This window comes from Pithys albifrons, chromosome Z (assembly GCF_047495875.1).
Source record: "Pithys albifrons albifrons isolate INPA30051 chromosome Z, PitAlb_v1, whole genome shotgun sequence".
NCBI classification, from domain to species: domain Eukaryota; kingdom Metazoa; phylum Chordata; class Aves; order Passeriformes; family Thamnophilidae; genus Pithys; species Pithys albifrons.
Window position 1 is genome coordinate 33,850,002 of NC_092497.1, and position 60,948 is coordinate 33,910,949.

A 60,948-nucleotide genomic window follows, 5' to 3' on the forward strand; every position below is an offset into this window, starting at 1 on the left:
AGCTACCCAAAATATTAAGAAAAAATACTAGGAGAAGAAAAAAGTAAAGAAATATAAAGAAAAAGATGAATATAACTATCATCCCTAGATCCAACATAGGTCTAGCTACAGGATTCTAGAATATGGAGGGCTCAAGCAGCATGGATGACACGTATTGCTGTTTTTATTTCCTCTGGACTGCTGTGGCCACCCCTCCCCAGCGGCACTCCCAGCGTATCAGCCACTCTGGAGCTCTGTGGCAGAGCAAAGGGCGGTGCTCCCACCTGGCAGCTGATCAGAGGCTGGGTTCAGGATTCCAGGGCCGTGGTGTGGGCATGGTCCCAGGCTGCCTTTGGCTGACAGCTGCTCTGGGGCTGCCCCAGGACACTGCAGGGGCTGGACTGTGGGGCAGCATATCGCTTCACCTCCCAGAAATTTAACCTATCCCACTCCCACACACTTGAGTTGGTCTGACCCAATAATTAATATTGTAATCCAGTTTTCAGAGTCCATGTTTGTATCTCACTGAGTTGTTTGATTGATGGGTGTGTTAGTTTAAGGGAAACCAAAATGTTTACCAAAACCAGAGGAGAGGATTTCTCCTCAATAAACACATCACTCCTTATTAAATTTTTTAAAAAAGGAACTTTAATTAGAAAATGGATATAAGAAGGATAACTATTCTTAACTACTATCTCTCTATCCATCCATCCATCCATCCATCCATCCATCCATCCATCCATCCATCCATCCATCTATCTACAGACCAGACCAAACTATTCCCCCAGCACCAAAAACAAAAGAACACCCCCTACAAAAAAACCCCTGTATGTTCCTCCTGGTGCAGTTATATTTATGGACAGTGTCAGTGTCTCACCTCAGCTGGTTCTGAGGTGAATTCTCAGTCTTTTCCCAGGAGGCAGAGACAAGGGGGTGAACAACTCACGTGGTGCAGGATGGAGCCTTTTTCATGGGGGAAAAGCAGACTCTCTCTCTCTCATTGCCCTTTGTTCAAAAAGAAGGAAAAGCTGGGAGTGGAGGAATGGTGATAATTCCCAGGAATCTCCTTGCAGTCCAGGTCGGTCCCCAGGAAGAAAAGGTCTGCAGTGTGTCCTGGAGCAGCTGTGACCCTCCTCTCTCTCTCTCTGAAGCTCAGGGTGGCCAGAGGTGGAGGGGGGAAGGCAAGGAGCAGAGCCAGCAGGAGCTCTCCCCAGCTTAGCAAAACAGTGGCTCTTTTCCTACAGCTGCCCAAAACTGAATGTCAAGCCAGCACACAGGAAAAAACTCTCTCCCACCCCCAGGTGCTGGGGTTCTGTTTTTCACCTGCACACCTCCATTCAGCTGGAATCTGAAGTCATCAGCCACTCTTTTGTCCTCAGTCCTGGCACTTCAATGCCCAAACCTTTGTGTTGGTAGGGTGAGAAAAATTCTCTGAGGGACTCCTCCCAACATCACCTTCCTTTGTTTGAACCTTTAACAAAGGGTCAAATCAACCATCTTGTCTATGTGTGTGTGGGGAGGGCTAGACTTAGGCCCTCAGGGACATGGGCAAGCCTGCCCGCAGGATGTGTGTGGTAAGGCCTGCAGTCCACATGGGTGAGTCCACAGAGGGCATGTGGCCCGGGAGCCATGAGGCCAGGCTGTCAGCCAAGGAAGGTCAGCCTGGTAAGCCACCCACACCACACCTCCTGGAGCTCTGTGTAGATATGGCACCCCTCACTTTGGCTGGCAGACCAGTGAGTGATCAAGGAACTAGATGTCCCACTTGGGGGAAGTGACCACAGTAGCAAATCATCTAAAAGAGGCACACAAAGCCTCCATTTCAGAGATTTGCCTTCTACATCTGGACCAGAATGCTTTTAAAGGTAAACTGGCAGGAGAAGTGAGCCCAACACAAAAGATAATATAAGTCAGGGTTATAATTAAATAAAAATATTACAGTAAATGTAATGATACAAAGAGAAATTGGTTTTACCCCATAAAACCCAGAAGTATAACCCAGCACACTGGGGCATAAACAGAATGGCATTCATTAGCTCCTGTGCTGAGCCCCACGTGGTTCTCTTGAGTTCAAAGTAAAAGGAAGGGAAAAAACCTTTTGGTGCAGATGATGGTTAGAGTCTGGTCAAGTGTGGTGGTCCTCCTCTGGATCTGACAAGTGGTCCCAGAAGTCTTCAAACCCCAAGATTATATATCCTCTGGTTCAGCTGGTAATGGCCAGTACCTCCCCCAGGGCAGGGAGTTCCACAGTGGGTGATGTAACTCTGTGAGTGATGAGATATTTTTGGAATCGTTGATGGCCTATTAGCAGACATGGCCCCTCAGGCTGGGTGTGGAGGTGCTAACAACTCCCTGGAGGGGATTTACCACAGCTTCTATCTCACAGGCTTCTTTAATACCCAGCTTGCAGCCTGAAGGGTCAGGTGTGCCCTGGGCAGTTGCTGCAAATGGTCCACTTTTAACAGTTCATGAGAAATGATCTAGAGGGTGTAGAATGTACAGCTTTGGTCACACCCACACGGAGATAAACTGGTCCTGGCTGCTGAATTAAGCCAACCAGCCAATATGTGATTTCTTGGTGATAACTATTTCTCTCTCCTCTCTTTCTCTCTTTATTCTTCTCTGAATTTATCTTTTCTTCCTTTACACTTTTCTTCCCCTTGGGGGTGACTTAAAACTGATTGAGTAGCATTTGACTTAAGTTGTAGTATTTCAATTTAATTGTGGGTTGGTGTTTTCTGAGTGCAACAAAGGCTCCCTACTCCACAGTGATGCCTGCTGGCTTGTAAAACCCTTGAAAGGGTATGGAAGCAGAGCTCAGAACACTGTTTGGAGGGAGACAGGGAAGTCTTTTTCATTCCTAGAAGCCTGCTATTAAGTGTAGTGGTTTTGTGGAATGTGTTCCTTGGTTGTATGCTATTCCTGTAAACTCTTTTTGCCAAAACACCCATTTTCTCATTAAATTAAGAGAAATTCTCTTAGAGAAAATTGTGTAGCTTCTTCTCTGGATGCAAAATCAAGGTATCAAAGAACTAAGACTCTGCAAAAGTTTTCTATGGGAACTATTGAGGGTCTAAACTAAAGTGAAATGCAAGGTAAACTGTAAGGCTTCTGGACCAGGGCAGAATAATAGTGTCCAACAAAAGACTAGGCAATCTCTTAGCAGCTGGAAGTCAATCATAATCAAATATATTAGTCAGACCTTACATATACCATACCATATATCTGATGTTTTAACTAGCAGCAGCATTCCTGTTTCTCATCCTCCACCAAAATGGAGTAATCCACCTCTGCTGTTAATACGGTCACAGCCCTGCAGAGATGAGCTGCTTCATTTTAAAAACTACATCTTGGTTACAGAAACAGGCAGCTTCCATTTCCATTTTCAAATAACAGTTCAGCAGGTACCTAAAATGCAAGTTCCCTCCTTGACTAAGACTTTGTTCCATGAAGTATAGTCTAGTGAACTTTTGTTCTTTTTAAAAAGAGGTGTACTAACCAGTTTGAAGAAATGTGTTATACAGATACATAAGAAAATTACTGTGGGATTTCTGTTCCAAACTGGTTCTGAGGGGTTTTTTGCATTTTTTCCGAATGATTGTATAGCAAATGTTGTTAAAGTCCTGGAGGCTTCATTGCTAAATGATTTTGGAATATAGTATCCTGTCTATTTTGATATTTGAGTTTCTCCTCTTTCTGACCAGGCTTTATAAGACAAGACAGATTAGCCAATTGAAACTGAGAAAATAAGAGTATGTTTGGTGTTGAGTATAAAAGCACTTTTACCAAAAGTCTTTCTTTACACTTCTAAGAGGTATGCAATTCACAGAATCACAGAATTTGCTGAATTGGAAGGGTCCCACGAGGATCATTGAGTCCAACTCCTGGACCTGCTCAGAACCATTGCCAAGAGTCACACCATGAGCCTGAGAGCATTGTCCAAATGCTTTTTGAACTCTGTCAGTCTTGGTGCTGTGACCACTTCTCGGTGGAGCCTGTTTTAGTGCCCAACCACCCTCTGCATGAAGAACCTTTTTTTCTAATGTCCAACCTCCCTTACACAACTTCAGGCCATTCCCTCAGGTTCTGTCGCTGGTCAACACAGAGAAGAGATCAGTGCCTCCCCCTCCTCTTCCCCTCATGAGAAAGTTGTAATTGCAATGAAATCTCCCCTCAGTCTCCTCTTCTCCAGGCTGAACACACCAAGTGATCTCAGCCTCTCCTCATATGGCTTCCCCTCAGAGTTCTTCGCCATCTTTATTGCTCTCCTTTGAACATTTTTAAATGGCTTAATATCTTTCTTATATTGTGTTGCCCAAAAATGCACACAATATTCAAGGTTAGGCCACACCACTGCAGAGCAGAGTGGGACAATCCCCTCCCTTGACTGGCTGGCAATGCTTTGTCTCCTTCAAGGAAATTCATGGAGGCAAGGAAGAAAGAAAAGGAAGCTACATTCTAATCAACTCACCTCAGCCATCATAACGATTATAGATCAGCTAATCAGGTAATACAGTAGCTGCTTTGATTTTGTCAGATAGAGACACATAAAGTTATGTATCTGAGTGCGCTTCTTGTAAATAGAACATTTCACTGGCAGAAACCCTTTATGGTAAGAATCATTTATGGACATGTGCATTTAAAGATAATGAACATCGTCTATTGATGAGACATGTCACTCTTTATGTTTTTATCATAGGACAAAAGATTTGAAGATCAGTGCATGAGTTTCATGGAGTCACCATACACAATTCAGGTTGAAGTACATACTGTAAATATCAGACATATAGGAAAACAAGTCTCAGAGGATTAGTTGTCATTATTGGCATGATATCTCACTGGACAGAAAAGCCCAATACATCTTCCCAAATGAAGTGAGATCATGCCCCTTTCTGGGGAGAGGCTGCTTAGAGTCGTTGGTGGTAGTGGAAGTGTTATGCCTCAATGGGGCAAGGGGCTCCTTCTACCATCAACTGCCCCCATTCTGCCTCCCTCCAGGCATCGACTCCCTCTTTTCCAAGCTGGACTTCCCAGCACAGTGGTGATCCTGGAGACACTCCTCATATTGGATACAAACCTGTTGAGCACTGGCTGACCCTTTGCTCCAAAGTGAGTTGCCCAGGTCACACCAGTAAGCTTCACGTGTCAAGGAATCAGAAAATACCAGGCTCCAGAGGTATAGGGGTGTTTTTGAAAGTCTTATCTTGCATGTGGATAATGTTCTTTGGCCTTGTTTAGTCATCTTTTTTTTTTTCCCAGTTTGTCATTCAGAATTGCCATATAGATATGAGATTAGAGATAACCTGCTGCATGATACGATGACAACCGTTTGAACTTAGACTGAATTATAAGAAGCTTTGCAATAGGCATCATGTTATAGAGTAGTAGGGCTATTTTGCCAAGGTAACTATTTTTAGGTGGTTAAGGAGGGAACAAAGCTGTGAGAGGTGACAATCTTAGAATCTGTGCAGAAGTCAAGCTTTTGAAGTCACCATGGTTACTTACTTCTGAGCCAGAGCAGGGAGGGAATGTATAATTAATATCTTTAAACTGGTCTGCCCCATTGAAATGATATTGTATTCTGGTTTGCACTCACTTCAGTAAAACGGTTCAAAGGAAGTGGCCATCATTTGATATGAAACACCGCAGACATTAATCAGACTGTTCCTGCACTCTGCAAACAGCAATTGTAAAAGAGAGGAACTGATAGCAGAATCAAAAATTATTAAATGACCAAGTCAAAGAGTCAAAGTTGGTTTGTTGTTTGGGGGTTTTTTGGTTTGTTGGTTTTTTTTTTTTTTAGGATTACACAAAAGTAGATTTGATTTCTTCAGAAGGCAAAATTAGACTCCAGTTCTTTGTCTGCACAAGGCCCAGAGGACTATTCAAGTTTTTAAGGCAAGTGTTTCATTTTGCTTGGAACATTAGGCCTTCTGCCTTGATGTGTTTGTCCTTGTAGCTGTCTTTTGTATCAGGAAACAAATCAGAAGTTAATATCTGAAAAATTTAATTAGGAAAATATTATTGAAAAGAGTATTTCTGTTAATTAATTTCTATGTACTGGCTAAAGAAAGGGCATTCTTTCTCTCTTCTTGTCCACTTCCTCAAATTTTCATCTGCTCACTCCTACTTGTGAAGAAAACGAGCCAGTAGGGTGATCCTGCCCATGTCAGTGGAGTTGGAACTAGATGTTCGCCAAAGTCCCTTTTAACTCAAACCATTCTATGTTTCCATGCTATTTTATGTAAAACAGGAACTGCATACAGAGGGAAATTATTTTTCAATGCAATATCCAATTCCTAAAAGGTTATATTACAAGTCTTTACAACACATGATTTGTGCACATCCATGTACTTTGCTTTGTTCCATATACAGTTTCCTTACATGATGGCCTGTGTCCTTTACTGCAGAGCCATTTGTAACTGAGAAAACACTGTGGATCAAATTCAAATATTCCTCAGGGAAAAAAAAAAACTTTTCAACATTTTATGGAGACCTAGCCACTACCTTATCCCTTTCAAAAAGCACTAGGAATATGCCTCCTTAGAGTACCTGCCAAGAACCACTAGATTTATTCTGTGATAACAAATACTAATTTTACTTAATTTAATTCAATGTTAATGCTATTACTAAATCAGAAAAACATTGTGAAAGCTGTAGTTTTCATGTGCATTTTCAATTCATGCTTCTGATTTGGTCTTTAATCATAAATGCTCATATTCTTGATAAAATCATGATTATGTCATCAGAAATTATTGTGACCAGACATTTAATTTTGACACTTTTATAATTTACATTACGTAAAGGAGGAGTTCCTGACACCTGAACATTGTTGGTGTAGCTAATCCAGTCACTACAATCACTGCAATCAAGTGATTCCTGAACTAAATTCTGAAAAAAATACCAACAACAACCAACTTTTAAGCTGCTTTATCTGTTTTACAAGATAAAACAATAAAAAATGTTCCTCTGTTTCAAGCAAGTCTTAGTCTTTAATTGTTCAATTGCAAACATCTTTCAGCAGAGAAGAGCACTGATGCCCACCCACAGTGTGATGTTATAAATATAGAAGCACTCTTCTGCTGTTACCATGGAAATCATTTAAGTTCACAACAAAAATGTAGGTGGAAATTTAGGGAAGATTTAACAGATGCTGTTACATTTCATCTGTTTTGTTTTAAGTACACAAAATACCTTTGGAGACAAAAGCCAGTCAAGCCTCTGTTCACTGAGAGCCTTAACAGGTGATGTAGTGATTGTCATGACAATGTAGTCATTTAGATCTTGGCCACTGGACAGCACACTGGGCTGTGGGGAAGTCTAGTTAGCAGCAGCAGGGATGTTTGAAATCTTTAGTGCTGCCACTTCCAGAAAAGAGCTAGAAAAACAGAAGAACAGCTGGTAAGTCTTACCTAACTCCTCTCTGCTCACCAGTCTTACACAATTGGAAGATGGATCATTTAGCTCAATCTTCCCAATATTTTGGTCAGAGAATTTGCATTAGGGATGAACAGGACCTACACCTGTTTAGCTGGAAAGAGTCTTAGCCCCAGATCTACCTTATTCAAGACTTAAGACCTCCTCAGGAACAATGGCTTTTTCACCAAGAAAAACTCACATCAGAAATACATATTGCTATAACAGTTTTTCAAAGCAGTTTCTGTGTGACCAGTTTAGATAAACAAGCACTTGTGAGCAAATACCCTTGTGATTCATCACATTATAATGAGACTTCTTGTGCCCCACAAGTTCTGCTCAGCAGAAGCAAGTTTTGTTCTAAGTGCTTACAATGGCATAGGGTTTCAAAGTCAAAATCACTGTTATCACAGCACGAATTTGAAAATGCCAACTCCAGACACCATTACATTTAGTATTGAAACTCCCATTAATTTTTTGTAGTCTGAATTTGTTGCAGTGCTTATACAGAGCCAAGGTCTTTTCTGCATCTCACCCCATCCCAGAGAGGAGGTTGGAAGTGTGTAGGAAGTTGGGAGGGCACACAGCCATGACAACTGACTGCTACTGACCCAAGGGATATCCCACATGATGTGGTGTCATGCTCTGCATATCAAGTGGGAGAAGAAAGAGGTAAGGGGAGGTTTGGAGTGGTGGTGTTTGTATTCATAAGTCACCATTACCTGTGATGGAGCTTCCTTCCTGGAGATGGCTGAACGCCTGCCTGCCCATGGGAAGTAGTGAGTAAATTCCTTGTTTCACTTTCCTTGTGTGTGCACTTTTGCTTTACCTATTAAACTGACTTCATTTCACCCCACAACTCTTCTATTTTACTCCAATTAACTTCCCCATCCCACTGGAAGGGGAAGGAGGGGGAACCAGATGGAGTGGAATGAGCCAGTGGCTGTGTGGGGCTTTGTTGCCAACTGGTGTTAAACCTTTAAATTCCTCTTTCCTTCAAAAAACATAAATCCAAAGCACAGCACTGTACTTACTAGTAGAAAGAAAAATAACTCTATTCCATCCAAAAATAGGACACCTGACATAAATGGACAATTCCATATTTCTCAGAAAACTCTTCAGTACTTCCAGAACAAAAATCTTTTGCAGAGATGCATTATGAAGCTACTCTATAGTAAAGCAGACCTTTAATACTAATTAAAACAACATGCTGGTGTGGATTTGAATGCTGTCATGCACATGACTATCTGCTAGAGATCACCAGGCAAAGTACAAAATCAATCATGACAGAAATAAGAAGGAGCTCTGAAAAGCTCTGAAAGGGGAGTGGCAAATAAGTAATTTTCAGATCTCCATTCCTAACCATTTATGATTATAACTTGTCCCACTCATGACCACCCTCATATTTGACTCCAGAACACACAAACAAATTCATGAAATGAAATGATTGGGGAACCTCCAGAAGTGGGAAAGACAAACCATCTGCTCTTTACAAACTCCAATGTTGCTCTTTGTTTCCAAATAACCCAATCTTAAATATCCAGCACCTTACAGGTACTTTTTATTCACAGTCTTCAAATAGGTAACTAATAAAGCTAGTGAAGAAACTAAATAGTTAATGAAGAAAACATTAATTGTTTTTAAAATACGGGTTCAAATCTTTCTTTCAAGAAACGAGCTGCTTGTCATGCATTATACCCCTCAGTGAATATAGCAACTCTTAGTGAGAGGCAAACATTTAATCAGATTGATACTTATGGATACCCATGTATATGCTGATGTATTTTCTTCCAAATTTATTCAGTCTGCATCAACAAAGACCTGTATTGAAAATTTTACAGTAATTTCTATTTTTGGGACTCAGACCTGAGTTTGCTATAACCCTTAAAAACTTTGGAAAGCAAATTTAGTATATGAATACATTGGGTCTGGCTGATATGGGGTTGACTTTCTCAAAGAAGCCTGTAAGCGTTACACGTGGCAAAGCCCTGCTCTTCCGGCAGGGACTAAACAGCTCCCAGAAGTTACAAGTTATTACAGTTTCAAGATCTTTCATTGATTTTTTTTCCCTGTCCCTGACCAACACCGCGATTTGGGAGTTGAAGGCCAGGAGAGACGGTGTGTGGAAGCCCAACCCCCTACTACCTGCTCCCGAAGCCAGCTGTCTACAGGCTAAACAAAGGGATGGCTGATAGCTTTGCGTTTCAGTGTAATGGCTGGGGAGAGGACAGGTGGAGGTGGTGGTGGGAGAGAGGTTTCCTCAGTCTGAGTGGGTGCCAGCCGCTGTTTGCTGGGCTGGTGGAAACACTGGGAGTGGGGTCTGCCCCCTGACTCTGCGCGCCCTGTATCGTTCTTTGGAGAGAACAGTTGCTGCTACCTGGATTCGCTACAGATTCCTTGAGGGGCAACACCATCTGCAGAGGAGTTGCTGCCCCTTCCCCCGGCCCTCAACGCTTCTTTGGACAAAGAACTGTAGGAGACAGTCCTTGCACTGTCCTCAGGAAAAGTTTCATCCCATTCCTGTGGCCGCCGTTCCCGCGTGAGTTTCCCGCGTGAGTTTCAGAGCCAGCGCCTCTCCCTGCCCACCCTTGTCAGAGCCTGTCAATGCCTTTACCGCAGCTGCTGCCTCCTGAGGTGCGGCGTCGCCTCTTGGTGTCTGTAACTGTAACTGCACCGAAGGATCAGAGATAAGACTTGATTAGTTTGTAAGTTTTGGTTATTGTGTTGCTGCTTGTGTTCTGGGTTTTGGTATAATATATCTATATGTATGTGTGTGTGTGTGTGTGTGTGTGTGTGTGTGTGTGTGTGTGTGTGTGTAGTTAAGAACTGTTACAATTTTCTATACATTTTCTTATTAAAGTCTCTTAATTTCAAAGGTTGTGTGGTTTCTTTTTTAAACTGAGACACAAGTGAATTCTGAGACACAAGTGAATTCTTCTTTTTGATTTACTTGCTGTGCACAGCTTTTGCTGTCTCTATTAAGCTGTAATTATCTCAATCCACAAGTCTCCTTGCTTTCCTTCTACTCTGTGGATATTTTGCTGTTAGCCAAGGCTAGCCTACCATAGTAAATATGAGTGGGTACTTACTGAGATGCAATTCACCACAGGAAGCCAAACTAACTGTTTTTCACCAGCTTTTTTTTTTTTTCTTTTAAGCTAGCTAGCTAAACAGAAAAGTAAAAATTGTGTTGGCCCTGACACACACCCGCTTTGATGCCCTTTCAACTAGCATCTCAGGTGTGCTCCTGAGACACTCTAGATGAAAATAAGTGTTCTGTGTGAAATGTTATTTTTTGGCAGGATTTTTTGTTTTCAGAGTTCATTCTCTCTCCACAACTCAAGACCAGTTTTCCCAAGACTTTTGAGGATACTCCCAAGCTGAGTTTAATCTAAAAATTACAACTGATGTGACTAAAAGCAATTTGTGTATTGTTGGCTTGTTTGAGTTTTTCTATTTGTTTGGGGTGGATTTGGGGGGGTTAATTAATTATTCATAATATGAGAGGCCAGCATACTGTATGACCTTGGTAGTTCTGGCTTTTGCAAATTCCGTATTTGCCTACTTGTGGTACTGCAGCCGCAGGTGTGTTGGCCAGGCTAGGAAGCATAACCTTTTTAGGTTTCCTTAAGAACAGATTCCACATTAAAAGCAGGATTCCCAGCACTGGTGTATGCCCTCTGTTTGTCAACAGCTTGGTAGAAGCATGGATTATCTGGGTCACAGCTCAATGCACAGAGGGAGAAGAGCTGCCTCTCTGTGTGCTAAAAGCTGGCCAGCCAGGTCTGGGGATGAAAAAAATGCTCTTTTGAGATACCCAGGCTGGAGTAGTACAGAGCAGTGTGAAGTTAACTTCCTTTTTCACTTTGCTGCAGTGACACGTGGTGTTGCAAGGTAGCTTTTCTGAGAAAGACATGCAATGAGGCCAGTAAAAATGGTACCAAAAAGGCTTGTATCTTGTCACTGGCAAACAAATGTTCTAATTTTTGAACAGAAGGGTTTTTACAGCACTGCTTTCTTCATTCCACACCTATAAAGTGTGTGCGGGAAAAACAAAAAAGGAAAAAGCCAATATTTTTAATGTCTTTATTTTTAGATTCTTAATCTGTATATGATCATATCTCCCATTTAACATCATGTGTAGAATTCACATGGGTGACAGCAAAATCAAATGGGTAAGGCACCAGAGTAGGATGTGAAAGTTTTGGGTTTTGTTGCTAGGCTCTTGCTAATTTGGTGGCTTCTGTGACCTCATGCATTTACCTTAAGTGATTTATGTATGTAGTACCCTCTGGAAGAGCAACTTCCACACAGATTTGGGGCCCTTCTCTATGACGAAGTAGCAAAGCACTCCTGTAAGAAAAATGTAAACAAAAAACCCAGAACCTAATTGTTATGGGTTTAGCCAAGTAGGCCAAGAAGTTAGGCTTTAAAGTTCAAATTAGGCCTGAAATTGTCAGATGACTTGAGCTGGGCTGAGCTAGCTAACAGCTGACTTCTTCTAGCCAATAATATTGTATTCCATACCATACTGCATCATCTCAAAGGGTGTAAAACCCAGTGTGTGGGAGTAGCTTGGTCAGTTCTGTCATGGCCGAGGTACAAGCCGGACGTGACCCAGCTTTTGTCTTGGAGCAGGCCTTGCTCTGCCCCTGCTGCCTCTGCTTGCATTTTGTTTGCATTCAGGGAAGTAGAAACATTTTTGTTGTTACTTTTTCTGTTTCTTGCTATGTGTCTCTTAGAGTACTTACAGATCTAGTGTAATAGATTTTGCTTTGTGTTTACTGGGAAGTGGGAAGTTATTCCTTGTTATATATATGTAACTTGTGTAAGTGTGTGTTATATTGTAGTATCCTCTTAATTTTCTCTTTTCTGTATAAATACATGTAGTTAGTTTCAGCATAAACCTGGCTTTGGAAGTTTTTTTCCTCTCTCCCTCTTCTTTTCCCCTTAGCTGGTTGGGGGGAGGAGGAACCCTTTTCACTCTGTCCTGGACAGTTGGCATTTTGCCAGCTCAACCCAGGACATGAATTCTCATATAAGTCAAACATGAAAGCCAGTGAACTATCTTGATGCTAAATCAGTTAGGGAAGATAAATTTAACCACCAATATAGTTTACTCAAGATCAGTAAACTAAGCTCCCTTTTAACACCACTTACCTATAGGGCTGAGCACAGCATTACCAGTTGCAGACTAGCACCACCCAATAGTATGGCCATTAAAGCAATACCTTTCTGTAGGATAGAGCTATGCTCAATAGTATTCATAATGGTAGACTGCTTCAATATTATAACAAGCAAACAAACAAACATCACCACCACTCCCGGAAAAAAAAAAGAATTTAACCAATCAAAAAACCCCCAAAATAAAATACAAAACGCACCATAACAAAAAATCATTCAACAATCGAAAAACAGAGGTAACATGGCGATAAACTCTGTATTTTGTCTATTTTGTCACTGTGGAGGTCTAGCTTCAGTTTCAGGGGTAGGATTCTTAATCTGAATGATTCTTTTCTAGGTCATTTCTACTTAGGCCCTGGGAAAAAAATCACATTACAGAATAGTTACTGTCTGCTGTCTCATTTAAATTTCATTCCTTTCATCTAAAATGAACAGGACTCAAACAGCAACAAAGTATTTCATTCCTTGGAACCTGCCTGCAAACCTCCTTTGACACGCTAGAGGGCAACAAAAGCTAACTTGTTGGGTTATTTTCAGTAAAGCTTTATGCTTCTTATTTTGGTTAATTTCAATACACATTGAAGTGACAGATGAAGACTGTGAAGATGAAGAGAGACATGTGCAGGCTGTGTGAAGCTCTGTATTTCCATATTCCAAAGCTGTTTCACCACAACCATCCCCTTCCATGCTGTCCCTCGTGACTCTAAATGGCATTTTGGATAAACCTGGCTTGAACACCGTGTTTGAATTACCTTCTTTCCATTTAAAGAGTAGACACATTCACATTACCCTTCCTTTTGAACCACATACTGTGTTCTCATTAATGGCAAGGAGAATATCTCTGCTTAGGGAGAAGGTGAGAACATTTTTCATTCTGGCCTCTAGAGAGAGGCCTAAAACTGCCACACACCTGGAGCGGCAAGGGACAAGAATGCCCAAAAGGATGAATCTTGACTGTGTGCTGGGTAAGTGCTATAGTCTTTTGTGTCTGTGTTTTCCTTTTTAATGTGATTTTTTTTAAGTTACACAGACAGTCATTGCCTGTGATTGGTCTCCATAGACCTTAATTGCAGCCATGAGTATGAGAAAGGAGCAACCAGTTAGATGTGGTGATCCAAATGTAATTCTTTCTTGAAAGGAGGTATCAAAAGTTATCATAATGTCAGAACTACTGATACCCAAATGCAAATCAAGATAATACAAAAACTGGAAAGAGTAGAAAAATTTTTGCTGAACAACATTAAAAACAATAGCACTAAAATTCTGGTCACTGTGTAGTTTTGAGATGGCTTAATCCTTTAAGTATCAATTTCCTAAAATAGGCAGATTTTTGGCAAAACAGCTTGAATCTTTCTAGACATCTAGCGAAACTCCTTGTGGCCTATTCAGAGCATAGGGTCAGAATTTTATAAACATAAAGAGTGCATTATGACTTTTTCTGAATGATGAAGGTGCATTCTTGTTCCGTTCTGGGAGGTTCCATCACTAACTTACTGTAAGAAAGACTGAGCCACTAATAAAGAGTTAATAGCCTTTGAGCATGAGATAGTAGACATTTCTAGAGAAAGATTTTTCAAATCTTTGTCATGTAGGCAATAGTAAATCTGCTGTTGCTAAGAAGAATAAAAGTAGTCTGGTGTTATGGGGTTTATTTTTCCTTGGAAATGGAAGGCCTGGGGTTATTCTTCAATTCTCTACTATTATTAAAAAAAATATTGTAAGTGCTTTTATCTTTTTCCCCCCAAGATCCATGGCTTTATTTCAGTCCACACATGTATCACGAACATTACCACTTTGTAATTGGGTTTGCCTGGCAAGGTCTTGGTAGGAGGAGTGCTACAGGGGTGTTCTCTCTGAGAAGGTGGTAGCAGCTGCCCCAGGGTCTGATGAAGCCAATACCAGCCGTCCCCAAGATGGACCCACGAGGTTTGTTTTATGGTTCTGGCACCATTCTATTCCTTCCACTGGGAATAACTCAGAGTAATACATTGTTCCTGACAGACAGAGCAACTTCTGCAAGGCAGAGCCACGCTATGGAACAAAGATAGAAAATAACCCTAAATGAAACATAATAGTCAGGAGACAGAGAAAGGTCTATGAGACAAAGAAAAAAACCCCAAACTGTTGCACAGATTGCTTTGCAAATACTGATTTATTGTCCTCTCCAAGTTTCATTGCTACATATATTAAGTAGACTATGGCTACTTTTCAAAGGTACTTTTTACACATTGTGTCATACTTGCTCACCCAAGATTAGGCAAACTGCCAGTCTAGTGCAAGAAGCACAGAGATCTTACAATCTTGAGAGTCACAAATGTCCTAAAAAGGAGGGATTTCAAGTGAGTGCTGCCCAACTGGAACAGGCATAATTGTGTTTTCTTTTCTTCTTCTTCTTTTGTTTTTTACAATACAAAAACATGATCTTCTGTGTTGCAGTCTAAGGAAAAAATATATTTGGTACTGTTTTTGAAGCACTTAGAACACTAAGAATACACCAGATCCTTCCAGTTTGAGTTTCTAAAGTTATGTCAAAGGCAAATGTAAATAGAGATTCAGGATCAGTGTTGGACGTGGTCTTTGGCCCCTGTTTTAAATCCTTGAATTCAAGCTTTCTACTGATGACTGAATTACGAGTACAATGAGCTGTCCTCAGCTGTAACAGAAGAAAAAACAGTAACTCCTGTGTGATTTCGTGTTACCAGTTTTAAATGCTCCAACTGGAAAGTCTGCTGTTTGAAACAGGCCAGACAGTTCCAGTCTGTTACAGATAATTTGTCTTTTTACAGTTTCAAAGTTTAGGAACCCTCCCCTACACACTCACTGTATGTGATGAGGGCATGTATGCAGAGCACATGTCCTTTTCCATATATATTGTTTTGAATATTACCAGCTTTCAGATAAAAGGCATGCAGGAGAGTTAAGTGAGATGCTGGTAGTGTTCATGAGTAGTTCCCTAAATATCTGATAATTAAGAATGTCTCTCCATGTCACTTACAAAGCTTTCCTTGTTAACTTTGTAGGTCAGCCTGATGCTTTCAATAAGCAATTAGTTTTGCATTTTCTACCAGCATATGTTTACTTCTGAGCACCTCTAAACAAAGCAAACACATAATGGTAGGGCTAGAGGTAAAGAAGGTGGCTCACATTTGATTACCTGCTATATTTTCTTCTGTTTTGCTTGCTAATGCTATGAGTTTCATCTCAAAACCCAAGTACATGCTCATTATAGGGAAAAAACAAGCTATACTTTTCCCAATTAAAAAGTAGTCCTATAAATCTTCAGATGCTGGTATTATCTTAGTATTTTAGAGGAATAGAGATTCATCAATAGCCAAGACAAGAAGAATCCAGCCCATGCAAAATTAAAACTGAATTGGGTAATGTTTTTTGTATCCTTCAAAACTTTTGCTGATAGGATGCCTCAGAGATGCCTGACCAAGACGATAGTTAAGGAATTATGCTACAAGGTAGCACTATGTCTATACCAGACTCTCATACTGCAATGAATCTGGGTTGTCCGAAGAAGTCCTTATATATGGGAATTTGGTTTCCAGAAATGTGTATGAGTCAACAATGACAAGTTCTGACAGCTCAAGCCTATGATAAGCATTTCCTCCTGTGATTTAAGAATCATTTTGCATGCCTGCCTTATACAGGCCAACAGTCCATTATCTCATTAATTACTTCCAATCTGAGTGCTGACAAATAAGAATTGGTAACACTCCAAAGGACAACCAGGTAATAAAAATTTAATTGTATCAGCAACATCACTGCATCACTTGTGATGCATCATTCGTTCTTCAGATCACCAGTTATTAACATCTATCATTCTCTTCTTCAGTAATCTATTCAGTGAGGACCTACAAGGTCCAGATGACTTCTTGAAACTCCCAATCAGTCATGAGGTGTACTGTTTGAACTGCATCTCCATACTCTGAAGGCAATGTGGTATTCTTATTTCTTATCTTTTGAAGTTTATAAACAAAGCTTTATTATTATTTGTGAAAGAAGAAAGTTTTTAAAATCTCAATTAAAACCTCTAAAAATAATTCCTATTATGTGACTATCTTGAAGATTCTTCTCAGAAATCTCTGATGACTTTTGATCTTCCTTTTTAAAAAAATTTTCTCATCTATATAATCCTTTTACTGAAGATCAGCATTTAAAGGGGTTGTACCTCTGTACAATCCTCTGTTCAGTAAGTTCTTCACATAATGGAAAGGAAAAAAAAGGGTTGAAATTCAGAACTCTTTAAGCCTTAATGAAGTTCCAAATATGTTCTAACTTGGTTCAAACTTAAAAATTAAAATTAAAATTGTTTTTATTCCTGCTAGAAATGTTTTCAGTAAAATATTAACTCCTTTTTCCTTGCAAAGGTGCAATTTTTTAAGTTGACTCACAACCACCATGGTACACAGTGTTGCAGTAATCATTTTCAGCAGTGTATCTTTTAACCACAGTTACAACTAAAGACAGAATGCTTGCCAGAATCAAAAGCTATCTTCAGAGAGCTGGATTAACACCAGCCAGCCCTCATAGCAAAGTTTCGCCTGCTCTAGTATTAACTGCCCGCCTAAACTCCAGACAGAGCACTGTGTCTGACATGAAGATGCTGACTTTCCTCAGTGTGTGCATTCTGTTGCTACACATCACTTATCTGTGTGTGGCTCTGCTTATCCCTGTTATGGACAAGTTGTGTCACCACTTTGAGAAGACAGTCGTTCCTATTATCTTCTCATTATACAGCTCCTGTCAGTTCCATTACATGTTTTCCTGTTAGTTCAGGATTTCCTCTTACTTTCAAAAGCCAAGTTTACTTTAGGTAACATTAGAGATCTCTCAGAGAGATCCTGTCTGAAGCCAAATCCAGATTACTTATTAACTTTCCCTCTACCCACCCCCCTACCTGGTCATCTGCAGTGGGTGGGAGGGGGTGTTCCCTTTTTACACTGCTGTTGTTGATGTAAACTGGTAGGACAAAAGATGTAACACTAAATCTGATGTCACGGCTGCTTTTTTGGGAGGACTTACCTGTCAGTGCAACATGACCTTCAGATTCAGTCACTTCTGAACACACCTGACAACCTCCTTTTTCTTTCAGCCACTAAGCGCCTCTTGGTGTTTTGCAGTTTCACTGACTCTTTCAGGACAAACATGGGGTGCCTATCTGTACTGCATCTTATATGCAGTAAATAAGCATTAACTGCTCATGAACTGCACTGATGATAGCACTTTTTTTTTCTTTTTTTTTCTTTCACAGAAAAAGAAACAACAGGCATGAGGGTAATGACCACTTGGTATTTTGACCCTATTTGGAAACTCATTGACAGAATGGTACACGTTCTTTCTTCATAAAACTATTACAGCTGGTTTAGCTCTTCCTTTTTATGACAAGACTGTACTTATTCCAGACTTTCATGTAGCTTTCCAACTGGCAATACAACAATCATGTAATATTGAATTCAGAACAACTACAGTTACACAAAGCAGCTTTATTCTAGAGAAACAGGAAGTTTTTATATGTATGGAATAACTAACTGTGCTTACAGATTCAATTTCTGAATCTTTTCACAAGAAATTCTGCTCTTACAATATATTCATTTATACAAAACCCCCATGATGCATCATAATACACACTGCCAATATTTATATGGGAAGGACCTTTGATGGCAAATCAGGTGTTCAGAGCAGTTTAAAAGTGGTTTACCACTTTTTATTGTGTATAGTCTCTCACATAAACTCAGCCTTTTAGATCCTTGTCTTTTTAAAGTTCATACTTTTAAATTGTTCTTCAAGTACATCAGAATCTTCATCACTTTCTGCATTATTGAAGTTTGTATCAAAATCTAGCTCTTCCTCTAATCCACTGCTCTCCTGGCTGTTTTTAGCAGTCTCATTGTCTGTTCTGTCTTCTTGTCCTCCTTTATCAATCCTGCAGAAAGCCAGAGGGATGTTATCACTACCTAATTCTGGAATTTAAACAAGAATGGGATAGAGGATAGAACAGTCTCCCAATATTTCACACTAATAGGGGGTGGATAATGACAGGAGGTGGCAAGAAAGAGGAGAGGGACAATAACCTAAAGCTACTTTCACATTGAACAGGAAGTATGTAAAACACGGTAAAGTATGTATTTTATACATTAAAAAGTATTTAGTACAGAGTAGTCTGTAATGAAAATAAATAAATAAATGAACAACTTTACCAACTAAGCAACTGCTGGACAGTTGTCACAAACTAGTAAATTAGTGCATTTTATGTATCATGCTCCATAAAAACAGAACTCCAGTCAAAGAATACGAATGACAAAAGACTACTAAATATACTCCAGTAACTGTGTTCAAGAGCAATCCTTGATAAGTTTTTCTGTTCACTAGTAACTGAATAACCAACTGATGGACAAAAAACTTATGCATATTTTATGAAGCTCTACACAGAAATCTGTTTTGACGTGCTTTGTCCTTAAGGAAGATATACAATTCATTCTTTGGTGTTAAAACATCCTATCCAAGTAAGACATTTTTTGTGTCAGCCTCAGTAACATCAATTAGCACTTCAACCCGAATTTCGTGAGAAGAAAGTAAGAAAAATTACTCCTACTGATTCCTGTTGGGATTATTCAGAATATGGCATAAAGTACAACAGCTTCTTGGCAGTTTCCAAACAAGGTTTATTCAAAGGAGAAGAAACAGTGCAGTACTGAAACTATGTAACCTATGAGCTACTTACGGAATTAGTATTTCTTGTTTTCCACATTTAGCACAAACTTCTAGTTTGCCAGCACATGGTCGACAAATAATATGATAAGGATCTTTTACAGTCTTTAGGAGGCACTTCACACTGTGAAGAGAAAGAAATGATGATTAAAAATATATTAGGGACACTCATTAAACATTCTGTATTCAAACAAAATATAGACATATTCTTCAAAAGAACAACATGTTTCAGGCCAGTGTGGTAGTTTTAGTTTTGGTAGGCCTCAGTTTAGCAGACAGTCTTACATATATAGGAGAGACAGGTGGCACCGGACTGAAGCAAACAAAGAAACATTTCATACCAGATGATGCAAACTGGAATATAAATACAGTAGAGTAAGAGGTGTTCTCTCAGTTCCCATCATGGCTGAGGTAGAGGCAAGGCATGCAGCTGCTGCCTTGCTGAAATGGGCCTTGGCTGCTGCCCACTGCTACTTCGCATTTTGTTTGAAGTCAGAGAAGTAAACATTTTATTGTTATTTCTCTCTCTTTCTTCCTGGGTGTCTTTCGGGGTGCTTTATGGATATAGAGTGATAGGATCTGTTTTCGGTCGGAGGTAGAGGATTGTTATATGTAACTTGCGTTAGTGTGTGTGTTATATTGTAGTTTTATTTTAATTTTCTGGGCGGTCCCGCGGTGTAGAGGAGAGCACTCTGGACTCTGAATCCCAGGGTCCTGAGTTCGAGTCTCAGTGGGGATCATCCCCTGGCAGTTCAATGCCTCCCTGCCATCCGATCCCGTCAGACCTCGGATGCTCAGCAGGGTCAGCCTTGGTTTGTACCGGGTGCTGTGACAGTCCCGAGGACTTCACTGTCACTGTCCAAGCTCACTCGGTGGTGGCAGATGAACCTCAGAGTTAAAGGGTGGGGCCAGTTCTGCACATGCTGTGCCTCACCTAAAAAGTCCACTGCACAGGCTGGAAGGGCACACCCACGTGGGGAGAGACCCTTCCCAAATCTTCGTTTATGAAAGTCTGGCCATACATACATTTTCATTTTCTCTTTTCTGCATAAATATACATAATTACTTTAAACCTTGGAGGTCTTTTTCCCCCTCACTTTTCTCAGCAGGGTGGGGGGAGACTGACAGTATTGGGCAGTTGGCTTTTCGCCAGCTCAACCCAAGACAGCCAGTTTCAAATAAAATAATTGCTGTTTTAACTTGTAGCACCATCAAAATCATTGCCTTCAGCCCCCTCCTTTACCTTTCTCAGGAAAAATTACTAAAACAAGAACAGAAAAAGAAACATTAAAACAATTTTTATTTTTAAAGTGACAAAATAAAGGTTTCCATTTGTTTCACTAGGTAGTTTTTACTTTAAAAGTTGCATAACTTCTTTTGGTTTAGTGATAAAAGCAGAATATGGTATAAAAACGTACATGGATTTCACAAATAAAAAGCTTTCAGTTCAAACACCACAGTGATTTCCTCAAACTTCTCAGAGTATAAACAGAATTAGTACTGGACTTTGTTTTCTATGAAGACAAGCCTGAATGGAGCAGTATTCTCAACAAACTCAATTATGTGGAGGTTTGGGGCTATTCTTTTTCAAAACATAATAAAACTCTGTGGATTAAGTAAATTCCGAAATGCTATGGCTTAAAATTCAGCTGACATTTCTAAAGCCTTGTATCTTTGGAAAACATAACCCAGAAGGATTATAACCCATCTAGTGCAGCTCTCTTAAAAGTCACTTTTCCTTGGTACTCATGCCCTCAAAAAGCCATCAGGAAAGATGCTGAATTCTGATCAGTAGATTTGCAGACTTGGCTAACACAGTGTATTGTGAATTCATAGTGTTGACATTTTGTTCTGTGTTTTTGCTCATGCCATCTGTGAAAGATTTATTCTTTTCCTGCCAAGTTCTAAGGAACAAAAGTTGACAGAGTGAAAGCTTCGTCCTTGAAGACAGAGTTTGCATAACCTAAAGCTGAGTTTCTCCTATTGTTTGACAGCCTTTGGAGTACAGCTAAAGGGAGCAAGGAGGAAGAAAGAGAGCAGAGCCTGAGACCTCTACCTGGGCGGTGCTGGCCACACCTCCCTAGGTAGACATCACCAGCAGGCTCGATAAAGGTGAGAGGACTCATGCTGTGGGGGTGGTTTGTTTCTCAAAAGGGACAGCAGGGATGCCTGCTGCCTGCCAATGCCTAGAAGATGTAGTCCCTGCCTTCAGGGGAGTGTCCTGAGTTGGTAAGACAACCTACCTAAATAATTCTTAGTAATCGAAGAATATTTACAAGTAGGGCTCCTGTTCTCCTTCTCTCTCCCCCTTCTCTTTGGGTTCCCGCTATTTAGTCACTTCTGTTAATAAGTATTTTCTGAACTCTTAAGTGTTCGGCCTCACTTTTCCAGCAACTGTAGCACCCACCCTGTTACACAGTGTCATGGTTTAGGAATGGTGTTCCCCAATTTAGCACTTCCACTAAAAATAAAACCACAAGTCAGTCCCCTCCTGCCCCACTCCCCCTGCTTGGGTGGGAGACAAAAGGCAGAGATCACTGGTTGAGATAATGAGTTAAGAACAATTTACTGGAAGCAGCAATGAGATAAGAAAATGAACAGTAACAGCAACAATATAAATGACTTTTAGTCTAATGAAAGTCAAAACAAAATACATCATTTATTCAGGTAGCCATACACGCGCATTTACAGAACCCCTTCAAGCAGTTCCTGAGTATTTCACAAGCATGTAACAGAGGAACACACAGACAACTGGGCAAACTGTGATAAACCTGGCTGTATCATACACCACAGGCCACCTGTGGTATCTCTGAGTTCCATGTTTCACTGCTGAAACACTGGCTCTGTCTACTACCACAGGAGGTAAGGTCGTCTGCAGCTGAGCAAATAAGAAGCAAGCAGATAGCATCTACTGCAGAAAATTAAAATAATTTATAGGTTTGTGATAGGTTAAAATATTTATCATCTTGGTTATGCACTTAGACAAAAAAAGAACTGTTTTCAAATAATGCCAGCCTTTAATATTTAGGAAATTACAGTTTCTTACAGAAGAGGAGCAGACATGCTAAGAGACTATGAAATGCATGTATTGCAAATATTTTTGAAGAAAAAATGTTAAGAGATGCACAGAATCCCCTAGTACTGACCTGAAACAAGGCCTTAAAAATCATCTTTTAACAGTTTGACTTTTTGTTGAGGAGGACACACTGGTAGTGTTGGAAACTTAGAGATCCACATTTGGACCATTTTTAACAGCAAAGAGAGAAGCAGTTGCTTTTCCTCTGTGTTTTCCTTCCAAAAATTTAAGATAAAAAACAAATGAATTAGAAAATTAACATTGCATATATATATCTTGTCATTGCAGGCTCCAAATTTGAAAAATGTTACATAGTAGCAGCTGCTTAAGTTTACAGAAATAGAATATTTTCCAAAAATTCACAAACCACATGATCAGCAATTAACACGAAGTATCTTAACTCACCATTTTTTAGGTTTTGATAGTAGTTTGTACTTGCTGAATTTTACTCGCCACTCCAAGATATCTTTGCAATGCTGACACACTCCATCATGAAGCTTAGCATTTATTTTCTGAATAAATAAATAAAAGCACATTAAAGATTTCCTACTGTAATGAGTATAATCTTGCTTAGAAAGCATTTTCATACATCATATAATTAATACTGTTTAGAAATAAATTCGCTTGATAATTTCATATTGAATAATTTCATATACATTTATTGCTAATAATTTTCCTCAGTGGAAAGAGTGCTGAAGAACACTACCTTGAGGTTAAAGACTACATTATCATTATAATAATTTTAATATTTTTAACAGAAGTACTTATTTATGTTATTATGTAGTTGATAATAGATTATTACAGATACTTTATTATTGGTTTTCATATCTAGAAATTTTAGAAAACATATTTAAGAATAAGAGTCCTGAAATACACAATTTTTATCCAAGTAAGACAACTCACAAACTCACAAGATTTAAAATTTAACTTATTATTGCTTAAACTATCACTATACTAGATACTTCAAACAGTCTCAGGATTTTTTCTCAGAGGACAATTAAGTAGAATACACACACTATTTGCAGTCAAACCACTCAATATTTCTCTAACCCTAACCTTCTTTTAAGAAAAACGAATACATTTTTGTGCTTGTGTAACTAAGATAAAATCCTCAAAATGGTAATTTAAACAATGGTATATTTTCAAGACAATGCAAAATTTACCTTAAGATCTAAAACATTTTGTGTTTAGGTTGCTCAGTAATATAAAAAGTCAGCTGGCCAGTACTATTTATGCAGATGCTATTCTGAGATGGGAAGTAGTACCAAACCACACTGTTACCTTAACAGGCAACATACTTGTATGTTCAACATAATTTTATTTCTTTTCTCTCTAAGAATGACAGCAGTAACATTATCTATTAAATGAATATGTGTGTTAATTCAGAAATTTTAAAAAGACATTTCACAATTTAGAAAAATGTATATAATAAAAAAAATTCTGTGCCTTTTTTAAGACTTAAAAATGACTACCACATCAATAGTACATTATTAAGGCAGTATAAATCACTTCTGCCGCTTAGAATACCGCGAAGTTCATTGGAACAGATACTGTATTAATGTGGATTACAGTTTATGCTATTCTTTTACAAATAAACCAAAAAGTTATTTTAAGAATATAGTATCTTCTGAAGTAATTTCCTGGTTTTGTGACCCACAAGAGCTTTTCAATACTCCACGAAGTACTAATTCAATACATTAGAAAATGAAGAAGCCTAGATTTAAAAATACAATTTCTTACTCTATTCTGAAAAAGCGTATGTGACAGAGGAAATGCTACTTTCAAGTGAGAGCATATTCTAGGACTTGATTTCTATAATTTCCATTTTTCCTAATCTTCCACTTTGGTATGAGTTTTCCCATGGTGTAGTTTCTGAAAATTATTTTCAAAATGATCAAACACAGACTTGGCATGTTAAGAAACCAATAAACAAGGTTTTTTGGACTGCTTGAATACATTGAATACATTTGGCTAACATGCAAACTTTCTGAGAGGAGAAAATAAGTTCCCGGCAGATACCTGTTAAAAGGCTCGCATTTCAAACTGCTTTGAGTACTGTGTTCAGTGTTTCAAAATCGATGCAATTCAAAGATAAGCCTTATTTTCAGTGCTTGACCAGCATGAAGCAAGGCTCCAGTAAGCTTCTAACAACTTGCAAATTAACGTGAACTTCCCAGTTTCCCCTCTCACTTGCCTGACTTGCCTTGATTGGTAATGTAGGAGGGGAGAAAGACACAAGCACTGTAATTCGTATTCCCAGACGTTCTTTACTGCTATCAGCTATTTTTAGTTTTGCTAAGACGAAACCCAATCAATGCATGTCAAAAGACTGCCAGTAGTTTAAGCTGAAGACAGACAGTTGTCTTTCTGAGGCACTCAGCTTCCTGGCTGAAAACTACCTCATTTGCTGTAACACATGAGGGCTGGGGTTGGGAGCTGCAGTAGTAAGTGATACAGGGACAAGGCTCAGCAATTTGTAAGATGCTTGGAATGGAAGAGGCCATGGTCTGGACTGCATGTGGCACAAACAATGTAGAAGAATGAAATAGAAACTACTTCACCTCTCAGCTGAAGAAAATACAAACTTCGTCAAACAAACGGTGTACTATAAATTCTGCTAAGTATCTGGTATGGAACAAGGAAATACACATCATTATTATTAATGGAGATTCATAAAGCTCTTTCCTTTCCCAATGTGCTTACGATCTGGCTCCAGAATACATAATAACCACACAGTGATGCTTTTTTTTTTTTAATCAAACTGAAACACTGGCCATCCCAAAAGCTGAAGATGTCAAAGACAGAGGGGCAGCACAGCAGGGCATAGGCAATCCAGGAGGTTCCTAGCATGCACTGGTGACAACTTTCTTCTCCAAGTGACAGAAGGGCCAGTGAGGAAGAACGGGCTGTGCTGGAACTTGTTCTTACCAACAGGGTACTGCTGGGCAATGTGAAGCTCAAGAACAGCCTGGGCTGCAGTGACCACAAAGCTGTTGAGTTTAAGATCCTTGAGTCAGTGAGGAGGGTGAGAGGAAGGTCACTACCCTGGACTTCTAGAGAGCAGTCTTTGATGTTTTCAGGGACCTCTTTGGTAGAATGCCATGGAGGGAGGAGGGGCCCAGAAGTACAGGATGATACTCAAGGATTGTCTCCTCCAGGTTCAAGAGCAATGTATCCCTACAAATTAAAAATCAAGGAAGAAAACCAGGAGGCCTACATGGATGAACGAGGAACTCCTGGATAAACTTAAACACAGACAGCTTACAAAGCGTGGAAGCAAGGAAAGACAGCCTGGGAGGAATACATAGAAATTGTCTAAACAGCCAGGGAGATGGTTAGGAAACCCAAAGCACTGGCAGAACTCTATCTGACCAAGGACATCAAGGGTAACAAAAAAATGTCTCTTTAGATACATCAACATTAAAAGAAAGACTAGGTAAAATGTAGGTCCTCTGAGATAGGATACAGAAGACCTTGTTATCCAGAACAAGAAGAAGGTATTTGAACAGTGTGATTGAGTGCACCCTCAGCAACTTTGCCAATGACACCAAGTTGTGTGGCAAGGTCAACATGCTGGAGGAAAGGGATGCCACCCAGAGGGACCTGGATCTGAGAGATGGGCCTGTGTGAACCTCATGAATCTTAACAAGACCAAGTGCAAGGTCCTGCACATGGATCAGAGCAATCCCAGGCACAAACACAGAGTGGGTGGAGAATGGGTGGAGAGCAGCTCTGAAGAAAAGCACTGTGGAGGTGTTGGTGGATGAGAAGTAGGACATGGGCCAGCAGTCTACACTCACAAGCTGGAAAGCCACTTGTGTCCTGAGCTGCATCAAAAGCAGCATGGCCAGCAGGTCAAGGGAGGTGATTCTGTCCCTCTACTCTGCTTTTGTGAAACCCCACCTGACTGCTGCAACCTGCTCTAGGGTCCCCAACATAAGGAAGACATGGACCTGTTAGAGTAAATTCAGAGGAGGGCCACTAAGTTGTTCACAGGGCTGGAAGGCCCTCTCCTGTGAAGACAGGCTGAGAGAGTTAAGTCTGTTTAGACTGGAGAAGAGAAAGCTCCAGAAAGACCTTAGAGCACCCTCCAGTACCTAAAGAGGCTCTAAGAGAACTAAAAAGGACTTTTTAGAAGAGGATGTAGTGACAGGACAAGGGGAAATGGCTTCAATCTGAAAGAAAGTAGGTTTAGATCAGATATTAGGAAAACATTTTTTGTAGTGAGGTTGGCAAGGCACTGGAACAGTTACCCAGAGAAGCTGTGGATGCCCCATTCCTGTAAGTATTTAAGACAGGCTGGATGGAATCCTGAACAACCTGGTCTAGTGGAAGGCATCCCTCATGGCAGCAGGATTGGAACTAGATGATCTTTAAGATTCCTTTCAACCCCAACCATTTTATGATTCTATAATCACATTTATTTGTGTCAAAGGTCACATTTAGTGTCCTAATCCAGGCATAAAGGTGCCTGGATTTTTCAACCTAGTTACCTGTAGGACCACAAAGCTTACACAGCTACTCAATCACAGAGCATCTGTTCAGAAGGTAATGAACTGAAAGACAACAGCTTTGAAGTTCTAATTTCCGCCTTCTAGCAGCCACACATACAGCCTCTTCCTCCCCTTCAGCAATTTCCTGCAATTTTTACTTGATGTTGACAGTTCAAATATGGGGCAGTGCAGTTAATCATCAGCTCAGCACCACTGAATAGAAGAGAGAATATGACTCTACAATCCTTCTACTAGCCTGTTGGTTTAGAAAGTCAATAGAGAATGATTGATGTAAAACAAGCAATTACAGAGTATAATCTTGACTTGTGTTTGTCTTTTACGTTTATTTTGCTCAAGAGAAAAACCCCCATGATATTTCAATGCAACTATTACTTACACAAATTAATAATTTACTGTGTTTTTTTACACTAAATTCAATATTTCGTTTGACCAAAAGAACTGTAACTTACCACTTTCATAAGTAATGCAGGCTAAAGAAGAAAGTTATCCCTAATGAAAGATTTGGATGAACTACTTTTTCAGATTTTGAAATTGCTAAAGAACATCTGAGAGTAAATTCTCCAAAAAAATTGAAAGATAAACTTTTCTGGTTTCTCACTTCCCAGTCAGAATGAGAAAGTCATTAGTAAAATCAAAGAAACTCCTCTGCTGCTTACTTTTCCTATGCCCATTTAATAGCTTGCTTTCCTTTAAGAGTATAAGGAAACAACAACCACACAAACATCTGAACAAGGCTTGCCAACTTCATTATTCCATTCCAACTTTTCTACACAGTTTTTACATAGGTAGTCAGCTCTCACACAGGAATAGGAGGTAGTGCTTGTGGCCTGAAGTGCTTGTGGTCTGAAGTTAATATTTTGGTGTTAAAACTACTCCAACAGGTTAGATTAAGGTTCTGTCACAACAGTTTCTCTGGGATTTTCTTTATACTCATTTCCCCGTTTTAGTCAATAATTGTCTCTTTTCTTTTGCCATACATTGCTTCAAGGACAAGTGTAACTCAGCCAGTGCTTACATGTTCTCCAAAGAAATTACAGTTGTGCAATACAGATATACATAAACAGTCTTTGCCTATAAAGTCACAAAACATTGAAGGTGCATATTATATACACACAGGTGTACATTAACGAATCAACATCCTCTGCTCACAAAACCCAATAATAAATCACTTAACATCCTGCCAAAAGCAGTTCAGAATGTATTAAACACATGCACATACACCTACTAACTTGGCACACAAAATAATCCCTAGCTTAATCTAGCATTAAAGCACTCACAAGCAAGATGTAATGACAGGGCTTCAAAGAAGCTTCACCATCTGTTTCTAAGTTTCTAATTACGTGTGAGCCTATGGGTATTTTGATTTCATCTGTTGAAAGCAGACTCCTACTACTGAGCACACATCAGTGGTCTACTCTGCTGTAAATAAATGTAACGGTAATGCCACCCATAAACTTCCTTGTCAGAAGCACAGGTGACACTGCTTCAATCAACAAGGATGAATGCAGTACTTCTGAACAACTGCACAAAACTTCCCAGGATCTCCAGCACATTACTATAAAGCAGTTAAGAGTCGACCAGTGCAGATTAACAAATGTGAAACTGAGCTGCCAGATTTCAAGATTCTAAGATACATTTCACTGGCTGAATGAATTCCCTCAAGGAGTTTCACTTGCTCACACACTGTATCAGTGTTACCTGAAATTCCTTTTTCTACAGGTATTTTCTCATCAAGTGTATTTCAAATTTTAATCAACACATGGATGGCTCTATCGCATTTAAGGGAGCACTGGAAGGACAGTCAGTCAACGCTCAACAACTTCCCCAGAAAAAATGGGAAACATAACCACACACACCCATTCACCAGACACACTTCCTGCACTCATCCATTCTCTCTCTCTCTCTCACTCCCCACACTGCCTTTCAAACTGGGTTAGAGTCCAGAGCAAATGTTATATTTGCTGCTATTCTCCCTACATGAAAGATTACAATCCAAGTCCGAATGAACTTCCTAACCCAGAATTACAGGAATAGCTGGAGAGTAAACTTGAGTCTACCAAGCAACTCCATGTTGCAGTAAGAATATAGGGTAAAAAACCTGTAATTCTGATATCTGACAATTCCAGATGGACACTGGTTCATCTCTATCTCTCTTCTATGCTTCAAGTCATGATCACTGACTGAGCATTTAAGCTCTTGTCTGAGTTTACGGGAAACCAAAATGTTTACCAAAATGAGGGGAGACGATTCCTCCTCAATAACTACCTCATTCCTTATTAAATTTAAAAAAAGGAACTTTAATTAGAAAATGGATATAAGAAGGATAACTGTTCTTAACTAATATATATATATAGATATATCTATATCTCTGTAAATAAAGATATAACTATAAACAGACCAGAGCAAACTACTCCCCCAGCACCAAAAACAACCCACCCCAAAAAAACCCTGTAGGTTCCTCCTGGTGCAGTTATATTTATGGACAGTGTCACTCTCACACCTTGGCTGGCTGTGATGTGAATTCTGTCTTTTCCCAGAAGGCAGAGACAAGGGGGTGAACAACTCACGTGGTGCAGGATGGAGCTTTTTTCATGGGGGAAAAGCAGACTCTCTCTCTCTCATTGTCCTTTGTTCAAAAAGAAGGAAAAGCTGGGAGCGGAAGAGTGGTGATAATTCCCAGGAATCTCCTTGCAGTCCAAGTCGGTCCCCAGGAAGAAAAGGTCTGCAGTGTGTCCTGGAGCAGCTGTGACCCTCCTCTCTCTCTCTCTCTCTGAAGCTCAGGGTGGCCAGAGGTGGAGGGGGGAAGGCAAGGAGCAGAGCCAGCAGGAGCTCTCACCAGCTTAGCAAAACAGTGGCTCTTTTCCTACAGCTGCCCAAAACTGAAAGTCAAGCCAGCACACAGGAAAAAACCCTCTCCTACCCCCAGGTGCTGGGGTTCTGTTTTTCACCTGCACACCTCCATTCAGCTGGAATCTGAAGTCATCAGCCACTCTTTTGTCCTCAGTCCTGGCACTTCAATGCCCAAACCTTTGTGTTGGTAGGGTGAGAAAAATTCTCTGAGGGACTCCTCCCAACACCATCTTCCTTTGTTTGAACTTTTAACAGCTCTGTATTTACCTGCTCTATTCCTACTGCCTTCACACAGTCTCAACCAGTGTCTCCAACAGAACAAGTTATGTATCCATACATTCAGCTGAAAAACTAGCAAACATCAATGGTAAAGCTGAGGTTGAGAGTTAATAATGGCTGAAATTTAGGAAAATGTGGATTATAATCTCAGTTGTACTTAATGAGAGGAAAGAACAAATCAGTCATTTGGGTGTAAATACGACTCACTTTGTAGTTTAACATCTTACTACAATGGAGTTCTAAATGTTCTCATTGAATGATATTTGCTTTCATTTCTAGAACTACTGCAGCTTCCACAACGACTTACTTAGTCTACTTTACATAAAATGCATATTCCTATAAGATAATGTATATTCATCAGCTTAGAACTGAAAAGAGCTGTTCTGGAATATACCATGCAAAGCAAATAAATTCTAAGAGTCAACAACAAAGAACACAGTGTCTCACCCTGTCCTGGCTATTCCTTCTTCAATTCAGCCTAAAATGCAAGCTGTTCCAGCCTTGTTATAGCAGTTACCCAAGTACCTTGGAGAGGCAGTGTACTTTGTTGTAAGGATGTTTCACCTCAACAAGCCTATTTTAGAGTAATGCTGTAGTAAAGAGTAACCATTAGAAGAAAGACTGATCACACAGCACCTGCAGGATGGACCAGCCAGCATGGGTTTAGGAAGGGCAGGTCCTGTCTGACCAACCTGATCTCCTTTTATGATCAGGTGACCCACCTGGCGGATGAGGTGAAGGCTGTGGACTTCTATCTGGACTTCAGCAAAGCCTTTGACACTGTCTCCCGTAACATACTCCTCAAAAAGCTAGCAGCCCACAGCTGGAACAGGTACACTCTCTCTCTTCTAGGTTAAGAGCTGGCTGGATGGCAGAGCCCAGAGAGGGCTGGTGAGCACAGCTGCATCCAGGTGGCAGACGGTCACCAGTGGTGTCCCCCAGGGGTCAGTGTTCGGCCCAGTTCAGTTTAGTATCTTCACTGATGACTTAGATAAGGGGATTGAGTCCATCATTAGCAAATTTGTAGATGACACCAAGTTAGGAGGGAGTGTTGACCTGCTGGAAGGCAGGAGGGCTCTTCAGAGGGACCTGGACAGACTGGAGAGACGGGCTAATTTCAACAGGATGACATTCAATAAGGCCAAGTGCCGGGTCCTGCACTTTGATCACAACAACCCCATGCAGCGCTACAGGCTGGGCACAGAGTGGCTGGAAAGCAGCCAGGCAGGGAGGGACCTGGGAGTCTGTATTGAGAGGAAGCTGAACATGAGCCAATAGTGTGCCCAGGTATCTAGAATAGTGTGGCCAGCAGGATGAGAGAAGAGATTATTCCCCTGTACTCAGCACTGGTGAGGCCACACCTTGAGTACTGTGTTCAGTCTGGGGGCCCCTCAGTTGAGGAAAGATATCAAGGTGCTGGAGCAGGCCCAGAGAAGAGCAACAAGGCTGGTGAAGGTACTTGAGCACAAGTCCTGTGAGGAAAGGCTGAGGGAGCTGGGGCTGTTTAGCCTGGATGAGGCTCAGGGGTGACCTCATCATTCCCCACAACTACCTGAAAGGAGGTAGCCAAGTCGAGGTTGGTCTCTTCTCACAGGCAACCTGCAGTAGAACAAGAGGGCATGGCCTTAAGCTCTGCCAGGGGAGGTTTAGGTTAGACATTAGGAAGAAATTTTTACAGAGAGAGTAATCAGGCATTGGAAAGGCCTGCCCAGAGAGGTGGTGGGTTCTCTGTTCCTGGAGGTTTTTAGGATGAGACTGGATGTGGCACTTAGTGCCATGATCCAGTAATCACAGTGGTATTGGATCAAGAGTTGGACTTGATGATATTGGATGTTTCTTCCAACCCAGTTGATTATATGATTCTGTTCTACAATTCTACAATCTTTGCAAGTAACCAGTATAGCCTTTAAAATTAGAAAATGGATACCACGCTCAGTGTCAGACAAAGAGCACAAAACCTTTCAAAAAACCACAAAACAACTGAGTAATGACTGCCAGCAGGGAAAAGTTGAAATACTATTACATCAATTTCCTGTGCAGCTACTGCAGAAGCAGTAATAACACTGCAAATAACCACTGCAACTCCACCCACTGTACAACCTGAAGCTACTGCAGTAAATATGCAGCATTGCCAATGTGGTGTGCAAATCCAGCAGGATCCAAAATTTAAGTTAATAAGCATTTTTCAGCCTTTTAAGATAGTATTGCATTGGACAGTAGTCAGGCCAAACACCAAAACAAAAAAAAAGTTTAACAGTGATGTACAGCAGATCTGCCCTCTTTCAGCACCTCTGAGCGTTCCTCTGATCTACTGAGCCAATAAAAGGCAGAAAGGAAGGAAGGCCCACTCCCACATCAGTCCCACTGACAGTTTCTACTATTTCCTCTTTTCCCTCATCACACCTTGAACATCCCTGGCACATCTGATCATTCAGGGCTACATGAGACAGAGATGCAAAACTTATCATTCAGCATAGTCTGTATCTAAACTATGACATTAATCATCACTTAAATCTTTACTGGTCCAACTTCTTTTTAAATTTCACAAACAGAAACAAGGAAGAAAAACATCCATGTGGCTATTACAGCAATATTTTCAGCTACATAACTGATGTCAGAATTCAGGTTTTCTTTCAAGGCTTTTCTGATAGACCAACTCTCTAGGATACTTTTGTGTATGTAGTCAGTCAGGAAAATATTCTCCTATCAGAGCTCATGCAATGAATCACTCAATAAATAACACTGTCACAGCTTAGAGTCCCAGGAAAGCAGCCTCTTCAACTTGCAGAACCAGTCCTTAAAACTTTTAAAAAACCAACCAAAACAAATACACACACACGACTTCTTCCCCTTCTCATAGTTCTTTTTGACAGCACATTCAGGTTCAGTTAAAAGGGGCACTGATGTGACAGCAGTGGCACAAGATAAGTCTCTCCTAGAATGCTCAATCTTCCATTTTTGCCATATTCACCTTTCCAGTTTACCTTGCAAGATGAAATACCCCACTTTGGTGATGTCACTGCGCAGTCACACTGCTTGTTCTTCACCCCCTCCCGCAGTGATATTATGTTACCATAACTATAATCACAGAGTGTGTTCCAAGAATGCATTGTAAACCAACTCCCTTTCCTAGCTTAGAAACAAAAAAGGTAGAAGTCTTCTCAAACAACAGTATGAAGATATCAAACTATTACAAAGTGTGTAGCAAAAGTGCTGACAGAACAGCTGTATACACCTTACGCAACTAATCAGAAAAGCTCCTTATAACTTTTTTAAGGAGTTAAATCAAACATGACTCTTTGAAGTCATCCTAAAAGTATGCAAAGTGAAGCTTGATATGTATGTGGATGATGGGGGGGGGGGAGTTGTTCAAACTAAACACTCAAAACTTCACGATGTCAAAAGCATGACCATACAGTCACAAACTTTGAGAAGATCAAACACCTTTCAGGAAATGAGTAACATCGAATGGAACGTTTAATTACTGCACTCACTGCACAAATATAAGTGCTTCATTTCAGTCTTCCTCTTAATAATTCTTTGGTTTAACGAGGTCCTTTCTTGTCATGAATATGATTCAACTTTCACACTATGCATGCGCTTACGATAATAAGTGACTGTCTTGTTACGCTTACTCCCTCAGCCACCGCTGTGACTGGTTTGGGCAGACGGGGCCGAAAGGTATCTTCACTACGAGAACGAAAAGGTGTCTCGACTTCCACTGCTTCGCGACTCCGCTTCCGAACCCGAAGCTTTACAGGACCCTTCAGATCTCACAGGGGCAGGCCATGGCTTCAGAGGCCCTAGAGGGCTCTATTCACGGTTTGGGCACCGCATTCTTTGCGCCGCTCCGTCTCCTCCGGAGGGGTCACTCCTGCCGACAAGACACCCTCGCCCCCTCCCGCCTACCTTGCGCCGGGCGCTAGTGTCGTACTTGTCGTTCCTGAAGGCCCACGCGTTCTGATGGCGTTGGGGCCTTGTGCGCGACACGTTTCCCCTCTGCGAGCTCATTCCCGGCCACTGCCCGGGAACCTCCCGGCTGCCCCGGCGCCCTCACAGACCCCTCCCGCCCGGCAGGACTCGGGCGGAGCCTCCACGGCCGGAGCGGCGCTGCGGCGGCGCCCCATTTGGCGCTGCGGTTGGGCGGAGCCCCGCGCCGGCCGCCCCGGCAGCCGCCACGGCGGTGCAGTTTGCGGGCGAGGCGAAGCTAGATCGGCGCCGCTCCCCAGGTTGCGGCATTCCCCAGCACAGCCGGCACTCCCACCCGCGCCGGCCCGGCGGTCGGGATAGCGCGGAGCCTCTGAGCAGAGCGCCAGGTGCAGGTACGGGCTCTCCTGCCTCGGCCGTGGCGGTGCGGTGATGCGCGGAGTGGGGATGACCCACTGCCGCGGTGTTTGGGCGAGTTGTTCCCCCGCAGGTCCGGCCGTCTCTTTCCCCGCTCGGACCCGCGGCCTTCGCCATCCGGCGCAGGCGTGAGGCGGCCCCTGGCGCGGGCGGAAAGGCCCGCGGCGCCCGCCGGCGTTCACTCGGCCGGGCGGCCGCGCTGAGACTGTGCCGCGCCCGAACCGGGCGAGGACGTGCCGGTGCCGGCCACCCTCTCGCCGCCGTCCCTGCCGCTGTCGCAGCCGCAGGGCCCGGGTCTGACCTGGCGCTCCTCTCTCCGTGTTCTTGACCTGGACGCATGTTGGAATTGGCGGGTTGGCTTGTCACACGCTTGTTAAAGCCTGGCTTTTTGCAGGTCTAAACAATTCGCATGTCACTGCTGTGAACTTCTGCAGAACCCTTTTCAGATACAGACACCTGAGAAGTTCATCTAGTTCTCGCCAGCCTCTTGCTGTTAGCTTTTGCTGTTGAGGGTGGGAGTGATCCTGGCCTTAAAATTGCTTTCAAGTATTATTAATTTAAAAATTTAAAGTATTTGCTCAGAAAGTTAGCTCGGAAAGCTGGTGACTGCGGAAGAGCAGAACCCCTTGAGCTCAGAGCGGTGTCAGAGGCGGAGCTCCGCGTTCGTGACCGACCGCCCGGCACGGGAAAGCGCCGGAGGGAAGGAGCTGGAACACGGCGGGGGCTCTGGCGCCTATCAGCGGGTGGGTGACTCTAGGCAGAGCAGATCCGTGGTGAAGAGTCTTGCTTGGAGCGTGCAAGGCATTATGTAATCGACTTAATCCCACAGGTGTCTATCTGGGACCTTTAGAGAGTTAGTTTGTTTTCTAGGTGATAAGGAATGTCTGGATTCTTCACTTGTTGTTTCCTGCATTCTCTTTCTTCTTTCAAGTGTACTATTATGTTTTGAGATATAGAAAGTAACTAGTAGCATATAAACAATATCTCAATATTAAGCAAGCTACAATTTGTGACAGTAAAGCTGTTTTATTTCTTCAGAATCAAATTAAACAAAGTGAAGTTTTGACTCCATCAGGCTTCTTTGTTTTTATGTAGGTTGCTATGCTCTTCAAAAACTACCTTAAATAGGTACTTCACAGTATTTCTTGGTATGGCTTTTTCATTATTGAATAGATCTCCTTTCTGTTGTTTTCTGGAGCTATTCTGTGCTATTTTTTTAATTTTATATTGACCTAATCCTTTTATGATCAGACACAAGTAATTTTTTTTGATAAATATTTTGTTTCTTCAACTAATGTTGATGTAGTTAAAGGATGTTCATATCTTTCTGTTCCATTTTTTTCTTTAAAACAGAAGTTGAAATATCTTACGTGTATTTCAGGAGTGGCTTGAACTCAAGTTTTCGTTGCATTATGTTCAATGAAAGTGTCAGGGAAGATACTTCAGAATTTCTTGTTTCAGTGGTATATGATGAAAAAAAAAACACAACAAAAAAACACATACAAACAACAACCAAACAATTTTCATACCTTGCCTGGTACAGTTAGAGCAACACTACAATTTACAAACCAGGAGCTATATTTACAAGTTTGACTTTGTTCTTGTGAGTAGTGCCTATGAAATAGGTTTTTAAATTTAACTATACAATTAGAGTAATTTATATTTAATGTAAATGTACGATTTTTAGATAAGTGTTAGCAAGGTTAGGGCTTTTGAGGCTAATATGTAGCGAAATACTCAGAGATTTGCATAATAAGTTCCCCTTTCTTGTTATGATTTCCACAGAGAGGAGGACAGGAATAACTGCTTGTATGAAAGAACGTTTGTATTATCCTAGGAATCACAAGATAAGTATTTGAGATGTTCTTTAAGATTAGATAGACATTTTTCCCCTTCTTGTGTCAGCCTTTACAAGATAGTTAATTGCTAGAGAATGAATTGAAATTACTGCCTGTATGGCAGTTTTACATCTGTAATTTTGTGTTGCTACTTTATTCATAAGAGAGTTAGAGATAAAATTGGTAAAATGATCTGGCCTTCCCTTTGAAGGCCATCCCAGAAGAGGTAGGTGATGCCACTTTGGTCTGTTTAATTTCTTAGCCTCTATTGGTGCAACAGAGGAAGTGTATAAGTTTTCTGCAGTTTCTTCCACAGAATTTTCCTACTTAATATGAAGAATGCAGTATAATTTTAAAGGGGTTATATATTCCTCTCATTACGTTCCTTACATATGTTAGTGTATTTTACCAGCAGTAGGAACTGTGTTTGCAGAACACCACTGACATCTTTATTAGTATTGAAATGTCAAATAGAAGGTGAGGTAGTTATGTTGTTGGGATGTGTTGACCTCAGAGTCTGATGATGGTACTGTAATGAGCACAGAGATTTACATCATACATACTCAGAAGGTGTTAGACTTAACTTAGGTACGCACAACATATCTTAGTCAAATAAGTCCCATTAAAGGTAGTCATCCATAGTTGTGGAACTGTGTGCTTAAGCTAATTTGTAGTCAGAGTTGTTTTTGCCCTGGTTTCAGTAAGAGTTCAGATAAAGCATATCTCAAGCCAATTTGTTATTAGAGTGATTTTTAATGCAACTTCAGATGTAGTGCTTTGTTCACTTTCCATGAGTTATGTTTTAGATTCAAAGTAACTGGTTTCCTGGGACTGTTAAACTCCAAAGCCTTTACCAGTGCCGGGTCGTCTTAAATGAAGGGGCTTTTGTTACTTTTCTTGTAGTTTTTACCGTAATAATTTCTGGATGGAGGAATCATTAGGACATCATGTTTTCTAACATTTAGTTTAAGCCTTCATTGCAGTATCTTTCCTCATCTTTTGTGGAAAGATAATCCATGTTTGGTTGACATTGAATTATGACATCTGCCTGATAAGTACTAGGTTGAAATGCTGACTCAGTTGAACTTTTAAACAGCGACATCAGAATTACTCTGTACACCCTGGGGACTCTTACATCCTGGTTCCATTCCAGTTCAGGAGGTAGGAACACACTCATGTGAATACAATGAATGACAAAACAGTTTCAGTATAATAGAAATATTGTTTGTGTTTAGTTGAAGGTATCCTGGTGAGGAAGTCCAGCAAGTGTTTTGTGTCAAATTTGTTCGGTTAGTGATGCTAGGGATCTGCTGGGTTTTTTGGGTCTTCTGAGTGAAGAAAGTAGCATATATTTGTTCTGAAGAGTTGTTGTTAGCCATGATTTAGATGGAGAATGACTCTGGAATTCGAATCTTCAGTTTCAGTAGACAGATCTGCCACTGAATTAAAAGGACAATATATGAAGTCTGCATTAGTCTAGCACTGGGGAGAAATAATACTTTATTCGTGGTCTTCAGCATATCATTTACCATATGTGATGACAGCCCATTTTTAGCACATTTAAGCTGCCTTAGGGCACAGTACCATTTCAACTGGTTAACTGTGGTTACTACCCTGGGTGTGAATGCCACAGGCCAGCTTCCAGTCTTCTGAAATTACTTTGACAAATAGCAAAGATTTTCAGAGTGAGATCAGGTTTGTAGTGTTTCTGGGCTATTCATAGTTACAAATAGTGTAAACTCCTTTTATAATTCTGACAAGTGGATTGGGAAGAAGTGAGAAATTCTGTAGCTATTATTGTATGCTGGTATACAATGCGATCTGCTGTTCCTGGACAGAACAAGCTATTTATACCTCACTTTTGGAGGTACATATTCTTTTAAATTTTTCAAAAAATACCCCTAACTCCCTTAGAACTTTGCCTTCAGCATTTCTGAAAAGCTCACTTGGAACAGATCTGTTTAATAGTTTCTCTTAGAACTAGAAGTGTATTTGAATATTGGGTCATAAGTACATTTTGGAAAAAAAACTGTTGAGGCATCACATGAATTTTTCTGGACTATGAACATGAATTTGCTAAGCAGAGGTGAAAGAAGTTACTACTCTGGTGCTTACAACTATAAGAGAAGTTGTAGTTTGGAATTATTATGTAAATTCTCTCCCCTGCCACTAGCTGCCCATGCCAGTAGTTAACAAAAAAAGTAGTTAACTGCTGACCACTTGGGTGGGGGCAGGTTTGTCTGTTTTGTTCTTGGGGACTACACACGGCTGGGAGTTGGGTGTGTGTTCGGGATTGAGGAGAAGCCGGCTCGCTGCTGCTGCCTGCCCCGGGACTGCTTCTGGCTGTCTTGCTGCTGCTGCCTGCCCCAGGACTGCTTCTGGCTGTTTTGCTGCTGCTGCCTGCCCCAGGACTGCTTCTGGCTGTCTTGCTGCTGCTGCCTGCCCCAGGACTGCTTCTGGATGTCTTGCTGCTGCTGCCTGCCCCGGACTGCTTCTGGCTGCTTGTGTTTCTGCTTCTTGGACAAGGAACACAGGGGGAAGAGGCAGAGTTCATCTGGGAGCTCACCACTCGTCTGTCTTGCTGGAGAGGGACTGGAAACTCACTCCGCAGCCAGCCGGGCTGTGACACTGACACTGCCTGAGTATAACTTTCCTCCCGGAGGAAAACCTGCTGGGTTTTGTTGTTGTTTGTTTGTTTTTCCTCTGTGGTGTTGGGGAAGTGGTTTGTTCTGGTCTGTTTATAGTTATACCTATACCTACATATATAGATATATATATATTTATAGCAGTTAGGGACAGTTATCCTTCTTGTATTAAAATTCCTTTTTCTTAAATTTGATAAAGAGTGGCGTAATTATTGTGGAGAAGGCCCCCTCCCCCCGCTTGTGGGTAAACATTTTGTTTTTTTCCCCTCAAACCAAGACAGAAGTAAAGAAGGAAAAAACAAAAGGTGTAAGGGTTTTCCTGTGCATGACAGCCTAAGCCTTTTGCTAATCCCTAGACTTCCTCCATAGAATCCTTCCATTTGCTCTGAGTTGTGGATAAATATGAAACTTCATGTTCATTTAATCTAGATAAAACATTGATAGAACAGATTAATTGTTCCAAATTTGAGTGACCGAATGTGCTGATTATATGACATGAGGTTATTGTTACTTTAGCTGACAGTAATATGGTAATTTATTCAGGATCTTTATTAAAGAGACAATCTGCCTTTTTATGGAAGCTGATCAGTACACCTTCTTGCTATCTCTTGGTAGTGTTGATCTCCCATCTTTGTTGAAGAAAACTAGAGACTTTAGGTGAAAGCAGCAACTTTTTTCTACCCTGCAGAAAGAAATAGTATTCCAAGAATGCTTATGCTGTTTGTCAAACTGTCTTGCTGTGTGTGTGTTTGCTACTTTGAAAGTATGCTCCCTGTAGCATGTAGAGTATGCATTCATAGTCTACCACAGGAAAGAGACCATTCATGCTTCCAAAATATATATAGTTGTTCTACAATAGATGTTAAAAGTGTTTTCATATCAGCGTCCTCAAAGATTTTTTTAAAGAGAAATTTATGCATGCCAGAAAACTGTTGTATACAAGTTAGAGGACAAAAGTTGAAATAGGATCTAGATATAGTCACTTATTATAGTTAGCAGTACGATTTTATTGTCACATGACCCTAATATTTCTGAAACAGTACAGTACTGTTGACTTCTGAAATCTGCTTGGTTTGTTCCCATTCGTAAACTTGAGTCTATCAATCAAAGCTGTTACATAAAACTGTAAGAGTATTCCTGTTCACAGGGACTTGTCAGAGGCTGAGCTTGAGACCTGTAGATAGATCTGATACTAAAAAGTTATTTGAGCTGAGGTGAAATGTCAGATGCCTTAGCACAAGGAAAGTAGTATAAATGCTTAGGTGTGCTGGTTTCCAGAATGGTACTTGGCAAATTTGGTCACAACAAAGGTTTTCTGCCCCATGACCTCCCTTCTCCCTTTTGTAAATTAAAAGAGAACATAATGCCTGCTTTTAGGGAAACATTTATGTCAGCAAGTACATCGAGCAAGGATGAGTTTGTGGCTGGATTTTAGTGTACCAGAGCTCTACAGTGCTTACTAAGCCACAGACATCATCTTGTTTTGCCTTCTAAATTATGACTTTCATGCATCTTTCATACTCCTGACACTGCTTGCAGGAGCTGATACCTCATGATTGCTGTACATATTCTCAGTATTTAAGAAATGCTGTAATTTTTGGCTGCAGAAGTCTGCATAGCCTTAGTATACTGCAACACTGCAACATATTTGAACCTTGAAACATATGTATTTGTCGAAGAGAAGAGCACTTTTTGTAATGTCTTACGATGAGGACCTTTATTTCCTCCAAAGAAGCTCCAAAACTCATATTTGTTCTTTCCCTGGGTGATCACATTTTGATATCTATCAGGGCTTTAGAGTTGTCACTCTTCTTTAATAATACGCTCATTGTGATATAACTAATAATATGAAATTAGATGTGATATGGAAATATAAATTTATTTAAATCTATATTTTGTTAAATATTTCCACTAAAATTATGTATTATTTTCTAGAGATATTGTTTGCATTTTTCATTACTTTTTCTTATTTTCTTTTTTCTTTTTTTTTTAAATATAGGATTTTAACTAGAAACTGATATCATTCTCTCTTCCTGTTTCAGACTAGAAGATGAATCATCTTTCCTTTAGTGAACTGTGTTGCCTGTTCTGTTGTCCACCATGCCCAGGGAAAATTGCCTCCAAGCTGGCATTCTTACCTCCTGATCCCACATACACACTGATGTGTGATGAGAGTGGTAGTCACTGGACTTTACATCTCTCAGAGCGAGCAGACTGGCAATATTCTTCTAGAGAAAAAGAAGCCATTGAATGCTTCATGACTAGAACAAGCAAAGGTAACAGGATTGCCTGTATGTTTGTGCGTTGTTCACCTAACGCCAAGTACACTTTGCTCTTCTCGCATGGAAATGCTGTTGATCTGGGTCAGATGAGCAGCTTTTATATAGGACTGGGTTCACGGATTAATTGCAACATATTTTCATATGATTATTCTGGATATGGTGCAAGTTCTGGGAAGCCAACAGAGAAGAATCTGTATGCTGACATTGATGCTGCTTGGGTGGCTCTCAGGACAAGGTAAGACATTAGTTGCTGTTTTTCTTTTACAGCATGCTTTTCAAATGGTTTTACTTGATCTGCATTGGTAGTTTAAACAGCAGTGCTTTATTTTAGGACTAATGGGTTCCTATCCAAGCTGATTGGTGGTGTCAGTATTAAGCAGGATCAGCGTGTAGTACATACATACTAGAAAAATTGAAATGGAATTGTCTTGGTTTGAGATAAGCAACTGCCAACCCCCCCAAGCACAGAGAGAAAAGCCTCCCTCCTAACACCAGGGAAAGGGAGGAAAAGAGAGGGGAAAGAAAAAAAACACTTCAAACCGCATTTATACTAAATCTACATATATTTTTCACAGAAAGAAAGAGACAATTAGAAGAGAGTACAAATATACACTCACACAAGTCTGCAACAACAAGTTCCCCACCTCAACTTCATAACGAACACACAAATTCTACTGTCCTAACTACACATTACTTAAGAAGAAGCTTATTCCCCAGGGAGACAAACACAAGCAGAAAGGAGAGAGACCCAGAACAACGCATTTTACTTTTCTGAGGTACCCTGTGAGCCAGTGGTGGGCCTGGTCCTCTCCATCCCCCCTGGGGCAGCATCGTGCGTCCTCCCAAGAGGAGGCCTGAGAAGCGACTGCCTTAACCACTCCCACACTGGTTCCTACTTCCCTGGAGATGATGTCATAATGTGGTATGGAATACAAAATTACTGGCTAGAAGAGGTCAGCTGTTAGCTCAGCCCAGCTCAAGTCAGCTGACAGCTTCGGCCTAGTCCACACTTCAGAGCCCAAATCTAGGCCCACCTAGGTGAACCCATAACAGGAATTAAGTTTAATTAGCTGTGGTTTCATCTTGAATGATTAGAGCATAATCCTTATTGTCACAGTTTGGAATCTTCTCATTTGCTAAAGCTCAGAAGGTGGGAAAAATCTGTAATAATTGATTCACCAGTAGCTGACCCACTGTTGTGATGTAGGTTAAAGAAAATGCAGGTTGTTTCTTTTCAGATCATTCGATCACCTGCTTTTTCTGTAGGGAAGGGCAGTAGAAAAGCTATTATAAGAGAACCTGATAAGACTCTGTTTTTATTTCTTTATGGTGCTCATATCACCTTTATTTCAGAATTCAGGCTGACAACTACTGCATTTCCAAAGATAGAAACATTTTTTTGTTTTGTATAGAAAACTATCTTTGCAAAATATCATGTGTGGGAGAGGTTATAATGCATCTGTGTAATTACGTTATGGTGGGAACAAAAATCCAAGAATTTGAACCAGTGATGTTAGCTGAAATAGAACAAAACTGGATGAAATAAAAATGCCAATTGGAAGGATGTTGTTCTTGTGTTCTAAGCCTCTGGTTTGAGGGAGGTAAAATAGTGAGATGAAAGACCTTGGAGGAATGCTTTGATACAGGTGAGAATTCTAGGCATCAAATAAGTGTAGCTTCTTAAATTTGAGAGCATTTTTCACTGTGATGTGTTCCATTTAGATCAGTATTCTTCTTCTGTTATGAATACCCAAACTACAAAAACTACTTTTTAAAATACTATGCAATCATAAGAATAGCTACTTGCCAAAAAGAAAAATCTCAGGATATTGTGCATTTTGCACCAAAAGGTGTGAGAACATGAATTTAATATAGATCATCTCGTTAAAGCCTGGCTTTTTGCAGGTCTAAACCTTGAGCATCCTGTTTAATAATTATAATATCAAGGATGTGACTTAGTGGAATGACATGTAAAGACTCTTTAAATTCTGGAGCCTGGTAGTTGCCACAGTGAGTTTAGAACTTGATCAGTGTAGTATTAATGAGTGTATTATCCCTTTTCAGTGTGATAAATACCGGTATTGGCTTTCATTTCTGTCACATTATAAGAACAGTGTGATACTTCTTTTCAAAGAAGCTTATTTTGTTCCCTTACTAAAGTAGGGATAAAGCTTGTTGTCATGGACATAATTCAGCCACGGAGGACAGGTTTTCAGCCTCATGTATTCAGAAATACACATTCTGTGTTACTAGATTAGGTTTTAGTGTTTATTTGTATTACAGTGTGTTGTAGTTTGGGATTATTATGTAAATTCTCTCCCCTGCCACTAACTGCCCATGCCAGCAGTTAACAAAAGAAGTAGTTAACTGCTGATCACTTGGATGTGGGGGCAGGTTTGTCTCTTTTGTTTTTGGGGACATCTTTCCATTCTTAGCTCTGCGGAACTGGGGAGCGGTGGCTGCCGAGGAGGGAAGTTGCTCTGCTGGCTACCACTAGGGCTTCTGGCTGAGACGCTGTATTTTCTCCTTGCCGCGGCTGTTTCTCCTGGTTTCCTGCATCTGGGATCCCGGCCTTTGTTGCAGTCTCACCACCCCCTGCACCGTCACTGCTGGGGCAGTGACCTGGGAGAGAGAGGTGTGCAGCTGCTTTTGCAGGACACGTGGTGGTTCCCCACTTTCAGCTTTCTTTCTCCTTCATCTGGGACAAGAGACACAGAGTTCATCTGAGAGCTCACCACTTGTCTGTCTCGATGGAGAGGGACTGGGAACTACTGGGAACTCACTCCGCAGCCAGCCGGACTGTGACATTTGACACTGCTTAAGTATAACTTTCCTCCTGGAGGAAAAACCTGCTGGGTTTTGTTGTTGTTTGGTGTTTGTTTTTTTTTTTCCTCTCTCTTGTGGTGTTGGGGAAGCGGTTTGCACTAGTCTGTTTACATATATATATATGTATATATATATATATATCTGTAAACAGACTAGTGCAAACTTGCATATATATAAGTTAAGAACAGTTATCCTTCTTCTATTAAAATTCCTTTTTTTTCTTAAATTTGATAAAGAGTGGCATGATTATTGTGGAGGAGGCCCCTTCTCCCGCTTGTGGGTAAACATTTTGGTTTTTTCCCCTCAAACTAAAACACAGTGATAAGTTGAGATATGACTAGATCTGTTGCATAAGCCCAGAGCTGCAACATGGCACTGTTGACAATGGTTTGTAGTTGATAGGTGATCTGGTAGTTAGCTAGTTGGTCAAATATCCAGTAATCGTGACCAAAAGCATAATATGGTTTGTGAACAATGTGAAAGACAGCTTGAATTATTTAAATGTACCAGAAAACGCCAGATAACTGGATGGTGAAACATAATAGATTTTAATGGCAATTTGCAGGCTCTGTTTTATGAACTAATTTGTAATTATTGTTGCTCCTTGCTCATGATGAATGTCTGAGAGAAAACCTAAAAGGAAATGTGATTGCGATTTTATTTCTTATATACATTCTTAAACAGTGAAGTGTACTTTCCCTTATCAAATAAGATTATTTATTATTGATAGGACAGGGCTAACAGCTTTAAACTGAAAGAGGGTAGATCTAGATTAGATACTAGGAAGAAATTCTTTTCTGTGAAGCTGATGAGGCACTGGAACATATTCCCCACAGAAGTTGCCCAGAGAAGTACAGTTTGCCTGGAGAAATTGTGGGCAACTTCCTCATCCCTGGAAGTGTTCCAGGCCAGGTTGAATGGAGTTTTGAGTAAACTGGTGTTGTAGTTTGGAATTATTATGTAAATTGTCTCCCCTGCCACTAACTGCCCATGCCAGTAGTTAACAAAAAAAGTAGTTAACTGCTGATCACTTGGGCGGGGGCAGGTTTGTCTCCTTTGTTCTTGGGGAGGACACACAGTTGGAGTTGGGTGTGTGTGTGGGTGGAGGAGAAGCCATCTCGCTGCTGCTGTCTGCCCAGTGCTGTTTCTAGCCGGGTCGATGCTTGTTCCTTGCCTGGTGCCGTTTCTAGCCAGGTCGCTGCTGCTGCCTTGCCTGGTACTGCTTCTAGCCGGGTCGCTGCTGCTGCCTGATCCCAAGACTGCTTCTAGTCAGCTCGCTGCTGCTGCCTGTCCCCAGGACTGCTTCTAGCCGAGTCACTGCTGCTGCCTGTCCTTAGGACTGCTTCTAGCCAGCTCGCTGCTGCTGCCTTTCCCCAGGACTGCTTCTAGCCAGCTCGCTGCTGGTGCCTGTCCCCAGGACTGCTTCTAGTCAGCTCGCTGCTGCTGCCTGCCACTGACTGGTTCTGGCCGCGTTGCTGCTGCTGCTGCCTGCCCTGGAATTGCTTCTGGGTGCTCGTGCTTTTCTGCTTCTTGGACGGGGAACACAGGGGGAAGAGACGGAGTCCATCTGAAAAGCTCACTGCTCGTCTGTCTCACTGGAAAGGGACTTAAACTCACTCTGCAGCCAGCCGGGCTGTGACATTGACACTTAAGTATAACTTTTCCTCCCGGAGGAAAACCTGCTGGGTTTTGTTGTTGTTTGGTTTTTTTCTTTCTCTTGTGGTGTTGGGGAAGTGGGTTGCACTAGTCTGTTTACATATATATATATATTTAGCAGTTATCCTTCTTCTATTAAAATTCCTTTTTCTTAAATTTGATAAAGAGTGGTGCGATTATCATGGAGGAGGCCCCTCCCCCGCTTGTGGGTAAACATTTTGGGGATTTCCCCTCAAACCAAGACATTTCTTGGCACCCAATGTGGAGCAGCTTGTAAACAAAGAAGGATAACTGCTATTTTGTGGCACCATGTGGGTCTTGAGTTTAGGGTTCATCAGGACCATCCTGTATAATATATTGGCTTTTTGTTGGTACAAATTCATGCCAAAAGGAGCGGCAGGTTTAAGTCTTATCAACAAATCAATGAGTAAAATTCAAATAGCCGCAATTATTATTGAGTTCTTACTCTGGATTTATGGTGCCATGAATTCGATGCCTTGGGATGTCATGTGGGTGGTGTTCTCTAGGCTGTTTTCCTGCCGTAACCTAAGCTGCTACTTCTGGGGATTCAGTGATAATAGTACGGACCCTTGGGAAGGAACAAAGGGGAATTTGTTTTCCCAACCCTTTGTCCATTCCCCATTCAAGTCTGCTACAACAGCTTTTGAGATGTTTAAATTCTCCCTGGATGCCAGAGATATCTTGCTCTTTATGGTTTTTCTGCAAGGTTGTATCCCTGTGGCCTACAGTATGTTTGAAGGTAGGGCCAGGGTTTTTCGAGAACACATTCAGAAGCCTAGCCCAGTGAAGGGGGAAAAGCAAGAGAATAAAACCCCTGATGCCACAGTGAAGGGGGGAAAGGAAGAGAATAAAACCCCTGACGTTACAGTGAAGAGGGAGAAGGAAGAGGGTAAAACCCCTGACATTACAGTGATGCAGGATGGGGCTAAAAAAGGGGAAGAGGGTAAAACCTCTGATGTTACAGTGACGCAGAACTAGGCTAAACCAGGAGGACAGGCCAAGCCTGTGGAAGTTGCCCCTATCCAGAAAAGGAAATATAAGACCAAATCAGACCATCCAGCGGACGATGAGGGGGCTGCTGCACCTCCACAGCAAGCAGACCCAGAGCCTGAGATCATCACTGAGTCATTGTCATTTGATAGTCTCCATAGTTTGCAGAAAGACATTGCTCGACACCCGGGTGAGCCCATCCTGATTTGGTTGATCTGAGTTTAGGACCTTATGGGTGAAACCCTACAACTGGATGGTGCTGAAGCCAGGTTTTTGGGGGCTCTGGCCCAGGATGTGGCTACTGAACAGGTGTTTGTGAGGGAATCAAAGCCCCTTTCACTCTGGGCACGACTTCTAATGAGTGTAAGAGAGAAGTTTGTTTATAGAGAAATCCTGCAGGAACATCACATTAAGAAGACTTGGAAGACGATGGAAGAAGGAATTTTACGTCTGAGGGAGATGGCAATGATGGACGTGCTTTTTGGAAGGGGTGGGCAAACCAATAATGACCCTGACAAGGTCAGATGCACACCACATATGTGGTGGAACCTTTCACGCTCGGGGCCAGCTGAATACACCGATTTCCTGGCATCCATGTATAGGGAAGAGAACCAAGAAACAGTGGGCGCTGTAGCAAATAAGCTGCGGATATATGAAGGCATGACCCACAGCCCAATGCAGGCCCGTATTTCTGCTGTAGAGACATTGGTTGAGAGTCTCAAGATGCTGCCTGCAGAGGTAAAAGTGATCAGAGAGGAAATTAGGGAAAGTCTCCAAGTGGCACCAGTGCGAATGAGAACCTCTGAAGTCAGAGCCAGACACCCCCCAATCAGAGGAAGTGGACAGACCTCACGAACTGAGATGTGGTACTTCCTGGCCAAACATGGAGAAGACATGGGACGGTGGGATGGGAAACCCACCCGTGCCCTTGCAACCCGAGTACAAGAACTGAAGGAGAATGGAAGAAGGTCAGTGAGAGTAAGTGCAGTCCCAGTTTCCCACGGGCAAGAATCTGACCCACAGGAGGGCACCTCCCAGGTGTACTCATCGAGTAAAGGTTCTGACTGCTATGACCAGGATCAGTGTTAGAGGGGCCCTGCCTCTAGCCAGGTAGAGGCACGGGACAACTGTGTCTATTGGACTGTGTGGATTTGATGGCCTGGCACATCAGACCCACAAAAGTATAAGGCTTTGGTTGATAACGGCGCTCAATGCACATTAATGCCATCAGGACATGTGGGCTCAGAAACTATTTCTATTTCTGGGGTGACAGGGGGATCTCAAGAGCTGATTGTGCTAGAAGCTGAAGTGAGCTTGAAAGGGAGAGATTGGCAGAAACAACCCATTGTGACTGGCCCAGCCGCCCCACGTATCTTGGGCATTGACTACCTCAGGAATAGATATTTTAAGGACCCAAAGGGGCATAGATGGGCTTTTGGAATAGCCACTATATAGACAGAAGGGATTGAACAATTGAACTCATTGCCAGGTCTCTCAGAAAGTCCTTCTGCTGTCGGACTGTTGAAAGTTGAGGAACAGCAGGTGCCAACCGCCACCACAACAGTGCACCGTCGGCAATACCGAACGAACCGCGATGCTGTGATCCCCATCCATAAGATGATCCGTGAACTGGAGAGCCAAGGGATGGTCAACAAAACCCACTCCCCCTTCAACAGCCCCATCTGGCCTGTGTGTAAGTCTGATGGAGAATGGAGATTGACTGTGGACTATCATTGCTTGAATGAAGTTACCCCACCGCTGAGTGCCGCTGTGCCGGACATTCTGAAGCTCCAGTATGAGCTGGAGTCCAAGGCAGCAAAGTGGTATGCCACTATTGACATTGCTAATGCGTTCTTCTCCATTCCTCTGGCACCAGAGTGCAGGCCACAGTTTGCTTTTACGTGGAGGGGCGTGCAGTACACCTGGAACCGACTATCCCAGGGGTGGAAACACAGTCCCACCATCTGTCATGGACTCATCCAGACTGCACTGGAGAAGGGTGAGGCTCCAGAACACCTGCAATACATTGATGACATCATTGTGTGTGGGGACACAGCAGAAGAGGTTTTTCAGAAAGGAGAGAAAATCATCCAGATCCTTTTGGGAGCTGGCTTTGCCATCAAACGGAATAAGGTTAAGGGACTAGACCAAGAGATCCAGTTCCTGGGAGTGAAGTGGCAGCATGGACGCCGTCAGGTTCCAACAGAAGTCATCAATAAGATCACAGCAATGTCTCCACCTACCAGCAAAAAGGAAACACAAGCCTTCCTGGGTGCCATAGGGTTCTGGAGGATGCATATCCCAGCAAACAGTCAGATCGTAAGCCCTCTCTACTTGGTAACCCGTAAGAAGAATGATTTCCACTGGGGCCCTGAGCAGCAACAAGCCTTTGACCAGATCAAGCATGAGATTGCTCAGGCTGTAGCCCTTGGACCAGTCAGGACAGGACCAGACATACAGAACATGCTCTACTCCACTGCCAGGAATAATGGCCTGGTGAGACTTGAGGCCGACCACTTGGATTCTGGAGCCGAGGCTGCAGAGGATCCGAAGCCAGCTATACCCCAACAGAGAAAGAGATCCTAGCCGCCTATGAAGGAGTTCAAGCCGCCTCAGAGGTGATTGGCACGGAAGAACAGCTCTTTCTGGCACCCCGACTACCAGTGCTGAAGTGGATGTTGGCAGGACAGGCTGCCTCTACACATCACGCCACTGATGCTACCTGGAGCAAGTGGATTGCCCTGATTACGCAGCACGCCCGTATGGAAAAATCAAATCGCCCTGGGATCCTGGAAATCATCACAAACTGTCCTGAAGGTGAAAATTTTGGTCTAGCAGATGGAGAGGAAGAGCAGGTGACATGTGCGGAAGAAGCTCCACCATACAATCAGTTGCCAGAAGAAGAAATACGCTACGCCCTCTTCACCGATGGCTCCTGTCGCATTGTAGGGACTAATCGCAAATGGAAAGCAGCTGTATGGAGTCCCACCCGACAAGTTGCAAAAGCTACTGAAGGAGAAGGTGGGTCGAGTCAGTTTGCAGAGCTTAAAGCTGTGCAGTTGGCCCTGGACATTGCTGAACGAGAGAAATGGCCAAAGCTTTACCTCTACACCGACTCATGGATGGTGGCCAATGCTCTCTGGGGATGGTTAGACCGATGGAAGAAAACCAATTGGAAACGCAGAGGGAAACCCATCTGGGCTGCCGATATATGGCAAGACATTGCCACCCAAGTAGAGAAGCTGATTGTGAGAGTCCGCCACGTAGACGCACACGTGCCCAAAAATCGGGCCAATGAGGAACATGGCAACAACCAACAGGCAGACCGAGCTGCGCGAGTGAAAGTATCACAGACAGATCTGGACTGGCAGCACAAGGGAGAGCTGTTCTTGGCTCGATGGGCCCATGATGCCTCAGGCCATCAGGGCAGAGATGCCACTTATAAATGGGCACGAGACTGAGGGGTGGATTTAACCATGGACATTATCTCTCAGGTTATCCATGACGGTGAGACATGTGCTGCCATTAAGCAGGCTAAGAGAGTGAAGCCCCTGTGGTATGGTGGACGCTGGGATAAGTATAAGTACGGGGAGGCCTGGCAGGTTGACTACATCACACTGCCACAGACCCACCAAGGCAAGCGCTATGTGCTCACCATGGTGGAAGCAACCACAGGGTGGCTGGAGACACACCCAGTGCCTCACGCCACTGCTCGGAACACCATCCTAGGCCTGGAAAAACAAGTCCTATGGCGACATGGCACCCCAGAGCAAATTGAGTCAGATAATGGAACTCATTTCAAGAACAGCTTAGTTGCTACCTGGGCGAGAGAGCACGACATTGAGTGGGTGTATCATATCCCCTACCATGCACCAGCTGCCGGGAAAGTTGAACGGTGTAATGGACTGTTGAAAACCACTTTGAAGGCGTTGGGTGGAGGGACTTTCAAACACTGGGATCAACACCTAGCAAAGGCTACATGGCTAGTCAACACTAGAGGCTCTGTCTATCGAGCCAGTTCTGCCCAATCAGAACTCCTTCACACTGTAGATGGAGACAAAGTCCCCGTAATACACCTGAGAGGTATGCTAGGGAAAACAGTCTGGATCAACCCTGCCTCAGGCAATGGCAAACCCATTCGTGGGGTTGTCTTTGCTCACGGATCTGGTTCCACCTGGTGGGTGATGCAGGAAGTTGGAGAGACACGATGTATACCTCAAGGGGAACTTATCTCTGGGTAAACGACTCATATTACTGTATTAGTAAACATTTAATATTTGAAAGAAAATTTAAGTTTAATGTAGAGTATCAGCATGGAAGAGAATTTAGGGGTGGATAATGTTGTAGTTTGGAATTATTATGTACATTCTCTCCCCTGCCACTAACTGCCCATGCCAGTAGTTAACAAAAAAAGTAGTTAACTGCTGATCACTTGGGTGGGGCAGGTTTGTCTCCTTTGTTCTTGGGGACGACACACGGTTGGAGTTGGGGTGTGTGTGTGGGTGGAGGAGAAGCCATCTCGCTGCTGCTGTCTTCCCAGTGCTGTTTCTAGCCGGGTCGCTGCTGCTGCCTTGCCTGGTACTGCTTCTAGCCAGCTCGCTGCTGCTGCCTGTCCCCAGGACTGCTTCTTGCCAGCTCGCTGCTGCTGCCTGTCCCCAGGACTGCTTCTAGCCATCTCGCTGCTGCTGCCTGCCCCTGACTGGTTCTGGCCGCGTTGCTGCTGCTGCCTGCCGCTGACTGGTTCTGGCCGCGTTGCTGCTGCTGCCTGCCCTGGAATTGCTTCTGGGTGCTCGTGCTTTTCTGCTTCTTGGACGGGGAACACAGGGGGAAGAGACGGAGTCCATCTGAAAAGCTCACTACTCGTCTGTCTCGCTGGAAAGGGACTGAAACTCACTCTGCAGCCAGCCGGGCTGTGACATTGACACTTAAGTATAACTTTTCCTCCCGGAGGAAAACCTGCTGGGTTTTGTTGTTGTTTGTTTTTTTTTCTTTCTCTTGTGGTGTTGGGGAAGTGGGTTTCACTAGTCTGTTTACATATATATAAAATATATCAGTTATCCTTCTTCTATTAAAATTCCTTTTCTTAAATTTGATAAAGACTGGTGCGATTATCGCGGAGGAGGCCCCTCTCCCGCTTGTGGGTAAACATTTTGGGTTTTTTCCCCTCAAACCAAGACAACTGGTCTAGTGGAAGGTGTCCCCGCCCTTGTCAGGGCAGGGATTACATAATCTTTAAAGGTGCCTTGCAACCCAAACCATTGAATGATTATAATGTTTCATCTGAGCATGCTCTTTGTTGAACAGACACTCTCGTGGGGTGGACCTCTAAATACATACTACATCGATCTGCATTTCTCTCTTCCATTCAAGAATGACCTCACCTCAATCCTGTTTGTTGTCTGTTGTTTATTTTTTGTGTCAAAACCTCCTATGGAAATTAAGTAATTCTGTAGAATTTCTCAAGTTTGGGTTGGTCTGCCCAGCTTGTGGATTTCTCAAACTTGAACAGGATTTTGTCCATTGGTTAAAAAGAAGTTGGTATTACTAGTTTAATGTTTAGAATGACTTTGCAGTTGACTGACCTGTCTTGTCCGTATATCTGAATGCTGGATATATGAGAGAGAAGTTCAGCACATGAGTCTGGAAACAGTGCCTCACACAGATTGGTTATCAGTCCATGGTGTGCTCTTGAGCTCTGAGACAGTGCTCAGCTGTGTCTAAGTACTTGATGAATATCTGGATCAGAATGGAGATTTTGAGGATTTGCTGTCACATTGATTCACTTTCCTAGCATAACCTGTACTGTCAGTGTTACACTGCCATCATCTTTAGTATTTTATAACTTGTTCTGCAAAGCCAAATTAATGCAGTGAGTTGTTTGCAGCATAAATATAAGTGTAGTTGTAACTCCATTGAAATTCTTGTTGATGAGATGAGATAAGAAAGGGACCTGAGACTTTTGAACTGTGCCTCACTGCTTGTGATGTGATGAAGCAAAAAAGAGAAATTACCTTTGGAGTTGGTTGGTTACCCACAGCTCCCTACATTCCCTGTTATGAGAAATGGGATCATAGAACCCAGCATTAAAAGGTTTCTGGAATAATTGAAATGCTGATGTGGACTTAATTCAACAGTCAGCAAAACTGCTTGTGGTGAAGACTTGCTAGCATCTTCAATTTTGTGTCTTGAAAGGGCAATCCAGATGCTGATCTGTAAATCAGCACAACTGTCCAGTGGGAACTGGACACCTGGGGTGAAATAGTCTGGAACTAGTATTGAGGGTGATGATGAAATTTTGCTTTAAGTGCATGTGAATATTATCATTCATGTAAGTGAATACAGATGGCTAATTTGGCAGTGGGTCAGAAGAGGTAAACAACAGATGCAGATTCTGAGTTGTGTTCCTATTCTTTATCTGCTTTTGAGTGATTTAATAAGAACCAGTAGGTACCTATATAGATGTTGCCTGCCCATAAAAGGAGGCAATGTGATTCACTGCCTTCATCATGTTTGGAAAAGTTGTACATTATTGCATATTCATATGCATGGAACTATATAAAAGCTGCAAGTGAGGACATTCCTTTTCTGACCGTCATAGCTACCAAGTGTTGAAATGCCTGGAGTCATATTGGGATATGCTTATTTTCTGCTGTTCTGTTCTCTGAAGGCCTTTGATGACACCCTACTAAGGGTGGAACGGTTTAACCAGCCCCAGGCAAATGCAGGGCAAGTGACACATTCGGAAAGCTCTGAAGACTTGCCAGAATTGCCTCATGACCAGATTTACCTGTAAGAAGCCAAACAGCCTTTTAATTGTTGTTTGTCGTGGACTCTCTAATAGTTGAAAAATTGATGGGTAAGTCTCACCTTCAGACTGATGTGTCAAAGTGAACAGAATGCCCATGATTTGAACAGCCAGATGTATGAGAATAAAATTGAATCTGTTTAGATGTTGGTATTCATTTGGGAAATCACAATTTTTTTTTTTCATTCAAAAGTAGGTGGAGTTTTTTAGCTGGAAGTTGAGGTACTGTAACTTTGTATATTTGGGGAGAAATGGAGCTTTTATTTAAATTGATTGGGAAGAGTAGCTCAATTATCATGAGGAGAAATCTTGACAATAGAACAAATATATCACTGTTAAGTTTGGAAAAGCCAAACCATTATGAGAGAGGCAGAGGAGATGAAGTTTGGTCATTACTATGTGTGCGGTCAATGGGCTTGCCTCTCACAAAACACAGTTCCTTTTTTCTTCTCCCAGTGTTAAATATTGCATACACAAGAACGGGAACGGGCATCTCAGTTGAGGAAGAGCTGTACACTTAGGAATTTTATGCGTGGCCTTGAATATTGATAGTTAAAGGTGTGGATGATGTTTATGCCCTTCATTTTGTGCAATTAGCAACTGTAATTTGCATGTTATGTCCATAATGACAAAAGATTCTGAATGTGCATTGAAAATTTCCTCAGGATGTTCCCCCTTGTTCCATGTGTCTCAAACGCTGGTGTCAGTTTTGTAAATGTGTGTGTTGCAATAGCTTCACAAAGAGTAGCTTCTCTAGAGCATTTGTTGCTACTCTTCATCACTGTAAGCCTGAGAGGTGTTATGGAAAATGTACCCTTCTAAGTTTGATTTTACCAACACTTTATTCTAGTCTTGTAAACCAAGTGAGTCTTCTACATTAAGAGCAATAGTTCAGAAGTAAAAAAATGAATTCTTTTCTGTCTCACATGTATCAGGGTCAAAATGGCAGGTATTCTTTTAGGAGCCTGACAGTATATCATGGTAATTCCAGATGGCTTTTGGTTCTTAAAGGTAACTGAAGTTAAAAAGAAAAGAAAAAAAACCCCAACCAAACAGAAAACTGCCACCACCTAGCAAACAAACACACACAAAAATCCACAAAAACCCACAAAAAACCCTTTGCTGACACAAGTTACCTGAGATTACTTGAGTGGACAATAGTATTTATGTTAGTCCTGTTATCAACATAATGAGCTTTCAAAGATACTAACATTTTTACAGCATGTTTTTGACCTCTTGTTGCCACAACAACTACTTGCAGCATATGCCTCTGTAAATGTCACCTTCCTCTTCCTTAGGATGGCCTGTACTTCTAAGGCACTGATTAAGAGAACAATTTTACTACCACCTTTTCTCTTGAGCTAACACTTCCTTATTTGCGAGACTAGGCGTGTAGTCAGCTGATAATTTTATACAAAACTTCTTGGAGTTTAACTGGCATTTATGGTGCTATCAAGAGAAGTAGACAAATTTTATGACCAGGGAACTTAACAACAGTTACCTTTTAAGAATTCTTCTGTTTTAGATTGTAAAGCCATACTTTTGAGCGACTGCATCTGAGGGACAGTTGGACTCTTGCTTTTACCCAAACATTTCAGAAGCCTGCTCAAGTGAAGAGGAAAGACGAAACAGCAGATGTTGATCTCTGGTTTTCATCTGCTAGGATTTTGTTATTTCGAAGGTGGGGGTTGATTGGATTTTGTTTTTTCCTCTTCAAGTCAAAATAATCAGAAGTCTACTTTAAGCCACTACTTCTTATTATTGGTCTCACTATTTTAGTGTACAGATTGCAAACCAAATAGTTTCTGCTGGGCACTGTGAGGCAATCTGCTTGACTGTGGTGGAGGAAGGATTACTTTAATCCAAATATAGTAAATGCCGTTCTTGGATTATTTTTCTTGTAGCCATCATTTACCTATCTTTAGGCTGAAAAAATTTGATCCATAAATAGGGGAAAGATTAGTGAAAAAGAGGAGAATATATGTTCCAAAGTATACTTTTATTTTGTGCTATAATTTCCTGTGCATCTTGTAAAATTCAACGTCCAAGGAAATGTGAGTGTGATCATTTGCAAGGTTTGTTATTTGAGAACTGTTTTGTGTCATAATGTATTGTGCAAACTGCATGTCATGGTAATAACTCAAGTTTTATCCAGATTTTATGGAAGGGAGAGAAGGTCATGCTATACTTTCAGAATGGACAAATGTCAATTGGGAAATTAATTGTAAAAGGGTGGGTGTTAAACTCTTCCCAGGTGTTTCAGAAAAGATACAGAAATAGTGAAGACCTTACATCTGGTTTTGTTTCACAGCTTTAATTTGCTGTATTTTTGTGTGTTTGAATGTTGAGAAAATCTTATTAATCAGAGTGTTTGAACTTTTCTGTTCTCTGAGAACTGTTGTGGGGTAGACAGCTTGCTTGTTCCAGGCTGATGATTGAGTCTTAGTGTTTTAGAAGTCTTAATTTGATCATGATCTAATTACGCATAGAAACTCTTTCTAGGAAACATTGATAGTAATTTAAGTAGTTATGATACAGCTAGACTCCATGAATGTCTCTGTGCTAATACTTTGAAAACTTTTGCATCAGAAAGTATTATGTTCTATCAGAACATAATTAAAATAAATAGATGAGTAGTTAAATAGACAATGTTAAATATGAACAGTGGATTTTAAACTTGATTTAGAAAGTTTATGGAGGTGCCTAGTAAGTTCTGCTATGGATACTTAGAATTTAGTAATACTAAAATGAGATTTTTTTAATTGAAGTCTTTCAAGATATAATTTTTTATCAACTGTTTATTACATACTGATGTAACATATGGGATGTTTCTTCTGGGTTATTGAAGAGTACTTGTGGATTTTGGCTTTTTTATTTGTTGGTAATTTGAATGTCTTGGTACCTGTGAAACATCTTTTTTCCCAGTGTTCCTGATTTTAAGTATTTTGGGCTTTTAGTGTTTGGTGACCTATACGGTTCCTATACAGTTATATGCCCATGTTCATAAGATACTGGAGAATTTTTCATTACCTCTGCTTCCCTGACTTTACTGGAGGTATTAGAGTTATACTAATTCAGTAACTTCTTTGTGAGTATGGGTGTTGTTGTATAGCATTGACAGAAAAGATGTATGCATTTATTATAGATGAGGTACCAGGTGCACTTTTCTTCACTTGATTTTCATATCTTTTAAAATTACAGCAGCAGACATGAAACTTACCTCATGCTGTTCCAGAGTGGTGTTAGCCTATCCTGCTGTAATTTAAAAAGCTGAGCAAGTTTCTAATAATGCATGAATACAATTATTGGTATTTGGTTTTTTTGGTTTAGTTTTGGGTTTTGGCGGGAGCTGGGGTCAGGGACAAGTTGGTTTGTGAGATTTTTGGGGAGAAGAGGGTGGGGGAGCTTGTTCTCTTGCTTTTTTTTGTTTCCTTTGTTTTGCTTTTATTGCAATGAAGTATCTCTTCCTATTTTCTTTCTTTGTCAAGCATAGATACACTGTTGCAGTCTCACCTGTGCTAAGAGTACTTGGTTAGTATAGGTCAGTGTATCAGCAGATCACTGCTGTGGGCACGGTTCTTGTGTGGGTTACATTCTTACATTCTTTTCCTGTGTTGCTTGGATAGCAGCTGCTCTTTGTATCCACACTAATGCAGAAAAATGTATTGTCTGACCTGTATAAGTGTTAACTATATACTTCTTTTCTTTGCCTCTGTTAATTATAGAAAAAAAGAAAGAGTGTTTTTGTCTTACTGGCAGGGAGGCTTGGGTATTTATTCTGTGTTACTTATTGGGCTGTCTTACTTGTGGATTAGGTTGATAAGGACAAGCATCTTTGCTATTTCATGCAATGCACAATATTCTGACCACTGTCAGAATAAGCTTGCTTTAAGTTTCACTAAATTTATGAATGGTGTTAGTCTTGGAGTTTTTACCAGGTATAAAAAGAGTAAAGCTGACCAAATCTTTGCAGACTTGATTGTGCTCCATTTGTTGATAACCAGGAGAGCTAGTAAGGTTTTAATCAGTTTTCTGTTGTAGGTCCACTAGAGTTACTAGTAAAGACTTTCAACTAGTATCCAAGTCACAACTGTGTTTCCAAATCCTTATTTAAAAAAAATGATACCCTTATTTCAATATCATTCATGCGTAAGAAAAAAAATACTGCAAGTAGAATAAATAATTGTGAATTTTAGTCAGGAATTTCGTAGAACAGACTTGCTTGTTCTTCTGTCAGCCCCTATTTCGTAGTTCATAGCCTTCAGAAAATTTTCATCTTCAGAAATGCTTTTTTCCTTGCTCTGTAGTTGTAGTTTTGTTTATGTCACATTATATGCACTTTTTTTTTTTACATTTTTAATCTTCTAGGTATGGAATCCGCCCTGAAAATGTGATTATATATGGCCAGAGTATAGGAACAGTACCATCTGTGGATCTTGCTGCTAGGTATGAAAGTGCTGCTGTAATTCTTCATTCTCCACTGACCTCAGGAATGCGAGTAGCTTTTCCTGATACGAAGAAGACCTATTGCTTTGATGCATTCCCGAAGTAAGTTATGGGATGTTTTTTGTTCAGCATGCATTTTTCACTAGAGAAGCAAGTAGTCAGGCAAATTCTCTGAAATTTATTTCAAGGGTTTAATAAAAGTTCAAGTAAAATGAGTGAATAACAACAAAGAGGATTATTTGATTTGAAGGAGTTTACAGATATTTGTAAACCTTCTAAATATTGCATATTCTAATCATTTTAGTGGCTATCTGTTAAAGAAGTAATTAGTTTTCCTATGTATGGCTTGGCTTCACGAATGAAGATTTGGGAAGGGCTCTCCCCACATGGGTGTGCCCTTCCAGCCTGCACAGTGGATTTTTTAGGTGAGGCACAGTGTGCGCAGAACTGGCCCCACCCTTTAACTCCTCAGGTCCATCTCCCATGGTCGAGCGAGCTTGAATGATGACAGTGAAGTCCTCAGGCCTAGAACCTACAGCCCCGGGTATTCCCAGGAGGTCTCCCATCCAAGTACTAACCGGGGCTGACCCTGCTCAGCTTCCCGAGATCTGATGGGATGGGGTGTCAAGGAGGCATTTAACTGCCTATAGCACATAGTTTTCTTGTACATAACACATAAATCCCTAGTTATAACAAGTAGTTCCAGTCCAGTGAATTATTAATTTGGATAACTCTGAATAAAGTCTTTTGTGAAAGTTTTCTGTAAGACTGTAAAGCTAAGTAGACCTTAACTGAATAAAATTCCTGTCATGTAGTTTGAGACTGTGTCACTGTGTTCATAGATAAAATCTTTTTCTTACAGCATTGACAAAATTTCTAAAATAACATCTCCTGTGTTAATAATCCATGGGACTGAAGATGAAGTAATTGACTTTTCACATGGCCTAGCATTGTTTGAGCGTTGCCAGAGACCTGTAGAACCACTGTGGGTTGAAGGAGCAGGCCACAATGATGTGGAACTCTATGGACAGTACCTTGAAAGATTAAAACAGTTTGTCTCACATGATCTGGTGAACTTGTAATTTTCTTTGTATATTTACATGCTTTTTTCATTTCACTGCAGAACTAGACACCTTGATAAATATGTAACAAAAAACCTGAATGTTGTGTTTTCAAATCATCTTGGTTGCCTTCATTAAATGTACAGGTAATGATTTGTTAACATAATTAATGAAGGTTTTAGTGCCACCATTATAAACTGGAATTGCATAATCATGCAGTCAAACTTGGCAGTTCACATTACTTTGTGTGAGGTTTTTCCTTCTTAGATTAAAAACAAAAAAAAATAAATACCACAGGGAGTACTGTAAGACATTTGAATTATATAAAATCGAATACTGTAAAAGTGTTGCCATGTGGTTTAGTGTATCATAAACAAGTTTATAAATATTTTTTAACATCTCAAAATGTACTGTCACTTACTCTGTTGCACAGGTGTAATTAAAAAACAGACTTCTAAGCAGATGTTCTGTAAAAATCATGAAATTTGAGCAAATACTAATATATGTAATAAGTCACTGGAAATGACCCATGCCCTGTTATAGGGGGAGGGGGTCAAAATAGTTATCTTTTCCTATATTTTTCATATTGTTTATGCTTAGTTTTATTTTAGTTATTTTGTATTTGTGTTGTCCCTTACCTTTCAGGTTAAAAAAATTTACCCACTCTTCTCCTCAGGAGTCGTAATCTTGCCAACATAATGCAACAAGTTATTATTGTGGTGATGCAAGTATTACTCACATCATTGCTACTGAGGCCACAGATTACTTCTTTGAAACCAGTGAGATTTTGAGAACCTAGAAGACTTTGTAGACCATGTTTTTTTGAAATCAGGTAGTTTTAATCATTGTGTAGAGAGGCAGTGTTTTATTCAAAAGAACCTGGAGGTTTATCCAACATTGTAATAAACAATTTGCAAGTTTGTGGTTATCTGATCAGGCTGACTTTTGAATGTTTAGTGCAAAAGCTTATTGTTTTTTAAGTATTGTGTGAAAATTTTGCTAATGAGGCCTGGATGGAGTAGGAGGAGGGGCAAGAAGAGAATGTTGACATTTTTCTATTAACTCACGGTGAAATAAACTTTCTAAGTTGCCTTTCCCTGGAATGCATTTTGGGTGAATCAAACTATGAAAAATAAACTTATTTTTATGTACCCTGTTTGTAAACAAAATATTCCAACAATACACACTATGCTTCCAAGGCCTTATGTAGTTTAATTTTCTGCTTGTTTTTTTGTGATTGAGTTTATTGTGTGCTTAAATGTAGCTTCAAGTATTGTGAAAACTTTGGTTAAGATGTGTTGATTAACAGTAAACAATATTTCAAAAAATTCCTGTTCTTTCTTGTGTTTTTTTTCAAAGTAGCAACAGTTGCTTGCAATACCAAAATGCCAAGTAACTCCCCATTTATTCTAGGAAATCTTAGAACTAAAGCAGTAACCCATTGTTATGAATTGTCAGCACATTTCTTCAGCAGCAGCTGCTGTTCTGATTGGCCTCTCACTCACATGCCTCATCTTGCTACTACTTGCCATTCAGCATACAAGCTTTCTGCTGCAAAGCTGCTTATAATCATTCTTCTGTAATGAATTCTAATATTGGCTTTCTTGAAATTAAAAGGACATCTTGTTTTGTGCACTCCAGTGAGTTAATTGCATAGAAAGAATTTTTTTTTGCAAGCAACTGAGTTCTTGTTTTGTCTTTTTGATCAAATATACTTCATTGCATTCTGAAATTCAGAGTACATTCAGGTGCAATAATGTCAAACATAAGGATTTTCATACAAGACTTCTGCCTAGAGGTGTGTAACTCAGCTTTATTACATCAAATGGAATATGCAGTTTGATTTCCTTTACCTTCCAGCCACTGTCTCTGTGATCTTAATTAATCATTACGATTAAGTATTTAAGTGCTTTCTGTGTGATGAATGAAACCTGTTTTGAGACTTCTCTTCAGAAATTCACAAAAAAGGTATGTAGAAGTGCAATGATAAGTATGATAACAGATAACAGATAACAGATA

General features: G+C 41.1%; 2 protein-coding genes across 7 annotated transcripts; one reads left to right on the forward strand and one right to left on the reverse strand.

Annotated features, from left to right (window-relative positions):
- Nucleotides 1–18,051: 18,051 nt before the first annotated feature.
- On the reverse strand, nucleotides 18,052–34,076 carry CZH9orf85 (chromosome Z C9orf85 homolog). Of its 2 annotated transcripts, none has more exons than XM_071580167.1 (4): nucleotides 33,925–34,076; nucleotides 22,778–22,884; nucleotides 19,310–19,420; nucleotides 18,052–18,511 (listed from the first exon to the last, which is right to left on the reverse strand). In XM_071580167.1, exons 1-4 carry the CDS (start codon nucleotides 34,024–34,026, stop codon nucleotides 18,328–18,330), a joined length of 504 nt encoding a protein of 167 aa, XP_071436268.1. In that variant the 5' UTR covers nucleotides 34,027–34,076; the 3' UTR covers nucleotides 18,052–18,327. The 2 variants fall into 2 exon arrangements, 1 of the variants encoding a protein (XP_071436268.1); XR_011699906.1 differs by lacking the exon at nucleotides 18,052–18,511 and adding an exon at nucleotides 22,443–22,587 and having other exon boundaries at nucleotides 19,339–19,420.
- Nucleotides 34,077–34,141: 65 nt separating this feature from the next.
- On the forward strand, nucleotides 34,142–60,080 carry ABHD17B (abhydrolase domain containing 17B, depalmitoylase). 5 transcript variants are annotated; one of them, XM_071580166.1, is made up of 5 exons: nucleotides 34,142–34,337; nucleotides 40,885–41,359; nucleotides 57,791–57,970; nucleotides 58,992–59,075; nucleotides 59,575–60,080. In XM_071580166.1, exons 2-4 carry the CDS (start codon nucleotides 40,893–40,895, stop codon nucleotides 59,065–59,067), a joined length of 723 nt encoding a protein of 240 aa, XP_071436267.1. In that variant the 5' UTR covers nucleotides 34,142–34,337; nucleotides 40,885–40,892; the 3' UTR covers nucleotides 59,068–59,075; nucleotides 59,575–60,080. The 5 variants fall into 5 exon arrangements, 4 of the variants coding, with proteins under 4 accessions (XP_071436267.1, XP_071436265.1, XP_071436263.1 ...); XR_011699905.1 differs by having other exon boundaries at nucleotides 34,143–34,337; nucleotides 58,731–59,075; XM_071580164.1 differs by having other exon boundaries at nucleotides 58,992–60,080.
- The last annotated feature ends 868 nt before the right edge of the window (nucleotides 60,081–60,948 follow it).

What these genes read in the sequence shown, in the direction of transcription:
- ABHD17B (XM_071580162.1), top strand. Translation starts at nt 40,893, where the DNA reads ATGAATCATCTTTCCTTTAGTGAACTGTGTTGCCTGTTCTGTTGTCCA. An exon ending in TGGGTGGCTCTCAGGACAAG is followed by an intron (nt 41,360 to 57,790) that starts GTAAGACATTAG and finishes TTAATCTTCTAG; the next exon opens with GTATGGAATCCGCCCTGAAA. An exon ending in TGCTTTGATGCATTCCCGAA is followed by an intron (nt 57,971 to 58,730) that starts GTAAGTTATGGG and finishes TTTTTCTTACAG; the next exon opens with CATTGACAAAATTTCTAAAA.
- CZH9orf85 (XM_071580167.1), bottom strand. Translation starts at nt 34,026, where the DNA reads ATGAGCTCGCAGAGGGGAAACGTGTCGCGCACAAGGCCCCAACGCCAT. An exon ending in ACACTAGCGCCCGGCGCAAG is followed by an intron (nt 22,885 to 33,924) that starts GTAGGCGGGAGG and finishes TTATTTATTCAG; the next exon opens with AAAATAAATGCTAAGCTTCA. An exon ending in CTATCAAAACCTAAAAAATG is followed by an intron (nt 19,421 to 22,777) that starts GTGAGTTAAGAT and finishes TTCTCTTCACAG; the next exon opens with TGTGAAGTGCCTCCTAAAGA.